Below are 53,431 nucleotides of genomic sequence, written 5' to 3'. Positions count from 1 at the left end.
ACAAATATAAAACAACGTACTGTAGCAAAATAACACATGGGTTATCTCCCAAGAAGTTCTTTCTTTTTAGCCATTAAGATGGGCTCGAGCAGTTTTAATGATGCACTCGCAAGAAATAGTATTTGAAGCAAAAGAGAGCATCAAGAGGCAAATTCGAAACAAATTTAAGTCTAACATGCTTCCTATGCAAGGGAATCTTGTAAATAAACAAGTTCATGAAGAGCAAAGTAACAAGCATAGGAAGATAAAACAAGTGTAGCTTGAAAATTTCAGCACATAGAGAGGTGTTTTAGTAACATGAAAATTCCTACAACCATATTTTCCTCTCTCATAATAACTTTCAGTAGCAACATGAGCAAACTCAACAATATAACTATCACATAAAGCATTCTTATCATGAGTCTCATGCATAAAATTATTACTCTCCACATAAGCATAATCAATTTTATTAGTTGTAGTGGGAGCAAATTCAACAAAGTAGCTATCATTATTATTCTCATAAAGTGTAGGAGGCATAGTATAATCACAACAAAATTTACTCTCCATAGTAGGTGGCACAAAAAGACCACTATCATTATCATCATCGAAATAGGAGGCAAAGTATCATCAAAGAAAATTTTCTCCTCAATGCTTGGGGGACTAAAAATATCATGCAAACCAGCTTCCCCAAGCTTAGAACTTTCTATATCATTATCAACAATGGTGTTCAAAGCGTTCATACTAATATTACTACCGGCATGCAAATAAGATTTCATAGGTTTTTTAATTTTCGCATCAAACAATCCATGTTTTAAATCAGGAAATAGAATAAGAAGCTCACTCTTGTACATTATGCCAAACTAGTGTAAACAAGAAACAAAAAGATGCAATTGCAGGATCTAAAGGAAATAGCTTTGAGCACACACACAACGGCGCCGAGAAAAATACTTTACCCGAGACCGTAGTATGAGTGCCTTTTTACCTTTCCTCCCCGGCAACGGCGCCGGAAAAGTGCTTGATGTCTACGTTCCCCTCCTTTCCTGTAGACGGTGTTGGGCCTCCAAGAGCGAGAGGTTTGTAGAACAGCGAGCAAGTTTCCCTTAAGTGGATACCCAAGGTTTATCGAACTCGGGGAGGAAGAGCTCAAAGATATCCCTCTCATGCAACCACTGCAACCACAAAGCAAGAAGTCTCTTGTGTCCCCAACACACCAAATAGGTGCACTAGTTCGGCGAAGAGATAGTGAAATACAGGTGGTATAAATAAGTATGAGCAGTAGCAACGGTGCCAGAAAAGTGCTTGGCGTGTAGTTGATGGTGGTGGTATTGCAGCAGTAGTAACGCAGTAAAACAGTAAACAAGCATTAGTAACTCAGCAGTATTTAGGAACAAGGCCTAGGGATTACACTTTCACTAGTGGACACTCTCAACATTGATCACATAACAGAATAGATAAATGCATACTCTACACTTTTGTTGGATGATGAACACATTGCGTAGGATTACACGAACCCTCAATGCCGGAGTTAACAAGCTCCACAATAATGCTCATGTTTAAGTAACCTTTAGTGTAAGATAGATCAACGCTACTAAACCAAGTACTAGCATAGCATGCACACTTGTCACCTTCATGCATATGTAGGAGGAATAGATCACATCAATATTATCATAGCAATAGTTAACTCCATAATCTACAAGAGATCATGATCATAGCACAAACCAAGTACTAACACGGTGCACGCACTGTCACCTTTGCACACATGCAGGAGGAATAGAACTACTTTAATAACACATCACTAGAGTAGCACATAGATAGTAGTGATACAAACACATTGCAATCATAAAGAGATATAAATAAGCACCTCACTATGCCATTCAACAGTGAATAAGTATTCTGTGAAATCTAGCCTAAGAGACCCACACGGTGCACACACTTGTCACCTTTACACACGTGGGACGAGGAGTCTCCGGAGATCACATAAGTAAAACTCACTTGACTAGCATAATGACATCTAGATTACAAGCATCATCATATGAATCTCAATCATGTAAGGAAGCTCATGAGATTATTGTATTGAAACACATAGGAGAGAGATGAACCACATAGCTACCGGTACAGCCCCGAGCCTCGATGGAGAACTACTCCCTCCTCATGGGAGCAGCAGCGGTGATGAAGATGGCGGTGGAGATGGCAGCGGTGTCGATGGAGAAGCCTTCCGGGGGCACTTCCCCGCTCCGGCAGGGTGCCGGAACAGAGATCATGTCCCCCAGATCTTGGCTTCGCGATGGCGGCGGCTCTGGAAGGTTTTCGTGGGTTTCGTCAATCGTGATAGGGTTTTCTGATCCAGGGGCTTTTTATAGGCGAAGAGGCGGCGCAGGAAGGTCGAAGGGGGGCCACACCCTAGGGGGCGCGCCCCCCTTGGCCGCGCCGGGTATGGTCTGGTGGCCCTGCCCCTCTTCTCTGGCGGTTCTCGTGTGTTCGGATGCTTCCGGGTAAAATAGGAACCCGGGCGTTGATTTCGTCCGATTCGAGAATATTTCGTTACTAGGATTTCTGAAACCAAAAACAGCGAGAAAACGAGAACCGACACTTCGGCATCTTGTTAATAGGTTAGTTCCAGAAAATGCACGAATATGACATAAAGTGTGCATATAACATGTAGATAACATCAATAATGTGGCATGGAACACAAGAAATTATCGATACGTTGGAGACGTATCAATGCTCTGGTCTAATTTCTGTTCATGTGCTTATTATTGCAGAAACATAGAGTTGAAGAAAACTCTATATTGTCTGATGACAAAGGTGAAATGGCATGCCAGTCTTTTAAACCTCCGACGCCACCTTGTTTACTGTCTATGGAGGCCGATGCGGCTGGACACAGTGCTGATGAGCCTATACTGGCATCATCGTGCCACATGAAGAAGGTTGTGGATTGGGTTTACCCCCTGCTGTAGAAACTGGTGGTGCGGCTGGAGCTGCTAGTGTAGAGCCTCTAGTGAACGGTGTCGTGCCACGGGAATTCTCTGAGCTGGAGCAAAACGGTTTACCTATTGTCAAGACCGATTTAAGCGAGTGCTGATGCTTTGGAGTTGCTACGATGATCCTGCACCCGAAGGAGGTTTTGTATTGGTAGAACCCGTCATGACTATGCCCACGGTACTGACTGGTGGTGGACCCGGAGCTGGTAGGGTAGAGCCTCTAGCGAAAGGTGTCGTGCCACGAGAATCCTCTGAAGTGGATATTGGTGGTTTACCCTCTGTAGAGACTGGTGGTCTACACGGAGCTGGTATTGTAGAGATTTCAGCAAACGGTGCTTGTCCCACCCGACTCCTATAAGCTGGAGCATGTACCGGCCTTTTGTAAGTAGTGGTGATGATTCCGCTGAATCTGATCAAGAAGGATCTGCATCTCTAGGACAAGATGTCGGCTGTCATTCACCTGAACCTGAGCTGAAGTCAGCAACGGTAGCTTATATAGCACGGACTGTCCTTCAAGCTCTAAAGATCCGGTTGGGTGGTTCACGGGACCAGCTACTCCAAGCCATTGTCACTACAAAAGACCAGCCGGCATGCTTCGTCATCTCCTGCATCTTGTTTGACAAGGCTGAAGCACTGCAAGCTGGCGCATTGTTCAATCCCATCAGCATGGAGAGAGGAGCTATGTTTATGTCAAGATGATTCATGCTGATTTGGTAAGGTTCCATGATAAGATGTATGGGTGGGGTGAGGCAAGAGCCACATTTTGCGGCATTCACACAGTCTTCGCTCTTGAGCCAGACCCCATGGATGCTTACCCAGTGGTGCAGCTGTCCTGACTTGATATATGTTTTATGATCAGTATCTTGCTTGTCGTGGAAGCTGTGATGTGGAGCTACCTTTCTTATGGTTTCTAGGCTTTTGGTTTCAACATGTATTATGGAGCTTACCTTAGGACTTTCGCATGCGTTTGGGCTGTTGACCTGTAATGTTTGTGGTTGGTTATCTAATCTACTTGGCACAATCATATTGCAAAGGCAAATGTTCCTTTTCTCTTTAATTGTTATTATGACTTATGTGTTATAACCAGGCAAGAATATGCAATCTTGGTTCTCTGACCGATATATATGTACACACAACTTTTGTTCACATAATAACACTTACACGGGAAAAGAGTAGCTTTCTCTGTTGGACAAACACCAAACCACAAAAGGGTAACAACACAATATCCAAACTAGGTACGGCACATGTTGAGCATACATGACTTTTGGCGTAAAATCACGTTAACCAACACTAGCATCATCTTGTTCTTTGCAAGGTGCTATGCTTATCAGTCTAATCCCAATACACCACCTACTTCAGGTGGCACGATGATGTCAAGTGTAGGCTCACCGGTACCAACTCTCTTGCATCGGTCTCCATTGAATGTACGCCACTTCGTTGCGGCGAGACACCATTAGCAATGCAAGCTGAAGGTGTTCTTATCCTCATATCAGGATCACATAATACAGGTGTCAAGCTTCATGCACTAGCCAACACAATAAAAAGTCCGAACTAGGATAGCTAGGAAAAAAACATGAAGATCTTTTTTTCGAATCCCACGCTGAACATCTTTTTTTTTAACTAATTAGGTAAGCTCCTGCTGACGAACATATTACAGCAACTCCAGCAGTGGCTCTATATTTTGGCGCTGTGGGCTGAATGGCTGATGCTGCGCATGGAGCCGGCAATAGCTTCACCGGAAGCTGCAAACTGTGGCGGCCAAATGCAGGGCTGAAACAGCGTATTTTCAGAGGCGCTATAAATGCAGCGCCAAAAACAGAATATAATGAAAAATAGAGTGCGGTAAAACAGAAGATCAAACAAAGACTAGAAATAGACATAAAATAGGATAAAATTAGCTTGATAGATACTCCGTAGTTCATATTTTTACAAAGTAGTGCGATAAAACTAAACTAAAACTCGACATCTGACGAGTCCGGTGTCGTGCCCGACACCGGATCCGACGAGAAGAGGTCAATCCAACGGGGGTCGTCCTCGCCAATGGTGGTCGGCCCGGCGAGCTGCGCTTCGATGAAGGCCCGCTTCGTCGCCTTCTCCGCCCTCCGTCGTGCGCGGTCCTCCTTCTTCGCTGCCCGCCTCGTCGCCTTCTCCGCCCTCCGTCTGCGGAAGTGCTCGTTCTCGGCGGCAACGTCCTCGGGGAAGCGGGCCGCCCACTCGCGCGCCGCGCGCTCGTCCCGCTCGGCGATGCGCAAACGGCGCTCCGTCTCGCGGCGGCGGTGCTGTTCCTCCTGTCTAACGATGTACGGCGGCGGCGCGAGATCCTCGGCCTGCTGGCGCGTCCACACGTCATGGAAATTCATCGACGATCGCGGGCGCCCGAGCCGCCACGCCACGGCGTCGTACGCGCGCGCGGCCTCGTGCGCGGTCTCGTAGGTGCCGAGGCCGATGCGCTCGCCGCCGTCACGTATCTCCGCGTAATACGTACCTTTGGGGCGCGCGCGGACGCCGCGGTACCCCGTGCCCGAGACGCGGCGGTACCGCGAGCTCGACGCGAGACGAGGCATGGCGGCGGCGGCGGAAGCGGAGCCGCGGCGGCGATATTAGGCGCAGATGGGCAAATTTCAGCAACCCGTGTCCATCTTTTTTTGGCAGGATTACGCCATGTACCACCTTCCAATTAGAAAATAGGACTGTTCAGCCTTCCCCTGTTGGGCCCAATATTTCACTTTGGGTTGCCAACGGCCATCTACATGGTAATTGCTATCGGCCTACTTGCTCCGGCTGTCGAAGCCCAATAACTACAAATGGGCCTTTACGCTCATGCAATTTCGGCCCTTTTCTAATGAAACACGAGATCCTATGAATGGCAAAAGAAAAAAACGCGGAGATTCTACATAAAAGTTGTTTTTATTTATTTTGAATTATTGGGTTCCTATTTTTGAAACTGCTCATGCCCAATATGAAAATCCTTGTTCGCTCCATACCCACATGGATAACGGTATTTTTAATAATTCATAAAGTGGATTTGAAATTTAAAACATATCCTAATAATTCCATGATTTAATCTATCAACTTGCAAGATCTTGGAGAGAAAAAGCTTGTATTAGTCTGCAGAATCCTCACCGTTTCAAAGGCGGCAGTGGATCAAAAGAAAAAGGAAGTAGCCAGAAATTAGGGGTCAAAAATAACTCCAAGAAATGAAACTTTTATTGTTCGTAGAGGATGACATGCGGGACCCATGAGCCAGCAGCTTACTCAACGTTTCAAAGGCGGCATGAGATCGGAAGAAAAAGGCAAGTGACCAAATATCAGGAGCCAAAAATAATCCAAGAAATGAAACTTATTGTACATAGAGGATGACATGCGGGTCCCACTTTGCGGCAGCGGTTTCAAGCGTTTCAAATGCGGTTTGAGATCAAAAGAAAAAGAAAGTAGCCAGAAATTAGGGGGTAAAAAACTCCAAAAAAAGAAAGTTGATTGTACATAGAGGATGACATGCGGGTCCCATGAGTCAGCAGCTTACTCAACGTTTCCAAGGCGGCGGGGATCAAAAGAAAAAGGAAATAGCCAAAAATCAGAGGTGAAAAAAAAACCAAGAAAAGAAATTTTATAGTACATAGAGGATGACATGCGGGTCCCATGAGCCAGCAGGTTCCTCAACGTTTTCAAAGGCCGGTGGGGATCAAAAGAAAAAGGCAAATAGCCAGAAATTAGGGGTAAACAATAAATCCAACAAAGGAAAGGTTTATTGTTCATAGATGCTGACATGTGGGACCCATGAGCCGGCGGCGTCAAGGCAAGTGACCAAAAATCAGGGGTAAAAAAATCCAAGAAAATAAACTTTATTGTACATAGAGGATGACATGTGGGTCCCATGAGCCGGCACCTTACTCAACGTTTCGAGAGGTGGCTTGAGATCGAAAGAAAAAGGAAAGTGACCGAATATCGGGAGCTAAAAATAATCCAAGAAAGGAAACTTTTATTGTACATAGAGGTTGACATATGGGTCCCACTAATACAAGCTCTTTCGCTCGAAGATCTTGCAAGGTTATTGTACATAGAGGATGACATGCGGGCCCCATGTGCCAGCAGCTTACTCAATGTTTCCAAGGCGGCGGTGGATCAAAAGAAAAAGGAAATAGCCAAAATCAGAGGGTGAAAAATAAATCCAACAAAGGAGAGGTTTATTGTCCATGGAGGCTGACATCTGGGACCCACGAGCCGGCAGCGTCCTCTACGTTTAGAAGGCGACTGGGGATCGAAAGAAAAAAGGCAAATAGCCAGAAATTAGGGGTACAAAATAACTCCAAGAAAGGAAGTGTTTCTTGTTCATAGAGGTTGACATGTGGGACCCATGAGCCAGCAAAGTCTTCAACGTTTCAAAGGCGGCAGGGGATCAAAAGAAAAAGGAAGTAGCCAGAAATTAGGGGTAAAAAATAACTCCAAGAAAGGAAACTTTTATTGTTCATAGAGGATGACATGCGGGACCCATGCTCCAGCGGCTTCCTCAACGTTTCAAAGGCGGCATGAGATCGAAAGAAAAAGGCAAGTGACAAAATATCAGGAGACAAAGATAATCCAAGAAAAGAAAACTTTATTGTACATAGAGGATGACATGCGGGTCCCATTTAGCAGCAGCGGTCTCAACGTTTCAAATGCGGCTTGAGATCAAAAGAAAAAGAAAGTAGCCAGAAATTAGGGGGTAAAAAAAACTCCAAGAAAGGAAAGTTTTATCGATGAGCCAGCAGAGTCCTCAACGTTTCAAAGGCGGCAGGGGATCAAAAGAAAAAGGAAATAGCCGAAAATCAGAGGGTGAAAAAAAAACCAAGAAAATGAACTTTTATAGTACATAGAGGATGACATGTGGGTCCCATGAGCCGGCAGGTTTTTCAACGTTTCAAACGTGGCATGAGATCGAAAGAAAAAGGCAAGTGACCAAATATCGAGGATGCCAAAAATAATTCAAGAAAAGAAAGCTTGATTGTACATAGAGGATGACATGCGGGTCCCATTTAGCGGCGGCGGTATCACCGTTTGAGAGGCGGCGGGGATCGAAAGAAAAAGGCAAGTGACCAAATTTGAGGTGCCAAAAAAAACTCCAAGAAAAGAAAGTTTTATAGTACATAGAGGATGACATGTGGGTCCCATTTAGCAGCAACGGTATCACCGTTTGAGAGGCGGCAGGGGATCGAAAGAAAAAGGCAAGTGACCAAATATGAGGTGCCAAAAATAATTCAAGAAAAGAAAGTTTTATAGTGCATAGAGGATGACATGCGGGTCCCAGTTAGCGGCAGCGGTATCACCGTTTGAGAGGCGGCAGGGGATCGAAAGAAAAAGGCAAGTGACCAAATTTGAGGTGCCAAAAAAACTCCAAGAAAAGAAAGTTGATTGCACATAGAGGATGAAATGCGGGTCCCATTTAGCAGCAGCGGTCTCAACGTTTCCAAGGCGGCAAGGGATCAAAAGAAAAAGGAAGTAGCCGAGAAATCGGGGGTCAAAAAAATCCAAGAATAGAAAGAATTTTGGTTCATAGAGGATGACATGCGGGACCCATGATCCTGCATCGTAAACGGCTCGATCCGAGAACGTTGAACGAGATGGCGCGATCGAGAAAAAAAACAATGCCAGAGAGGCTGCCATCTGGGCCCTACATCCCTCGGCGGTGCGGATTTGCGTTGACTCGGCCGGCGAACCCGAGAATTCGCGATGCACCATGTCCCGGGCCACCATACGCGACGTTTTGGCCGCTTTCGTCGGGCTAGGTGGCCTCAAAAAACGAGAAAAAAAAAGTTTTGACATGCACCACGGAGGGACCAAAATCGTCGGCCATGGTACACCAGCAACCACGGCGCGACTTCAACTTCGTCGGCCATGGCAACTTTTCTTGTAGTGAAGGGTGTGTGTCGACCTTCATGGCGTACTGGCTGAAAATTAGACGCCCTTGTTCTATCGCCATTTGGACCTGCTGACGCCACACCCTGCAGTCGTTGGTAGCGTGGGTGAACGTGTTATGCCACTTGCAGTATGGCCTTCCGTTCAGCTCCTGCGCCGTGGGGATCTTGTGGCCTTCGGGTAACTTTAGCTGCTTCTCCTTGAGTAAGAGGTCAAAAATCTGCTCAGCTTTGGTCACGTCGAAGTCAAACCCTTTTGGAGGACCTTGTGGCTTAACCCATCTACAGGACACGGGGCTTGCCCCCCGAGTCCATTCATCCACTGCTACCTCTTGATCTCCCGCAGCACCTTCATCTTCATCTGCCTCAACCAGGACCACCGCACGCTTGAATTTATCCTGGTAAACATCCGGGTGGCGCTGTTCATATGTCGACGGCTTCGCACCATGTGCGCCGGTGAAGGGTAGTCCGCTTGGGAGGCCACGTCCTTGATCGATGATGAGAGACCCACCACCGCCAACTCGGCTCGCTTCTTTTTCAGTCACATGAACCGAATAGCATCGGTTCCTAACGGTCCTGAAGCGCTGGACGTATTCTGACACTGTTTCCCCGCGCTTCTGTCGTACTTGTGCTAGATCGGCAATGCCAGCCTCGGAAGCCTCTGAGTGATACTGTACGTGGAACTGCTCTTCCAACTGCTTCCAAGTCCGGATTGAGTCTGGTGGCAGCGATGTGTACCACCCGAAAGCCGATCCTGTGAGGGACTGTGCGAAGAACCTCACGCGCAGCTCGTCTGATGCTGAGATCGTGCCCAGCTGTGCCAAATATCGGCTCACATGCTCGATGGAGCTGGAACCATCCGATCCATTAAACTTGGTGAAATCGGGGAGCCGATACTTGGGTGGTAGCGGGATCAACTCGTACTCGTTGGGGTATGGCTTGGAATAGCCGATTGTCCTCCTTTTCGGCATCATGCCGAACTGGTCTTTCGAGATTGTACAGATCTGATCCGCGGTGATGGCTGCAGGCGTCGAACTCTGAAGATTCGCCGGGGTGGCATACTTAGCCAGCCATGCTTGCTTTTCCTGCTCTGAGCCAACTGCAGGAGCTGAGCTCTGGAGGTTTGTCGGAGTGGCATACTTAGCTAGCCACGTCTGCTTCTCAAGATCTGTTCCCGAAGTTCCTCCTGCTGTTCCGGAAGTCCCTGCTGTTGCAGCCTGGTTCGAGAGTGCCCAGTTACTGCAGTCTTGCACGTATGTGCATGTGTATCCGTGAGGGATCTCCTTAGGCGCCTCATGCAAGAACTGGTAGTCACTAGGGTCACCACCGATCTTGTAGACGACGTATGCCGATGAACTCGGCACTTCTGGTGCTGCCAATGCAAACGGCAGCGGTGGACGGGACTGGAGTGGCATCTCTCCTTGGTGAGTCCCGAGAGCTGGTCCTGACGGGGAGTACTGATGGCTCATGATTTCCTGGATCACGCGCAGAGCGACACGCTCCAAAGTGTTCACCAGGCTCTCAGAATGGCGGTGCAGCGAATGAGCCACCATGAAGTTAATCTCCTGACGCAGCGACCTGGTGCGTTCTTCTGACGGGGTGGACAGGTCCACTCCATCGAGCGCGCCTTCCGGTGAGAACCCTTTCCACCTGATGCCATGTGAGCGGGTTCTGTGAAAAGAGCCGATGAGGTCGGCTTCGAGGACTGCTTTGATCTCGTCATGTTTCTTCTTGAGCTCCTCGGTCAGATCCTCGTACTTGACTGGAGTGCCTTCCGCCATCTCAGATGTAGATGCCGATGCGGTTGATGTCGAAGATTGTCCCATCGGGCGTGCCAGAATGTGTTGCGGTCAGAAACCCACCGGCGAGCAGCGACGGGCAACACCTGTAGAGCCGGGAGGCTCCCGGGACTGCGGCTGGCCCTGGTCCCTCCGAGCGACGGCCCGCAAAGCCTCGGCACGCACGTCGGATGCTGATGCAAGGGCGTGCCACCCGACCTATACCTGGTCGGGAAGGTGTTGGATGTGCCTCGCTTAGTTTCTGCATGGCATACACGTAAACATTAAATACGAGCCTCGATCGGCTCTCAGGTTGTCCGGTGAATCGGCTCAAAGAGCCGATCCACCCATGATGCGTACGAGGTGTACGATCAGATGGTGGTCCTGCTTGATCAAGATAAAGCTAAAGCGACCTACTACGATTTAGGGTTTTCACCGCATAATCGGAACATCCTACTCGTGATTGAGCTCGGCGGCCACGCACGGTGATCGTAAACCGACCCTAGACAAGGCCTAAAAACCAACACGAAGTTGATCCTCGGAACATCCTGTCTAGGGCTAGCAAACTACACCCTACGCGCCACTTGGATCCTTCAACCCGTTTGTAAGGCCTAACTATGCAGATATTAAACTAATCCTTGAAGAACAAGGAGCAATCATAACGGATCGGATCTACTAAATAATGATCAAGCGGGGTGCCGCCCTTACACCCAAGATAGGTGTAAGGGCGGCTAGATGTCTAAGGGTCGCACGACGATATCATATGATACGATGAACAATGCTAACCCTAAAACATCTATGATAACTACGTTGCTCGCCATCAAAAAGGCTTCAGCACGAGCAACGCATGAACAGCGAATAAACGTGTACTGCCTAGATCGCAAGATGCGATCTAGGCAGCATGATGCTTACCCGGAAGAAACCCTCGAGACAAGGGAGTTGGCGATGCGCCTAGATTGGTTTGTGGTGAACGTGATTGTTGTTTATTTCATAAACCCTAGATACATATTTATAGTCCGTAGACTTTCTAACGTGGGAATAATCCCAACCGGGCACGAGCCCAAACTCCATCTAACCGACACGTTTCCTACTATGGTACAGATACACGGGCAAACTAGCCCAAACTTTGTATACAAGGCCGATTCATGTATTTCTTCCATGTATATTCTTCAATCGCGGCCCACCTCTGATCCGGTCAAATTCTGGTGATAACACCCCCTTCCGTAGTGGTACTAAGGGCTTTGTCAATTTTAGGCCTATAATAGTTTTTTGGCTTAGGCACTTTAGAGACATACATAAACTTTTGCTCCTTACCCACATAAGCTTTCTCCTTAAACTTAAGAGAAGAAAAAGTTGAACCCAAGGTTCCCATAGCTTCTTCAAGTTCGCTAATCCTATGGGTTCGATTATCATGAGTAGCACAAGTTTCTAAGATGGCAATTCTCTCATTAATTACACCTAGAGATTTATCAAGTTTATCAGTTCTATTAAGTAATATTCCCAATTTAGTCTCAATACTTGGAAGATCTTTCTCTATGGCCTCCAACTTTTTCATGACATCTTCAAGAGAGATTTCAATTTTAGCTTCATTAACAGGTGGTATTCCAACTAGACTCTCAATAATGCAACTAGCTTCTAAAGCAGGAGTGCCTAGGAAATTACCCCCCGCAAGAGTATCAAGAACATACCTATTCCAACTAGAGATACCAACATAAAAGTTCCTAAGTAGTATAATAGTGGAGTGTTTCTTAATGCACCTATGATGAGCATCGCTAATTCTATACCAAGCATCTTTAAAACTTTCTCCCCCTTGTTGCTTAAAGGAACGAACTTCAACTTCCGGATTACTCATTTTTAGTGGTAGTAAATAAAGTAAACTAAGTAAGGTAAATGCAGGTAACTAATTTTTTTGTGTTTTTGAGATAGAGAACAAGACAGTAAATAAAGTAAAACTAGCAACTAATTTTTTTCTGTTTTGTTTAAGTGAGCAAACAAAGTAGTAAATAAAGTAAAACAAAGCAAGACAAAAACAAAGTAAAGAGATTGGAAGTGGAGACTCCCCTTGCAGCGTGTCTTGATCTCCCCGGCAACGGCGCCAGAAAAAGAGCTTGATGGGTGCAGTCGACACGTCCGTTGGGAACCCCAAGAGGAAGGTGTGATGCGTACAGTAGCAAGTTTTCCCTCAGAAAGAAACCAAGGTTTATCGAACCAGTAGGAGCCAAGAAGCACGTTGAAGGTTGATGGCGGCGGAGTGTAGTGCGGCGCAACACCAGAGATTCCGGCGCCAACGTGGAACCTGCACAACACAATCACAGTACTTTGCCCCAACGTAACGGTGAGGTTGTCAATCTCACCGGCTTGCTGTAAACAAAGGATTGAACGTATTGTGTGGAAGATGATGATTGTTTGCGAAGAACAGTAAAGAACAATTGCAGTAGATTGTATTTCGAGATGTAAAGAATAGGACCGGGGTCCACAGATCACTAGTGGTGTCTCTCCCATAAGATAAACAGATGTTGGGTGAACAAATTACAATTGGGCAATTGACAAATAAAGAAGGCATAACAATGCACATACATATATCATGATGAGTACTACGAGATTCAATCAGGGCATTACGACAAAGTACATAGACCGCTATCCAGCATGCATCTATGCCTAAAAAGTCCACTTTTAGGTTATCATCCGAACCCCTTCCAGTATTAAGTTGCAAACAACAGACAATTGCATTAAGTATGGTGCGTAATGTAATCAACACAAATATCCTTAGACAAAGCATCGATGTTTTATCCCTAGTGGCAACAAGCACATCCACAACCTTAGAACTTTCTCGTCCTCTGTCCCAGATTTAATGGAGGCATGAACCCACTATCGAGCATAAATACTCCCTCTTGGAGTCACAACTATCAACTTGGCTAGAGCCTCTACTAGCAACGGAGAGCATGCAAGAACATAAATAACATATATGATAGATTGATAATCAACTTGACATAGTATTCAATATTCATCGGATCCCAACAAACACAACATGTAGGATTACAAATAGATGATCTTGATCATGATAGGCAGCTCACAAGATCTAACATGATAGCACAATGAGGAGAAGACAACCATCTAGCTACTACTATGGACCCATAGTCCAGGGGTGGACTACTCACACATCGATCCGGAGGCGATCATGGCGGTGAAGAGACCTCCGGGAGATGATTCCCCTCTCCGGTAGGGTGCCGGAGGCGATCTCCTGAATCCCCCGAGATGGGATTGGCGGCGGCGGCGTCTCTGTAAGGTTTTCCGTATCGTGGCTCTCGGTACTGGGGGTTTCGCGACGAAGGCTTTAAGTAGGCGGAAGGGCAGGTCAGGGGGCGCCATGAGGGCCCCACACGCCAGGGCCGCGCGGCCAGCACCTGGGCCGCGCCGCCCTGTTGTGTGGGCGCCTTGTCGCCCCACTTCGTATCCTCTTCGGTCTTCTGGAAGCTTCGTGGAAAAATAGGACCCTAGGCGTTGATTTCGTCCAATTCCGAGAATATTTCCTTACTAGGATTTCTGAAACCAAAAACAGCAGAAAACAACAACTGGCTCTTTGACATCTCGTCAATAGGTTAGTGCCGGAAAATGCATAAATAGGACATATAATATGTATAAAACATGTGAGTATCATCATAAAAGTAGCATGGAACATAAGAAATTATAGATACGTTTGGGACGTATCATCCGCCGACGAACTCCCTTGGGCGACTGATGACTGGAGATTGTTGGATCGGATGGGATCCAGTCATACGCACAAATGTTTTTTACGATTATTTGGTTTGAGGAGGGAGCAGCGGAAAGCTCTGTTTTCCGTTGCCATCATGAGACATGTCTTTTTCGTTACATGATGAAATTAAAAACGCGGAATGTCATGGAAGCCAAGATCTATGGACTAGTAATGACGGTTTGAGTTTTTGAGGCGATGAGGAATTTGCTTGGTGATTCAGATTTTGTAGCAGCGAAATGCAAGTGGGGGCGACCACATATGAGAAGTTCACGATCTTACCTTTCAGGGTGAAAATTGAATGTCTGAACTTAATTGGTTGTGCCCGACAATAACCTTGTTGAAGACATTGTTTTGAGAGCGGGAACTTTCTTCAGGGTAAAACCTATGATCTATGATCGGATGATGACAATACTTTTGCATTGTTTACTTCTTGGAGGCGTCGCTTTTGGAGAATCTGGACTCTGAGGTGTTGGTGGTGTTTGTGATGCTGCTACTAGGACTGAAACACTGTAGTGGAACTTTTCTTTGTTATACTCTTGTTCTTTTTTAATTGTGTGCATCCGTACTCCTATTAGAGTAGTTTTCCTATTTTGTTGTTTGAGATACTAGGTGTAATTGATATCTTCACGATATTAATATATTTTTTTATCAGAAAAAAAGGTCGAAGGTTAAATTCCTTTGTTCTCAAGTCTCCAGATGAAGTAATCCATCTCCTTGGAAAGCTTTGTTGCTCTTACAATCTCAAGCCAGTCATTAGATAAAGCCATGGGCTTGTCATTGAAGATCCGTCCAAAGGTTAAATTTAATTGTTCACCATCCTAAGAATCAGAAATTCTCATATTAACAACGTACTCTACATATATCTCCAATAATTCGACAACTAGGGAGAAGGTACCAAACCATGTATCCTTCCAAACCTTTATTTTTTGACCTTTGCTAACTACCTACGTATAGTTAAATTGATATCTTTGACAAATTCCATCGCACCTTTACAAATCTGGAGGTGTAAAGAGAATGTATCATTTTTTGTTGAGACTCTATCTTATCCATGAGATGTAATAAGTGTAATACTGATGATGATTTTTTAATAAATTAATAAAAAAAACCTTATGCATCAACTGATGCGGAGGCTGGGATTCCCCAGTTCAACAAAAAGGTAAAGAGAATATCTGGTGAGAAGATTCTTTAAAAAAATATCTATGACCGTTTTATAGAGCTTGGCATCACCTTGAATATATTTTTTAATCCAGGAGGTTAGCAATCACATCTTAATTCTCTAATGTTTTTTATGCCGAAGCTTCCGAATTATTTCTTCATACAAACTAAATTCCAACTTTCTAGGGGCATGTAATTATGGAACTCATAGTGATCCCACAAGCAATTTTCCATTTGAGTTTTGTCAACTCAAGTCCCTAGCTGGGTAATTTGAAAATGTGAGAAGACATATAGGAATATTAGCCAAAAAGGTTTCAACGAGGAGTAGTCTCCCTGCAAAAGACAAAAGCTTGCTTCTCCAGACATCATTCTTTTTAGAATTTTTTCAGTGAGGAGTTTAATATCATAATATAATGGAGAGGACTCCCTGAGTACTTAGTTGGGAAGTGAAAGGACCTCGATGTCACCTAGATTGTGTGAATACGTAATTTAAACCATGAGTACTTAGTTGGGAAGTGAAAGGACTTCCTGGTTTGAACAAGTGTGGAATAATTATGGGACATATACTTTATGGCTTCCTCCAACCCTTTGTCTCTGCTTCTGTTCTTCGACGACTTCGCATATATTTTTTCTTAGATCGACAACCGAGGTTTGTATGAAGGGGTGATCATAGGGAGGATATGTAAAGTGGGATGAAAAAATGTGGTAACACCAACTCCACACCATTAGTAGTAAAGATAGGTATCTATGACTTTCCAGTTCTAGGGGAAAAACATTACATTACTTTGTTGTTTCTTGGTCAAATTATGTATGTGAAGTTGCATAATTCACTCTTCTCTCTACTCCTGTCATGCACCTATTGTCTTCATTTATTGTGGCAACTTTACTCTTCAGCTACTTAAACTCTAGTCTTTGTACATATACCCACTTTGGAGACTTATTTCTCTTGTCTCTTTATGTTGCCACATATATAGTTCTATAGCTACTTCGTTGTGAGCTTAGGACATATACACCTAAGAAAATTGTACACATGAACCCATCCAATATATATATACTATGTGAAGCAAGTTCGGTCAAGTTGTGAATATGTCAACATGATGAGAATGGTATTCTCTATGTCGTTTGATCCATTCACCTACCCATTAGTTCACCAAAATCGGCATGAGAGGTATCAGAATGCTCCAAAGTGCGAGCTGTCCCATTTCTCTAGATCTGTCACAAGTGCTGGCATGCATCCTGATGGAATGTGGCATTGCTAATCTATACATGGCATATCCGCCTTCCGGCGCACGGATGCCAACAACGATGTCGCCTCCTTCTGGTGACCCTATGCCCACCGCGGAATCTGCACCAACTCCGACGTCTTCTTCTTCAAGCGTAGTTCCCGTTGCCACTCGAGGATCGCTGGGAACCCCATGCTCATGGTTATCATGTCGACCTGGTACCCCTGGAGGCGTGCCACATTCAATGTTCGACTCCAATCCACCGCCGGGTGAGGGGCCGGACTCAACTATTCCAGTCGGCGGAGCTGCTCCCCTGGCGGCATGCCTATTCATCACACTGGCAGCATGCATTATCTACACGATTGTGGCTTTCTTTTTTTGACACCTGATTGTGGCTTTCTAAGTGGCCTTTTTCTGTGTAAATTGCGAGATAATCGCCTGTACTTTACAAAGGATTTACCTTTTTGTACTCCCTCTATCCCATAGAGCACGGCCCACAATATTTTCCACATGGACCAAGCAAGCAATGCTTGAAGGCTCCTTCGGACTAAAATACCCTCGGTTGGCTTTTATTGGAAGAAGAGGTAACAGTTCATTCGTAGGCTAACTCTCAGCAAGTGGTGCCCCCTTGTATGCACTTTCTCTCACCCAGCATGTCTTCCTTCTCTGCATTCTCTCTCTCCATTTCTCATAGGCTTTTGTTGCCCCATGAGCCCACGTCCCATAGAAATGTCCCCCACGGTAAAACTATACCCACACATAGGCTAAAACGGGAACTCTCTAAAAATTGAGAGGGCCGTGCCACTTCTTCCAGGACAAAATAATTCAAATTATACGCCACCTCCTATGAAACCGAGGGAATATTTGTTTTACCATGTTATTCTATCATTCTTCAGTGTCCCTTTTGTCAAAAAAATAAAGAATCTCCAGAGAACAGAGATCATTTCCCAAATAGTGGTATCTCTATTTCTCACTAGTAGAAAACGGGCTTTAACGGATGTGCGCCAAAGGTTTTGGCACCTTTGTGCTTTCCCCTTGCCACAAGAAAGAATCTGCCAGTAAAAGAAGCTCTCTCTGATGGACGCTGGATACGAGGCCTAAAGGGGATGAACTCTGCAGAACAACTTCAGAAATTGTGCATCTGTGGAGCCTGATACAAGATGTCTCTTTGTCTGCTGACGCTGATGCGATCTCTTGGTCTATTACTGCTGATGGCAAGTATTCAGCGACATCAGCCTATGGTGTTCAGTTCCTTGGAAGGCTGCTGCAGAATGATCTCCAGTTTGTTTGGCGGGTCCGTGCTGAAGGGAATGTGCAATTCTTTTTATGGTTGTTGCTGCAAAATCGCAACTGAACAGTGGAAAGACTCCGCGCTAGGGGCCTTCCGCATGACAGCCTTTGTGATCAGGAGTTTGAAACTACAACTCACTTGGCGTTGAACTGCTCTTATGTGAAGGAAGTGTGGGTTGCGTTCTTGGACTCAAACCCGGCTGCAGTTAGGATGTCATCCTCCTCTACGACGGTCACCAGTTGGTGGGCGAAGATCAGGCGGGGAAAATGGAGTAAGCAGCGGAAGATGGATACCACAACCTCTGTATATATCATTTGGCATGCCTGGAAGGAGCGAGGCCGAAGAGTTTTTGAAAGCAGGCTCTGTCTGCTAGTTCCATTGCCGGTTTAATCAGGAATGATATCGAGTTGTTGCTCCTTGCCAAGTGAAGGATTGTACATTAGGCGTTTGTGTTTGTATAGGTTGTTTGGTTTCAGTCGAGTGCATCTTAGGATGCGATTCTTGTAAATCTGTGGTTTTCCCTCTTCTTTAATGTAAAAGCAGAGCACCTGCTGTTCATTGTTAAAAAAAGAAGGGCTTTAGTCCCGGTTCGGTACGGCTCTAGTCCGGGTTGCTCAACCGAGGCTGCGGAATCAGGACTAAAGACATCTCTTTAGTCTCGGTTGCGTTAAAAATCGGGACTAAACGTCATCCAGTTGCAACCCTACTAGTTCCGTTTTGCAAGGTTATCTTTTAATAAGGATAACACACCACGACAAACCATGCCAAAAATAATAATGGTATCTTCATCTTTCAAATAAAGCTATTATTGAATACCTGGCTGAATGGGTTTGATTAAAATTTTATACATGGATCCTAACGGGAATACACCAACCATTCTTAATATATATCATCATAAAGCTGGTACCTTGCCTTGTGCACGCCGAGGCTGCAGGAGCAGTTCGTGCGTGTTCACCTGGCAGCGGGGTCAAGTCACAAAAACTACCCAAGTCTCTCTCTCTCTCCTTGAGAAAAAAAAGGATTATCTTGGATAGTCTCTACTGGTACATTCTTTGGGACGAATTCAAATTCCTCTTCTCGTTGCTCGCTGGAACGAGCCGACTGGGCACACGCTAGCCACGGCAAGAACTTTCCAGGGACTGAAGCTAGCTGCTGACCGAGGCATCAAGTTCCGATCGTGTGTGTCGACGGCGCCTCGACTTATCCATCTCCTCCGATAACGACGTCGCTCGCCGACCTTCCGAGAAAGCCGTGTGAGTTTCGATGGACACTCGTCGGATCATCAGCAGTTCAGCATCCACCTAGATACTGCTATTCCAATGTCAACGGTTAAGTCTGTTAACCTGTCAATAACAGGCCAAACAGGGCAAGTTCCTCCAAACACCTGACGCTTTCATTCACGTAACCGTAGCCATGTCAATAGACACCTTTGCAAAGTTAGGTCCAGGTGATCAAGGGAACTTGACACGTTGTAAAGTCGTAGCTCCCTTGAGTTGTTCATCACTCATCAGATCATCCTGAAGCCCTTGATCGACCTGTACAAATACCCCAGTTACCCTTGTCTCTTCCTCCCAAGCTCAGAGTGCACTCGCAAACTGTAGTGCTCGAGTCACACGCTACAACATTAGAACCAGTGATCTTCAGACATGGCGACATCTCATGGCCTAGCAGGGCTCCTCTGCTTCGCTCTCATGGCCGCGGCGGCCAGCGCGAGGCAGTTCCAGGTCGGCGGCAGCAAAGGGTGGAGCGTGCCGGACGCCACCGCCGAGCCGTACAACGCGTGGGCCGGGAGGATGCGGTTCATCATCGGAGACCAGCTCCGTAAGTTACAGCTCCAAGAACGATCCATGGCGTGAGTCGCGACTGGTATATTATTATGGGGAATTGACGTGTGTTTTGGCTTTGGCTTTTGCAGTGTTCGTGTACCCGAGGGAGACGGACTCGGTCCTCGTCGTCGACCAGGCCGCGTACAACGCCTGCAACACCACGGCGTACCTGACCAAGCTCGAGGGCGGCAGCACGGTCTTCACGCTCGACCGCTCCGGCCCCTTCTTCTTCATCAGCGGCAACGGCGCGAGCTGCATGGCCAACCAGAAGCTCATCGTCATCGTGCTCGCCGCAAGCCACACCCCGCCTAGTCTCTTGCCAACTCCGCCCTCCATGCCGCCGACTGCCGCCGCGCCGGTGCCGAGCCCGTCGTCTCCTCCATCCATGCCGCCGACGGCCGCCACGCCGGTGCCGAGCCCGTCGTCTCCTCCATCGATGACGCCGCCGTCTGCAGCCCCGGTCCCGAGCCCCTCGTCACCACCTTCCATGGCGCCGCCGTCTGGCGCGCCGATGCCGTCTCCCTCTGGTGCTCCGGAATCTGCACCATCTCCGACAGGCTCAGCTCCGCGCGCTGCACCGGCGGCAACTCCAGGATCATCTCCTCCTTCGCCGCCGGGTACCCCGGATACTCCTCCAGGCTCGCCAGGTACCCCTGGAGGCGCGCCGCAGCCGCCGACCGACTCCAACCCGCCGCCGGGTGACGGGTCGAGCTCGACTACGCCAGGCAGCGGTGCTGCTCAGGTCACGGCCGGCCTACTCGGCACGCTTGCAGCAGGCTTCGGCTACGCCATGCTGGCCATCTGAGTTCTGATTGTGTGAGTGTAAATTGGGGGATGCCACTTTTACTGTGCAGCTGATTTGCCTTTATGATTGTTTCGATGTTGGAATTATAATAAGATATATTCAGAGTGTGAGCTACCAGGCTAAGTACATGTTCCTATTATACGCAATCAAAGTATCAAACCATTTCAACATGTTGCATTTGCCGTGAGAATGGGCTAAGTAACAGCACTGAAAATCGTAACAGCACTGAAATGACAATGAGGTGGCAATTTATCAGACAAGAGAGATCACTCCATTTCAAGGTTTCCATATTCTTTAACGCTAGTATCTACACGTACAAGCTCAATATGGACATGCTCCTATGCGAGAACTCGTTGAACATAGAAGACATCTAAAGCCTCCTTCCACCCTTCCGGCGAGTGCTGACAGTGGGAATTGGAGTCACGTCCTCTGCAGCGCACGAACAAAATTTTAAGGTCATGTAAATGCAGAGCGTACAATGAAATCAATAACATATTCTGACATGAAAATTAGAGCAGGAGCTGTTCATGGGTCTACATAATTGGTTTAAGAACAAACTGTGTGGGGGGAGTTTAGGACATCAGGTAGGTAATTCGATAAAAAAAAACATGCATTCAGTAAGATCTTTAAGACCAACAATATACATGTATACCCACCTCCACCTTCAACAGTTTCTGAATCATATTCTTCTCAAAGGACATCCTTAAATTATTGCTCAGCACACATTGCATCTCCGCGGAGAGAAAATAATGGTTGTTATTGATGTTCAGTGATGTTCAAATATGATCTTGAAAGTGTGCTAAAAAATTACACTGCTTCCACGAATCCTAAGAGTATTGGGAAACAAAGACCAACATAGCATTAATTCAACATAGCTCCCTTGAGTTGTTCAGCTCACCCCTGATGTCCTGGATACGCCTCTACAAATACACACCATCGCTTGTCTCTTCCTGCCAAGCTCACAACCATCACAAAGTGCACTTGCAAACTCTAGTGCTCGATCGAGTCACACGCTAATTATTTGAACAAGTGATCTCCAGAGTCCAGACATCGCGACATCTCATGGTCTAGCAGGGCTCCTCTGCTTCGCTCTCATGGCCGCGGCGGCCAGCGCGAGGCAGTTCCAGGTCGGCGGCGACAAAGGGTGGAGCGTGCCGGACGCCTCCGCCGAGCCGTACAACGCGTGGGCTGGGAGGATGCGGTTCATCATCGGAGACCAGCTCCGTAAGTTAACAGCTCCAAGAACGACCCATGGCGTGAGAAGTGACTGATATATTACGGGGAATTTACGCTTGTCTTTGGTTTTCTTGCAGTGTTCGTGTACCCGAAGGAGACGGACTCGGTCCTCGTCGTCGACCAGGCCGCGTACAACGCCTGCAACACCACGGCGTACCTGACCAAGCTCGAGGGCGGCAGCACCGTCTTCACGCTCGACCGCTCCGGCCCCTTCTTCTTCATCAGCGGCAACGGCGCGAGCTGCATGGCCAACCAGAAGCTCATCGTCGTCGTGCTCGCCGCAAGCCACACCCCGCCTAGTCTCTTGCCTACTCCGCCCTCCATGCCGCCGACGGCCGCCGCGCCGGAGCCGAGCCCGTCGTCTCCTCCATCCATGCCGCCGACGGCCGCCGCGCCGGTGCCGAGCCCGTCGTCTCCTCCATCGATGACGCCGCCATCCGCGGCCCCGGTGCCGAGCCCCACGTCACCTCCTTCCATGGCGCCACCGTCCGGCGCACCCATGCCGTCTCCCTCTGGCGCTCCCGAATCTGCACCATCTCCGACAAGCTCAGCTCCTGGCGCTGCTCCGGCGGCAACTCCAGGATCATCTCCTCCTGCGCCGCCGGGTACCCCGGATACTCCTCCAGGCTCGCCAGGTACCCCTGGAGGCGCGCCGCAGCCGCCGTCCGACTCCAACCCGCCGCCGGGTGACGGGTCGAGCTCGACTACGCCAGGCAGCGGTGCTGCTCATGTCACGGCCGGCCTACTCGGCACGCTTGCAGCAGGCTTCGGCTACGCCATGCTGGCCATCTGAGTTCTGATTGTGCGAGTGTAAATTGGGGGATGCCACTTTTACTGTGCAGATGATTTGCCTTTCTGATTGTTTCGATGTTGGAATTATAATAAGATATATTCAGAGTGTGAGCTACCAGGCTAAGTACATGTTCGTACTATACGCAATCAAAGTATCAAACCATTTCAACATGTTGCATTTGCCGTGAGAATAGACCAAGTAACAGCACTGAAAATCGTAACAGCACTGAAATGACAATGAGGTGGCAATTTATCAGACACGAGAGATCACTCCATTTCAAGGTTTCCATATTCTTTAACGCTAGTATCTACACGTACAAGCTCAATATGGACATGCTCCTAGGCGATAACTCGTTGAACATAGAGCTGGAAACATCACACGAAAGAAGATACTCCATCAGGCAACAGTGAAACATAGCGGTACTGAAATGGCAATGAACTAGCAACTGATACATCACGAGATCACTGCATTTCATGGTTTCTATAGACCAAAGCTAGTTTGTCGCATAAATATGACTAGTTTCTGAACCAAAAACTGGATCCAAGCAACACTATAGGTTCAACTAACATCAAACGATCATCGACAGAGCCAAATTAAAGCTCCTGATAAGCATAGAAATAGCAGGACCACAAAGGAGTAAGATCTTGATTGCTACCATGGGAGGTGAAAGATAGCCTGAAGAAGACATCTACAGCCTCCTTCCACCCTTCCGGCGAGTGCTGACAGTGGGAATTGGAGTCACGTCCTCTGTAGCACAAGAACAAAATTTAAAGGTCATGGAAATGCAGAGCGTACAATGAAATCAATAACATATTCTGACATGAAAATTAGAGCAGGAGCTGTTCATGGGTCTACATAATGTATATCAATGCACATGCTTGGAAATTGGATATATATCTAAAAACAGAAAAATGCAAATTCAGCTACAAACACATTCAGCTGACAGAATTTGATCTTCTACATACTACATGTTGATTTACATGGTTTTCGACTCTGCAAACACCTACTCGCAATGGCTGAGCATGTAGAGTTAAACAAACAAAAGGAGAACAGATATTTAATCGATTAGAATGCACAAGCGTACTAGCAACATGTACTCAGTTTATAGATTTCCCCCAAAAAGGGAAGTACTTATGCTGGCAGACGTATGTACTCTCAACTATTGGTACAAACAAAAGTATTAAATTTGGAAGGGTTATATCATGAATACACAGTAAGTTTGACAGAGTATAGTAACTAGTTTTGCAGTACATGTGACTAGCTTCGAAGTGTGAAGAGTTTAAAAGCACAGGTGTCTAACATATCTATTGCCAGTGAATTTATGGTTTTTCTTTCAGATGTGAGGGCTCCCATACTTCTACAGTCTCCAGCATCACAGGTTATAAGAAAGCTTGAGTGTCATAATATACAAATGTATCAGGTATCAGTTCAGGTATACGATTTAACCATATAAATCCACAAGAAAAAGATAATTGCTACCTCAGCTAGATAAGAAACCAGCATGCAATTGAGACGGTTCAGGGCATCACGAAATAATTAAATGCAGAGGAAACCTCAGGCATCACGAAAAATCTTCTTACCTGGCTGTAGACAAAGCTTTCGTTTCAACTTCAAGATTGTACTGAAGTTGCACAACAGCCTCGTTTTCATTCTCTATTTCCTTCTGAAGTTTCAGAATCATATTCTTCTCAAAGGACATCCTTAAATTATTGCTCAGCACACATTGCATCTCCGCGGAGAGAAAGTAATGTGTTCTGAACATTCTCAGTGATGCTCAGTGATGTTCAAATATGATCTTGAAAGCGTGCTAAAAAATTACACTGCTTCTGCCTATCCTAAGAGTATTGGGGAAAAAAAGACCAACATAGCATTAATTCAACAATGATGGTTTACTGATTTTTGCTTGCTTAATGAACATTATCAGTGATGCTCAGTGATGTTCAAATATGATCTTGAAAGCGTGCTAAAAAAAGTACACTGCTTCTGCCTATCCTAAGAGTATTGGGAAAAAAAACCAACATAGCATTAATTCAAAAATGATGATTTACTGATTTTTGCTTGCTTAAACATGAAAAACTGTGGTAAATATGTTGTTTTTCCGGAACATTTTTTCTGCTCACCTTGTATGAATGGGAAATCACCAAGCGTACCCACATCGTGTGCACAAGTCGCCAGCTCGAGCAGCAGCTCCACTCAACTTCAAAGAGAATAAGAGCTGCGGTAGGTTGTATGTGTAACAACTTATGTCATGCAAATGGATAGGAATTTTACGTAGAGAAGGTTCCAAAGATTTCCTCATTTTCAGCAAGGGATGATGCAACATATCCAAGGGTGGTTAACTTATCTACAGAGCAAGAAAAGAAAGCTTTTATTTTTCAAGATTACTAGCTTAGTTTTTTTTTTCCGAGAAAACGCAAAAGACTTTTGCGTTTCATTTCATTGAAAAGATGGAGTTTATTTTTAAGAAGTGTAATTGCAGTTTGAACTTTAAAAAGATTAAAAGCATAGATGCCAATATCATACTGTTTTGTTTCTAATGTGAGGACTCCAATGATTCTACGAGGTTCTAAGAAGAAGGTTCCGTGTCATAGCAAATACAGGTATCAGGTATGAGGTTCTTACCTAAGCTAATTAAGAAAAGGAAGATTCTTATACCTCAGCTAAAGGAAGATTCTTACCTCAGCTAAATAAGAAACTAACATGCAATTTGAGACGGGTTCAGGGCATTACCAAATAAATTTTAATCTATGGGAAACCTCAGACATGACTAAAATTCTTCTTACCAGGCTGTACAAAAGGCTTTTCCTTTCGATCAAGCTCGTACTGAAGTTGCACAGCAGCAGGCCAGCAGCTTTGTTTTGGTTCTCGGTTATATTCTTCTCAAAGGAGATTCCTTACCTTCTTTACTCAGCACACATTGCATCTACGCCTCTACTTCATACGTCAACTCTGAAAGAAGCGCTATTTCAGATTGAACAGCAGCTCTACCCTTAGTGAGAGCATTATTGTCTTCCTCTCTTTTCTGCTCTCAACCTGTCCAATGATAACCTAGCCTAATTTGTTACCCCTCTAACCCTTGTGCTCCCTTTCAGAGAGCTTGCATCGGTTTCTTTCCCAGCCTGAGCAACCGATGCACCGTGTGCATTCAGCTATTTTCAATGCGAGCAAGTTCCACCATAACCACTTGGGCTGAAGCCCCAGATGGAAGTGCTACTGCAGCGTCACAGGTTCATCTGGCTGGAAAAGTCTTCTAAACCTTTTAAGAAGAGAGTTTCAGTGATCCAGGAGCTGAAAAATAAAAATGGGGGTCAGAGAGTTATTGAGTTTAATTTTCTTACTCCTACTTTAAGAGTAATTGAATTTGAACCCCCCAAACCCCCCTTTAAACCAATTTTCCTGAGAGGCATAGCTTCCCCCTATTACTCCCCCCCTCAGGCTGCCCGGCAGGCCAGGCCAGGAGCCCCCCCTCACTGCCCGGCGGGGCATACCCTCCCCCATACCCCGCCGCCCACTGTCCGGCGGGGCATAGCTCTCCCCCCTGTACCCTCGCCCCGGAGCATAGCTCCCCCTGTTCCTGCGCCGCGCCAACCCTAGACCCCTCCTCCTACCTATACTGCACCCTAGACTCTCTACTCTACTCTACTTGCTTGCCAACCCTGCCGAGGACTGCGTTTATAAACGCGTGCGAATCCATCTAAACTCTCGAGGTGGGACTAAAGGAACCCAGGGACAGCCGGTCTCACTCACCTGAGCCTCCGCCCTCCGGCGCGCCGCCTCCCGCTTCTGCCCTTGGGCGCCGCCCGCGATGCAAGTTAGGACGGGTTCTTCTGTCGCCGCCGGTGCTCGGCTCCTCTCTCTTCCGCCCGTCTCCTGCCCGGATGATGGCGGCCTCGAGCTAACCCTCCGCTCCGCGGTGGCGCAGTAATCCGACGAGGTGACGGGGATGGAGGTCGAGGGAGTCGATTGGACGAGCGGAGATATCCGGAGGAGGAGTCGGATGCCGGCGCCGGCGAGAGATTGGGATCGGAGTCCGGGGAGACAGTGTATGTGTGTGTTTATGCACGGGGTCGGACGGCTCGCTGCTTAGTTTTTGCGAAGCTCGCTGCTTTGGTTATTGGGCGCCAGCCTCGATGCTGGGCCACAAGTCCGAAGCCCACTCCCCTTTCTTGATTCTCTTTATCTGCAGTTACTTAGGGTGTGTTTGGTAGGTCGGGTGAGCCCAGATTTTCCCTACCCAACCGGATTTTGGGTGTTTGTTAGGTCGGGTGAGGGTTATGGGCTATGCCCACCTCATGCAAATAAGGGCTCTGAGCCAGGCCGAGCTGGGAAGGAGAAATCGAGCTTCACACTCGGGCTCGGCCGAACTCATCCCGCACAAGACTGTAGCAGGCCCCTGGCCCACGCCCCCCACCCCCCAGACCCTCACCCGCTCTCCTCATTTTCCCCCTATCCTCCTCTCTCTCCCCTACCCGCGCGCCGCGCCCGAGCTCCGCCTCGGCCCGAGCCATGGCCGCCTGGACGCGCCATGGTGAGGACGCGCCTCATGCGAGCTCGACCAGCCACGGAGTCCTCCGCCGCGCTGGAGATTCCCTTCGGCCCGACGCTGGACAGCAAGCACACCATACGAGCGGCGGCGGGAGGAGCTCGGCCTCACCGGCAAAACGAGCGGGACGCGGAGCCCTCGACCGGCCTCTCCGCTCCTCACTGCACATCACCATGAGGAGGAGCTCGGCCTGCGCGCGGAGCAGGAGGGGCTCGGCCGGTCGGCTGCTCGGCGGCGGCTCCTCTCGCCGGCAGCGGCGGCGAAGCCCGAGCCCAACGCTCCTAAGGACCCGATTGCTTTTCAGTTTTGAGTTTAGGGACCCGATTGCTTTTCTATTTTGTACTCAGGGACCTGATGGCGTTTTATTTTTTAGTGGCATGGCTCAAGTCATACAGGACAACCAAACACAATCTCAACTCGGCTCGGCTGAACTCATACAACCTACCAAACATAACACAATAATGCATACTTGTATGTAGTGGACATAGCTGAACTCAACTTGTATGAGGTCAGATAGCTCACCCAGGCTACCAAACACACCCTTATTAATCCAGTTGAGCCCGATCAATTATACATGGCGTCTTTGGTGGCCTGCATGCTCCTTGGCTCGCATCGGATCAGCAATTTTCGGTCCGTTTAAATATCTGGGTCAAGTCGCGTTCTTGCATCGCATGGTTCTCAAAGCACCCCTGGGACAGGTCCTGGAGAACCGTCCGGAATGGCAGTTTCTCCAGGATCAGGCTCGTTGCGACCAGAAGGCTGCACGCGTGGGGAAAAGGAGGTGAAAACGCCGCGTCCCTTCGGGGACAAGCGCATAATTAGCCTCACCGCTCCCCTCTTCTTCCTCTCAGTCGCGACCGCACTCTCACCTCCCCAAAACTGTCACATCACCCGACAGTTCCCCTCCCGCCGACCAATCCGCCGGACCACCGCAGGGAGGAGCACCGGTATCGAAGGAGGAGACGTCAGCGAGCAGCACCGTGACATCGGCCGGAACCTGCTCCACAGTCTTCATCGGCATCTCGAGTTCGCCCGCGACCTCGAGCTCGTCCTCGGCCGGAACAATGGCGGTAACGACCTCTCCTTCTCACCTTCGTACTCGTTCTGCCAGAACATGTCATTCTCGGGCATTTGCGACGATATGCACATTAGATCTGCTAGGGTTTCCATTAGGATTTGCTTAGATATGTTACTCCAATCTCCAATCGCGGTAGATCCTTTATAGACCGGGCTTTGGATTGATGAAACTGGCAGATTTTACTGTGCATGCATAGAGGGGAAGGGGTTTTTTGTGTTCGGGTTTAGCATGTTGTGATTGTTGTGCGAAAGATTAAGCTGAGTCGCGCTAGTTTGTACAGACGCAAGAGGAGTGGGAGGACTTGAAGAATGAGGCTGCTATGCTGAAGAATCTGCAGAGAACACAAGCACAAGTGATGAGGGCTAAGAAACAGGAATGGGAGGCAGAAAAAGGCTTTGGAGGCTGAGAAGATAAAGCTAGAGTATGACATATACGATCTGCTTCAAGTAAACTTTGCAATCAATGACAAGCTCAAGAGGATCAGGGCTACTTGTGACGAGTGATGAATGTTATGTAGATGTACTGTACGAGAATTTGTAATGTGGCATAAGTAGAATTTGTAATGTACCCTAAGTACCACTCGTAATGTACTCAATTTGAACTGCTACTTGTGTTGTTTATTGATTGAACTAGGCCAATGATTATAATCTGGGATCATAGTATGAGCAAATGATTGATCAGATTCTATGGCATGACTTAACATGACCATGCCATTGGTTCTGGTCAAACATCTCCTCCATATGTCCTCATTGTATGAGGCCTATGATACCCTCCTTTGCATGTTTCTGCTTCTTCAGTTCTGCATTGGCCAATAATTCAACTATGTCACAACGGCAGGGAGGGTGCTGCCCTCAAAGTTAGTCATGTGTGCCATATTACTGGCACACTAGACTTAGTTTGCTGCTAGTCCCTTTGCCTGCCGTGTGATCCTACATATGAGGTCTACTTTTCGTATGTTTGGTGCATTGGCCAAATGATTCAACAAAGACACAATGGAAGGCTATTTGGTGGCCTCAAACTTAGTCATGTGTGCCACAGTCGTTGCACACTACACTTAGTTTGTGGCCACTCCCTATGTCTGTCGTGTGAGAAAATGTATGAGGCCTTACTAATGTTATCAATTAGTTTGTGGCCACACCTCTAATGGCTTGTGTTCTTCTTGCAGACTGAGAAGATCATGCTTGGGTCACCTGCTGAGGTTCCCGGCGAGGGACCGATGAAGAAGCGTCTTGGAAGGCCGGCTAAGGTCAGCCACTTCCACAAGGAGGCAGGGCCGGGCCACTTCCTCCGCGTCATCTTCAAGCCCACCTTCGGTCGGCTAATGATCCCTAAAGCTTTCGTCAAGTGGTTCGGAGAAATTCCTTCCAACATCATCGTCACCACCAACACCAGATGCAACTGGAGGATGACTACAAGGAGAGAAGGCAATGAAGCTTTCCTTCGGCCAGGGATGGACGGCCTTGATACGTCTCCAACGTATCGATAATTTCTTGTGTTCCATGCCACATTATTGATGTTATCTACATGTTTTATGCACACTTTATGTCATATTCGTGCATTTTCTGGAACTAACCTATTAACAAGATGCCGAAGTGCCAGCTCTCGTTTTCTCGCTGTTTTTGGTTTCGGAAATCCTAGTAACGAAATATTCTCGGAATCGGACGAAATCAACGCCAAAGTTCCTATTTTCATCGGAAGCATCCAGAACACCCGGAAGGACCGGAGGGGGCCACAGGGCCACCAAACCCTAGGCCGGCGCGGCCGAGAGGGGGCCGCGCCGCCCTATGGTGTGGCCCCCCGTCAGCCCTCCCGCGCCGCCTCTTCGCCTATATAAAGCCCCCGGATCGAAAACCCGATACGAATTGACGAAACCCACGTAAACCCGCCGAGCCGCCGCCATCGCGAAGCCAAGATCCGGGGACAGGATCTCTGTTCCGGCACCCTGCCGGAGCGGGGAAGTGCCCCCGGAAGGCTTCTCCATCGACACCGCTGCCATCTCCACCGCCATCTTCATCACCGCTGCTGCTCCCATGAGGAGGGAGTAGTTCTCCATCGAGGCTCGGGGCTGTACCGGTAGCTATGTGGTTCATCTCTCTCCTATGTAGTTCAATACAATAATCTCATGAGCTGCCTTACATGATTGAGATTCATATGATGATGCTTGTAATCTAGATGTCATTATGCTAGTCAAGTGGGTTTTACTTATGTGATCTCCGGAGACTCCTCGTCCCACGTGTGTAAAGGTGACAAGTGTGTGCACCGTGTGGGTCTCTTAGGCTAGATTTCACGAATACTTACTCATTGAATGGCATAGTGAGGTGCTTATTTATATCTCTTTAAGATTGCAGCATGTTGTATCACAATTTATCCATGTGCTACTCTAGTGATTTGTTATTAAAGTAGTTTATTCCTCCTCGCATGTGTGCAAAGGTGACAAGTGCGTGCACCGTGTTAGTACTTGGTTTATGCTATGATCATGATCTCTTGTAGATTATGGAGTTAACTATTGCTATGATAATATTGATGTGATCTATTCCTCCTACATATGCATGAAGGTGACAAGTGTGCATGCTATGCTAGTACTTGGTTTAGTAGCGTTGATCTATCTTACACTAAAGGTTACTTAAACATGAGCATTATTGTGGAGCTTGTTAACTCCGGCATTGAGGGTTCGTGTAATCCTACGCAATGTGTTCATCATCCAACAAAAGTGTAGAGTATGCATTTATCTATTCTGTTATGTGATCAATGTTGAGAGTGTCCACTAGTGAAAGTGTAATCCCTAGGCCTTGTTCCTAAATACCGCTGAGTTACTACTGCTTGTTTATCGTACTACTCGTGTTACTACTCGCTGCAATACCACCACCATCAACTACACGCCAAGCACTTTTCTCGGCACCGTTGCTACCGATCATACTTATTCATACCACCTGTATTTCACTATCTCTTCGCCGAACTAGTGCACCTATTAGGTGTGTTGGGGACACAAGAGACTTCTTGCTTTGTGGTTGCGGGGTTGCATGAGAGGGATATCTTTGACCTCTTCCTCCCCGAGTTCGATAAACCTTGGGTATCCACTTAAGGGAAACTTGCTGCTGTTCTACAAACCTCTCGCTCTTGGAGGCCCAACACCGTCTACAGGAAAGGAGGGGGAACGTAGACATCAAGCACTTTTCCGGCGCCGTTGCCGGGGAGGAAAGGTAAAAAGGCTCTCATACTACGGTCTCGGGTAAAGTATTTTTCTCGGCGCCGTCGTGTGTGTGCTCGAAGCTATTTCCTTTAGATCCCGCAATTGCATCTTGTTGTTTCTTGTTTACACTAGTTTGGCATAATGTACAAGAGTGAGCTTCTTATTCTATTTCCTGATTTAAAACATGGATTGTTTGATGCGAAAATTAAAAAACCTATGAAATCTTCTTTGCATGCTGGTAGTAATATTAGTATGAACGCTTCGAACACCATTGTTGATAATAATATAGAAAGTTCTAAGCTTGGGGAAGCTGGTTTTCATGATCTTTTTAGTCCCCCAAGCATTGAGGAGAAAATTTTCTTTGATGATACTTTGCCTCCTATTTCGATGATTATAATGATAGTGGTCCTTTGATGCCACTTACTGCTGAGAGTAAATTTTGTTGTGATTATACTATGCCTCCTACACTTGATGAGAATAATAATGATAGCTACTTTGTTGAATTTGCTCCCACTACAACTAATAAAACTGATTATGCTTATGTTGGGAGTAGTAATAATTTTGTGCATGAGACTCATGATAAGAATGCTCTATGTGATAGTTATATTGTTGAGTTTGCTCATGTTGCTACTGAAAGTTATTATGAGAGAGGAAAATATGGTTGTAGAAATTTTCATGTTACTAAAATGCCTCTCTATGTGCTGAAATTTTTCAAGCTATACTTGTTTTATCTTCCTATGCTTGTTACTTTGCTCTTCATGAACTTGTTTATTTACAAGATTCCTATGCATAGGAAGCATGTTAGACTTAAATGTGTTTTGAATTTGCCTCTTGATGCTCTCTTTTGCTTCAAATACTATTTCTTGCGAGTGCATCATTAAAACTGCTGAGCCCATCTTAATGGCTAAAAAGAAAGAACTTCTTGGGAGATAACCCATGTGTTATTTTGCTACAGTACTTTGTTTTATATTTGTGTCTTGGAAGTTGTTTACTACTGTAGCAACCTCTCCTTATCTTAGTTTTGTGTTTTGTTGTGCCAAGTAAAGTCTTTGATAGAAAAGTAAGTACTAGATTTGGATTACTGCGCAGTTCCAGATTTCTTTGCTGTCACGAATCTGAGCCCACTGCCCTGCAGGAAGCTCAGAAAATTATGCCAATTTACGTGCATGATCCTCAGATATGTACGCAACTTTCATTCAATTTGAGCATTTTCATTTGAGCAAGTCTGGTGGCCTAATAAAATCCATCTTTACGGACTGTTCTGTTTTGACAGATTCTGCCTTTTACTTCGCATTGCCTCTTTTGCTATGTTGGATGAATTTCTTTGATCCATTAATGTCCAGTAGCTTTATGCAATGTCCAGAAGTGTTAAGAATGATTGTGTCACCTCTGAACATGTTAATTTTTATTGTCCACTAACCCTCTAATGAGTTGTTTCGAGTTTGGTGTGGAGGAAGTTTTCAAGGGTCAAGAGAGGAGGATGATATACTATGATCAAGGAGAGTGAAAGCTCTAAGCTTGGGGATGCACCCGGTGGTTCACCCCTGCATATATCAAGAAGACTCAAGCGTCTAAGCTTGGGGATGCCCAAGGCATCCCCTTCTTCATCGACAACATTATCAGGTTCCTTCTCTTGAAACTATATTTTTATTCCATCACATCTTATGTGCTTTTTCTTGGAGCGTCTGTTTGTTTGCTTTTGTTTTTGTTTGTGTTTGAATAAATTGGATTACATCATGCTTGTGTGGGAGAGAGACACGCTCCGCTGGTTCGTATGAACACATGTGTTCTTAGCTCATAATATTCATGGCGAAGTTTCCTCTTCGTTAAATTGTTATATGGTTGGAATTGGAAAATGATACATGTAGTAATTTACTATAATGTCTTGGGTAATGTGATACTTGGCAATTGTTGTGCTCATGTTTAAGCTCTTGCATCATATACTTTGCACCTATTAGTGAAGAATACATAGAGCATGCTAAAATTTGGTTTGCATAATTGGTCTCTCTAAGGTCTAGATAATTTCTAGTTTTGAGTTTGAACAACAAGGAAGACGGTATAGAGTATTATAATGCTTTCAATATGTCTTTTATGTGAGTTTTGCTGTACTAGTTCATCCTTGTGTTTGCCTCAAACAACCTTGCTAGCCTAAACCTTGTATCGAGAGGGAATACTTCTCATGCATCCAAAATACTTGAGCCAACCACTATGCCATTTGTGTCCACCATACCTACCTACTACATGGTATTTTCCGCCATTCCAAAGTAAATTGCTTGAGTGCTACCTTTAAAATTCCATCATTCACCTTTGCAATATATAGCTCATGGGACAAATAGCTTAAAAACTATTGTGGTATTGAATATGTAATTATGCACTTTATCTCTTATTAAGTTGCTTGTTGTGCGATAACCATGTTTACTGGGGAACGCCATCAACTCATTGTTGAATTTCATGTGAGTTGCTATGCATGTTCGTCTTGTCCGAAGTAAGGGCGATCTACACCGAGTTGAATGGTTTGAGCATGCATATTGTGAGAGAAGAACATTGGGCCGCTAACTAAAGCCATGATTCATGGTGGAAGTTTCAGTTTTGGACAAATATCCTCAAGTCTCTAATGAGAAAAGAATTAATTGTTGTCAAATGCTTAAAGCATTAAAAGAGGAGTCCATTATCTCGTTGTCTATGTTGTCCCGGTATGGATGTCTAAGTTGAGAATAATCAAAAGCGAGAAATCCAAATGCGAGCTTTCTCCTTAGACCTTTGTACAGAGCGGCATAGAGGTACCCCTTTGTGAAACTTGGTTAAAGCATATGTATTGCGGTGATAATCCAGGTAGTCCAAGCTAATTAGGACAAGGTGCGAGCACTATTAGTACACTATGCATGAGGCTTGCAACTTATAAGATATAATTTACATGATGCATATGCTTTATTACTACCGTTGACAAAATTGTTTCATGTTTTCAAAATCAAAGCTCTAGCACAAATATAGCAATCGATGCTTTTCCTCTATGAGGACCATTCTTTTACTTTTATGTTGAGTCAGCTTCACCTATTTCTCTCCACCTCAAGAAGCAAACACTTGTGTGAACTGTGCATTGATTCCTACATATTCGCTTATTGCACTTATTATATTACTCTATGTTGACAATATCCATGAGATATACATGTTACAAGTTGAAAGCAACCGCTGAAACTTCATCTTCCATTGTGTTGCTTCAATGTCTTTACTTTGAATTATTGCTTTATGAGTTAACTCTTATGCAAGACTATTGATGCTTGTCTTGAAGTGCTATTCATGAAAAGTCTTTGCTATATGATTCACTTGTTTACTCATGTCATACACATTGTTTTGATCGCTGCATTCACTACATATGCTTTACAAATAGTATGATCAAGTTTATGATGGCATGTCACTCCGTAAATTATCTTTGTTATCGTTTTACCCGCTCGGGACGAGCGTAACTAAGCTTGGGGATGCCGATACGTCTCCAACGTATCGATAATTTCTTGTGTTCCATGCCACATTATTGATGTTATCTACATGTTTTATGCACACTTTATGTCATATTCGTGCATTTTCCGGAACTAACCTATTAACAAGATGCCGAAGTGCCGCTCTCGTTTTCTCGCTGTTTTTGGTTTCGAAATCCTAGTAACGAAATATTCTCGGAATCGGACGAAATCAACGCCAAAGTTCCTATTTTCATCGGAAGCATCCGTAACACCCGGAAGGACCGGAGGGGGCCACAGGGCCACCAAACCCTAGGCCGGCGCGGCCGAGAGGGGGCCGCGCCGCCCTATGGTGTGGCCCCCCGTCGCGCCCTCCCGCGCCGCCTCTTCGCCTATATAAAGCCCCCGGATCAGAAAACCCGATACGAATTGACGAAACCCACGTAAACCCGCCGGAGCCGCCGCCATCGCGAAGCCAAGATCCGGGGGACAGGATCTCTGTTCCGGCACCCCGCCGGAGCGGGGAAGTGCCCCCGAAGGCTTCTCCATCGACACCGCTGCCATCTCCACCGCCATCTTCATCACCGCCGCTGCTCCCATGAGGAGGGAGTAGTTCTCCATCGAGGCTCGGGGCTGTACCGGTAGCTATGTGGTTCATCTCTCTCCTATGTAGTTCAATACAATAATCTCATGAGCTGCCTTACATGATTGAGATTCATATGATGATGCTTGTAATCTAGATGTCATTATGCTAGTCAAGTGGGTTTTACTTATGTGATCTCCGGAGACTCCTCGTCCCACGTGTGTAAAGGTGACAAGTGTGTGCACCGTGTGGGTCTCTTAGGCTAGATTTCACGGAATACTTACTCATTGAATGGCATAGTGAGGTGCTTATTTATATCTCTTTAAGATTGCAGCATGTTGTATCACAATTTATCCATGTGCTACTCTAGTGATTTGTTATTAAAGTAGTTTATTCCTCCCGCATGTGTGCAAAGGTGACAAGTGCGTGCACCGTGTTAGTACTTGGTTTATGCTATGATCATGATCTCTTGTAGATTATGGAGTTAACTATTGCTATGATAATATTGATGTGATCTATTCCTCCTACATATGCATGAAGGTGACAAGTGTGCATGCTATGCTAGTACTTGGTTTAGTAGCGTTGATCTATCTTACACTAAAGGTTACTTAAACATGAGCATTATTGTGGAGCTTGTTAACTCCGGCATTGAGGGTTCGTGTAATCCTACGCAATGTGTTCATCATCCAACAAAAGTGTAGAGTATGCATTTATCTATTCTCGTTATGTGATCAATGTTGAGAGTGTCCACTAGTGAAAGTGTAATCCCTAGGCCTTGTTCCTAAATACCGCTGAGTTACTACCGCTTGTTTATCGTACTACTCGTGTTACTACTCGCTCGCAATACCACCACCATCAACTACACGCCAAGCACTTTTCCGGCACCGTTGCTACCGATCATACTTATTCATACCACCCGTATTTCACTATCTCTTCGCCGAACTAGTGCACCTATTAGGTGTGTTGGGGACACAAGAGACTTCTTGCTTTGTGGTTGCGGGGTTGCATGAGAGGGATATCTTTGACCTCTTCCTCCCTGAGTTCGATAAACCTTGGGTATCCACTTAAGGGAAACTTGCTGCTGTTCTACAAACCTCTGCTCTTGGAGGCCCAACACTGTCTACAGGAAAGGAGGGGGAACGTAGACATCAGGCCTTCGCCGTCGCCCATCAGCTCAAGGTAGGCTAGTTTCTCACCTTCAGGAAGGTGTCCTCCTTCGAGTACAGTGTGGTCATCTTCGATCACACCTACACTGAGGTGGTGAGTAGGTGCCCGTACCATGGCGATGACACCTGGTGTGTCTTCTCCGAGCATCATGTCTGAAGCTAACCTGGTACCACGCATGTCGTGTCTAGTTCCTGTTCGTGTCTATTGTGTTGAACTATGATCCTGTCTGTCGTGTCCAGAAGACCAGAACTATGATCCTGTCTGTCGTGTCCAGAACTATGATCGTGTCTGCAAAATGTTGTGTCATGAACTTGTGTCGTCTATGATTCTGCTAAGTTCTATGTCGTCAATGATTGTGTTATTACTTGTGATGTTGATTGCTGGTAACCTCACCACTGAATGGAAGAGGTAAGCAGAACCGGATTATGGGTTGCAACCAAACAGTACTGGCGCCATTCTGGGCTGCTACAAGGCCTGAAAACCGACCTACCAAACGGTCAGAGCCCAAATCTCCACGGGGCTGAAAAACGTATGTGCAGACCACCAAACAAAGTCGCTTTATGGCCCATGGCCCGTCTTGAACGCGCAGGGAGCTCCTTCCCACTGCGCCAGTGGTGCAGGAATTAGCTGCAGGCAACCAAACACGCCCATAGTACTTTTTCAGAAACAACCATCAGACATTCTTTTGACCGCTCGATCTCTTGTACTAATAGTCCCTTTCCTGAAATCGTGTACATATTTCATAAAATCTGATTTGATGAAAACACAGTTTAACGACTGAAAACCCGAGAAAAAGGGTTCCTTCAAGGGAGGGCGCATGTCGTCTCGTCCCACGCCATCACATGGCAGCACCTGGTTCATTTCGCGTTCCCCCCCCCCCCCTCTCCTCCTTGCTCGCCACATGTCATCCATGGAGGGCAATACTGGGCTTTTTCTCTTTTGTCTTAATAGATTCAGGAAAAAATAAATATCTTTCATACCGAGAGTTCAGATCACGATTCTTCTTCACGGTTGTCTGAAATCATGGCGAAATCTTTAAAACTACATTCCATGTTGATTTTGATATGATTGCCTTTCGTGCCTAGGTGTCAGTATTCTAATAGTGCATTTTCTTATTGGACTACGTTGTACTGTCTGCCTTCAGTGGTAATGCACGATGTGGTGTTCTAGCAGTGCACCGTTCATGCACTGCTTTTCTGTAATGTGTTGCACTACCTGCGGTCACAGTGCGCGCTGCTTTCTATTCTTCATACACTACACAATGTTTTTCTCTTTTTTGCTTTGCATTGACTTTTCATTTTATAGCCAAAAGTTGGTGATGCACCAGCGCGTCTAAAATAGTGACAGTGTGATGCTTCTGCTCGAGCACGTGATGTTATTGTCAATTTCTTAATACAACTCCCCATGGGGGTAACTCGCACTATATGGATATAGAATTTGCAGATAGATGGTTTGTTATGGGACTACTAGTTCGTCTCACATATTCATGAGGATACATATAAGCATGTGTCTTGAAACAAAGTAGTTTGGGGAAGGAGAGAAGCAAAGGGGACACAAGGACAAACGGTTACCATCTGGTGAATCGACGGTTAAACACATTGGCTAGTCTCTATGGACAGGACTTGGATGCGCCTACCTTGCATTACTGTTTTTGGTGCCGCTTTGCTTTCGTGCCAGGGACTGTTGACGATGTTCTAGGCTGTGCAGCTCAATATGAACATGGATACGTTCACAGGCAAGAACATGCGGTAGAAACACCAAACGATGAACAATTATTGAAACAAAACAGTACGTAGTGAACCACAAAACACAGCATCAGGCAACAGAGGAAGATGGCAGCACTGGGATGCCAATGAACTAGCAATTGATACCACACTCCATTTGAAGGTTCCCATAGACTGAAAAGCTAGTTATCACATAAATGTAACAGGTTTCTGAACCAAAAATTGGATCCAAGCAACACCATAGATTCAACTAACATCAAATGATCCTCGACAGGGCAAAATTAAAGCTCCTTCTGATAAGCATAGAGACAGTAGGACCACACAGAGGAGTAAGTTCTTGATTGCCACCATGGGAGATGAAAGATAGCATGAAGAAGACATCTACAGCCTCCTTCCCCTCCTTCCACCCTTCCGGCGGGTGCTGTCAGTGGGAACTGGAGTAACATCCTCTGCAAAACAAGGAACAAATTTAACCTTTAGGCATATGCAGTGTGCGATCAATAACAACCAAAATTCACTCTGATGACTATTAGCACAAGTTATACATACCAATGCGGCCAATCTTCATCCCAGAACGAGCAAGAGCCCTGAGAGCAGACTGAGCTCCAGGTCCAGGTGTCTTGGTTTTGTTGCCTCCAGTGGCACGGAGCTTAATGTGCAGTGCGGTGATGCCAAGCTCCTGAAAGAATAAGACGCTACCATCAGACAATACAGCTTGAGAGAGCTACACAGGACTACATCAAATTGCAATTTGCTTTGACAATTTGGTATAATAAATAGGGGGTATAATAAATATACTACAGAAGATATCATAATCAAGTACCAACACTGCATCATAGCTTGACATACATCAGTCTAATTAATATTCCAGAGATAAGGTAAAAGGAACAGTTGAGAGCTAAGTCCTGATATTGCAGGATGCATACCTTGCAGCGTACAGCAACATCCTGAGATGCAAGCATAGCAGCATAAGGTGAAGATTCATCACGATCAGCCTTGACCTTCATCCCACCTGGATGGTTTCAGAGGAATTACAGTGAATACCAAAGATGCATACCAAAAACTGATAGTGCTAACGCAAGTAATGGCATAGACAAAGAAACATACCAGTGATGCGCACCAGGGTTTCCCTCCCAGACAAGTCAGTCACATGCTGCATATTGAGATCAACAGTGAATACTCATAACCCAATGAGGAATATTGCATAGTTGTGAGGAGGGAAGAATCTTACAATGAAGGTGTCATTGAAGGATGCAAAGATGTGGGCAACACCAAAGACATGCTCTCCTTCACGGACAGCCGGGCCAAGGGTGACGTTCTCCTCCTTGGGCTCCCTGGTCTTCCTCTTCGACTGCACCAACAACACATAATTCAAATTAGACAACTCAGTAAGTCATATAAGAACTGCAGCACTAACAGAACATTTCTGGTTCTTAGGAAGCACATTTTAGTGAACCTAAACTGTTACAGAAGTAGGTAATGCAGCTATAAGACGCCTATCTTATGTCTGTAGTTGCTGATAGCCATAGCAAACAGTAGGATGCATATCTTATGTCTCTAGTTGCTGATAGCCCTAGGTTTCATAAGTTCTAGTGCAAGCTGGTCAACTGGAAACAATGTCACAGCTTACTGTGCAAACCATCTTATGATCATGACCATCAACTAATAAGGCTAGAGATTAATCATTAATGCATTTGGAAAATGGACATCCACCAGAAGATGACAATCCATCAAAACCAATTGGTTGTTCTTGCAAGTTAACTTAATTAACACAAACTACTGGATTGGGTAGTCATATAAGTGTCTCCAATCCGAACATCTCAAGCACCTTCAATTCCTCCGGACATACTACAAATCTACTAGCATCCACACGGTAAAAATGCAAGAGAAATAGGTAATCTGAAGGGCAGTTTCATCGGATTAAGGGGCGTCACATTGCAACTCCCTGCTCACAAAACAAGTAACGGCAATCCCAACCCTATGAGAGCTCGAAGCACCTCGGCCCTCGCAAATTATCCTACATAGCCGCAACCTATCAAAACCCGCCGCCGCGGATTTGAATCTACCGAATCTGCGAACTCCGGAACCCAGAAAACAATCTCTACTGCCAATCGCAGATGCCTAACCCAGGGGAACGATACTCACCATGGTTGCGAGAAGCGGCGGTGGATCGGAGACGACGACGAGGAGAGTGCGCCTGGTTCGAGATCACGAGTTCGCCGCCGCCGTCGAAAGCTCAGGGACGGAGACCCGGAAGGGGTACGCGCTTATATACGAGGGCGCCTCCAGCTAGGGTTTAACCCCGAGCAGCCGCTCGCTGAAATGCCGGTTTTGCCCTTGCGCCCGTGTCACTGCAGGTGGGTCCCGGTGTTTAGTCGTGGTCCGGGCCGGTAATTTGGTAGGTCAATAATGTAATGGGCCGGATGAAATGGTTCGTGAAGGCCCATGGTGCTACGAAGGTGTAAATGGGCTGGATGTTTCGCCACCGTCGAGCTTTCTTGGTGGACTCCGGCCGGTGAGGGAAGCAGCAGCCGCCGTCGTCGTCGTGTCGATCTTGGGATCTCTCGTCTCCGGGGAGGAGGTGTGGTTGCTAGGTGAGTCTGCCTCCGCTGATCTATTCGTCGATGGTTCGAGGATTCATGGCTGGACGGGATTTGAGCCGCCATTTTGAATTGGACAGGGAGAAGCGGCGGTGGTAGTAGGAGGAGGAGGAGGATGAGCGAGGAGAGGCCGGTGCCGAGGCGGGAGAGCCCGTGGGGCTTGCCGGAGGGAGACAAGCGGCAGCCCAAGGCGCACCGCTGCAACGACCGCGTCGAGGATGTCGTCCAGGTACCCCTCACTGGGCACTTGCCCTCTTCCTCTGATTTGTAGCAACTGCTAGGAAATCTCAGGTGTAACTTCCAAATGTCATGTACGGTTACATGATATTCGGAAAATCGCTGGTGCAACAGCTAAATTGCTCCCTAAACACCAGTTGCAATTAGGCACTTGATGGGTTTTAGGCTAGTTTTAGTTCATGTGTTGTACTAAGCTCTATGGCTTGTTTGGTTGTCTGCTAGTACCAATTTGATGTTTACGGCGATCGGTGCATCGGTCTGGCATCAAATTGTGTCAGTGGTTAATTTGTTGTCATAAACCGAAACTCTTTCTATGTGTTTCAGCAATGGTAAGCCTTAGGGTCACTGTGTGTCCTGCTATACATATCGTACAACGATACAATAACTTGTAGCCAGGATGATTCCTATCCTACATGTGCTGCGGTTACTGCTTCCAAGCTATTGATGGTTCGATCCGCAAAACACTATTACAAATGACCAATGGACTAATCTGAAACTGGTAGTTACTGATCTGTCCAGTTTGGGAGTACCATGAAATAAAATGCTTCCGGTTCTAAACAAGTCGAGCGTTATAAAAAAACAAAGTATAAGATAAATTAGCCATTGGTTGGACTATGTTCTGATTTAGCTAAGGCTAAGCCGGTTGCAGTTCAAAATCTCACCCCTATCTAGAATTTCATGTAATTATTATTGGCCACTGCCCGCAACCAGTTGTGTGTTTTCCAACAAATGTCCGACATCGGCCTGTGTTTCATCGTTCGAACGGACATGGTTATGCTGAACATGGTTTTGTTTTGTTTAATTACTTTTTTGCAGGCTGCCTTTGAAGGGAATCCGTTCAAGACAGTCCCGGGTCCATTCAAGGTCTTTTGGCAATGCATGCGCTCAAAACCTGGGTATCCGCTGCTTCTCATGATTTTATTTTTAATGCTTTTGGTGGTATCATGCATCATCACTGATGATAATTCAAAATATGTTTTTGGGTTGTCCTCATCAATTTAATTTATGGAATGAGCAGTATCTTAAAATCTGATTGATGGAAATAGCAACTAGTTAGTACTTTTCATTTGTGAATATGCTCATGTTAATCTTGAATTTTTATTGTTTGCTGCTTGCTCTTTTAGCAACTGAAATCCCTGTTCATTACTCCCTTTGTTCCATATTAGTTGTCGCTGATTTAGTACAAAAGCATGCTCATTAAACAGTAAGGATAATATCTGCAACATAAAAGGTAAATTTACTGGCTTAGAAATTGTTTATCTGCACAAAGTATAGTAGTAGTCCTTTCGCAACATGGATTTGCCTAAGCTAAACGTGTACTCAATGAAATAGTTTATGTTGTTATTTCATGTTCTTGTTTATGTAAAAGTGGAAATGTGAGTTGGTATGGCGAGGTTCATCTGCATTTCACCTTCTTTTTCTCATCTTGCTAAAAATTAACAAAAATACTAAGCAAAACACAATGAACTCCCCAACAAACTAACCTAATATGGAGCTGGAATATGGTCTGGGTGGAACTCACATAAACGCAGTGGCGTAGTTGAATTGTTGAGAGTTTTGTGTTGAGTCAGTAACAATGGCTTAACATGATTTTTTTCTTTATCCTTAGCAAAGCTATACCAGTAAGCTATATATTCTCCATGTTATTGCAAATCCCTGAAATTTTTGCATTGCCTTCCTGCCTTCCATTATGTTTGGAGTCTTTTTAAGAACGTAATTGGTTGGTTGGTTTGGTGACATGAATGGTGCAAGCTATTTAGACAATATTTCAGTCCGACTTGTTCCTATGGGCCAAAGCCAAGGGCGCTGGTGTCACTCTGCTGGAACCATCCAGTTCAAACAGACCAGGACTTGAAGCAGGCATGCAATCATTTCTTCACCAAATTGAACAAAAGAATGTACTTCTTGCTGACATGTTAGTCCAAAAGGCTTAAGTGCTTCAAGAAGCTGTTGTACTTAGAATGCAACTGTGTGCTATAAAATTTTGATGTTGAATTTACTCTTGCGGAGCTAGCTATTATCAACTATTGTTTCCTCTGCACATGCATTTCAACCTTGCAATGAGTGTTGAGACCAAGAATGTTGTCTTATTACTATTGCATCATAAAGTTGCTCATGTATAAACTGTGACTTGCAGGGAGGAACCAACTGAACCTTTTACTTACCTGCAACTGGATCCTCCAAAAAGGGTGGAAGCCAAGCTAGAGTAAACAGCACCTTGATCCTTCTCAAGCATGTGAGGTTTGGTTTCATAGCGAAATGTGCCAACGCCTTTGATAGATCACTTAGTCTCAGAGTTCATGTTGAACACGGTGTCTTATGTTTGGATATATTTATTTATTCATCAATAATAATACCACAAACGTGATGCAGAAAAAACGCCCTGCTAGGCGATTTGTGTTTGTTTGAATTGTGTTCGAAATGGGCTTTGTACTTTCATCTTGGTTGTATGAAGCACAGTCACGCATGGTGTTGTATATGATTTCATGGATTTTTGTACTAGTATACTTTCGAATTATGTGTTCTTCAAGCAAAGGCTTTCCATGTAGTTCTGCACATCTTCTTGTCCTGATGTGTCCCAGTCCTACCAAAAGATTATACCAGTCTCATCAACTACGGTTGTCAATCTAGCTCGATAGGCTGAGAAATTGAAGAATATGTGTTAGAACTACAAAGTGGCTAGCGATTAGAGGGAAGGAGTTGCATAAGTGAGAAGGGCAAGTAAAGGGTAGGCAAATAAAGGAGGGTAGTTGGGTTAAAACTACAAATGTAGCTTGGGCTACATGTAGGCCACTATTTTGAAAAAATTGAAAATGATATCTTAGAGTTCTAAAAAATCCGAAAAAAAATCAAGATGTTGATACTGATGTATTCTAACAACATGCAAAATACTAACTCCAAACACCAAGTATTGGTGGTCACACAAAAATGACAAAATCTGATAAGTTTTGGGTTTTCGAAGTTTGCACTGTTCACCACTTCAGATTTCCATATTTGTTATTTTTGCACTGGCTAGAATGTAACGTATTTTTAGCTGAAATTTTGCACGATTATAGAATACATCATTACCTAGATCTAAAAAAATCTGCCGGATTTTTTTTAAAAAAAACTTTAAAATACTTTTTTCAAATTTTTCAGAAAACAAGCTACATGCATGTATCTCGGTCTACAAAACGCCACACTCGGTAGTTGGGTAAATTTATATTTCAGGCATAGAAGACCCTAAAGCGATCAAATATTTGATGTGGGTAAACCTGATGTGTTGTGAAGCAATAGTGACATAATGGTACACGATCAAAAGCTCCACTTAAGTAAAGTCTAACAATTTATCAGATCGTTGTGTGCTTGTTTATAAAAAAATATACAGAAGTAATCTCATCCCATAGAAGGTGTCGATGACATGAGACTAAAGTGCGCATGAACATACATGACTACCTAACTGGCTGCTGCACTTGGGTCTTAGCGGGTGCGAAGCGTTTGGGTGATTTAATGTCGGGAGAGTAATTCATGTTTTCTTTAAACTTGTATCGGCTCTGTAAGCTTGTCAAACTTGTTAAACTTCTCCTTAATTAATAGATTGGGGCAAAGCTTTTTCACCCGTTTCGAAAAAAAGAACTGGCCGCTGCACTCACAGGCTAGCTAATCTCTTGGTAGCAACAGTCAGGCATTGACAGAAACTCTCCACAGTGCTCCCTGATTAATATTCTTTTGGGTTGTCCATAACAATTTAATAAATTGACTAAGCAGTATCGAAAAATATGAGTGAGAAACATATTAACTAGTGATTTCTGTAAATGATCAATTGCTCATGTTAAACAGTCTGATTAATGACTTAATGCTCATTCTCTGTTGCTTGCTCTTACAGGACCTGAAGTCTTTTAGGCTAGTTGCTACAAAAGCATGTTCATAAAAAAGTAACCTCTGCAGCATAAAAAGGTTTACAGGCTAAGAAATTTCTCGTAAATCGCTTGTCTGCATGTAGCAGTTCCCTTGGCAGCATATTATATGAACTGTTTTACATGGGCAGTTTTATATATTTTTTATTTTTATTGCAGAAGTCTTTTTTTCAACAGGGGAAAATCTAATCTGAGATTATTTGCGAAGTCTTCTTTCGTCTTCAATAGATAGATGGAGCTGGTCCAGTGGAGTTCATCTATGACTCTCATCTTTTTCTATTTTGATAGAAAAATCTCTAATTAAATTGAAAAATTAACTTATTAAAACACAATGGACTCCTTTACAAGCTAATCTAACTAGTTTCTAGAAAATGTCTTAGAAATATGGAGCATGACATGGAGCTGCAATGCAATCTTGGCAAAACATGGATAAACGTGGCTGTGTAGTGCAAGTATGTAATGTGTTGCAACTTGCAACGGCTTAACATGGAAGTCTTTTTTATCCATTGGAAAGCTACAGCCAGTAAGCAACGTATTCTCCATTTAATTGTAAATCTTGAAATTAATGAGGTCCCAGCCTGCCTTCCTCTGCTCGTTGTGCCATAACGTATGTTTCACATCTATTAGAGAGATAGTTTGGTTGGTGGGTTGGGTAGTATGGATGTGAGCTTCTTGGACATTATCTACTCTTTTTTGAACAATTAAGTGCAGCGAATGTAGATCACTATAATCATGTCAGCTAGTTTTGGGTCTTGGGACTTAAGAACATTACTGAATGACTTCTGAAGCAGAGTTACTTCTGGTTTTGCATATGTGTTAATTCATGGAATAGTGAATTAAACATTCTTGAACTGCTCTGTGGTCATAACTTTTTCCAATTTCCTCTTATTTTCCTTTCTATCTGTCTGCCCATTTCGCAAGAGTAGTGCACACAATTTCTGTCTTGTTTTACATGAGTAAAGCCTAGGAACTAACTGGACTGAATATAGTGTCTACATCTTGACAAAATGTCTGATTAACTGCAGAGAATGCATATGAAATTGTGATGATTGAGCTCCTTTTGTGAAATCGATATATTCCAGAACATGCTGATTAGGGTAGCTTCCGAAGTCTCTTTTTCTTTGTCTCAAATATCCGGTAGCTTACAAAGTTGAAAGAAGACAGCTATTCATCAAAGCGGTGGTGTCATACAGCTAGAAACATTTGCGGGAAGAATCACCGCAAATGATATAGGGCGTTAGTCTTATGAGAGGCTTCTTTTCATCAAAATGTCCAGTATAATTCAGTCGAAACGGTGATTCATATAGATTATGGCGGGTATCATTAGCAGCGAGGAATATCACTGAGCTACACTGAGACCAGGTGTGCAATTTATGTGTGTAAGACCTCTACTGACAAGAACCCGCATACACTTCTGTTCTCCAAGCTAAGGCTGCACTTTTCTTTTCTCAGATCTGCTTGTCCTGATGCCTACCAGGCATTACTAATGGATATGCTTATGAGCCATCGAAAGATAAGGCTAGTCACATCATCTTGGTTGTCAATCAAGCTAGGCTCAGTAACTGAAGTATTCGTGTAAGGGCTACCAAGTGGTAAGAGATCGGAGCGAAGGAAAGAAAGGGAGTACTTGCATAAATAAGAAGAGCTAGTAGAGGGTAGACAAATAATAAAGAGGGATAGTTAATTCATTCTTTAAGCATGAGATCCTAAAAGCAATTAAAAATTATGTGGGCAAAATTATATTAGCCCTTGCTCACCTCCCATGACTACGCTGAATGATTTCCAAAGCAGGGTTACTTGCTGTTTTATCGTCACAGAGTTTATGGACGCGTCCCTGCTTGCTTGGCTAAGGTACCTGCAGCAGTTGGAGACCTACTCAGCCCGTCAGTCCGTCACCATTCACTCCGATTGTACCCTCACGCAGTCACGCTCATTGGCCCGAAACCGGGTAGCAAACCATCAAATGCGAGTTGAACCTGCAAGAATTTTCTCAGGTGTTAGCACGGACATGGAGTGGTAAACAGCAAAGGCTCCGACATGCAAGACCGGAGGTATATCAAGGTTCTCCCTACCTAAAGCGCATCAACAAGGATGGCCGTCGTGGCCACGACTTGGGTCTTTGAATACGCTTGAGTGTGCTCTTCTCCGGCGGCGCTCCAACGTTTAGAGCGTGCAATCTAGGTACCTCTGACCTCTGAATCGATGGTCACAAGTGCTCTTCTGTTCTCCAAGAAAAATACCCTACATGATCCTTCCACATCTGCTTGTCCCGGTGCCTTCCAATCCTAATAAATACCCCTAGAGGTCTTGGTTCATCTGTCACACCATCTTGGTTCTTTCCAATAGAGCTACGCTCGATGAGCTGATCAACTGAAGTATCTGTCTTCGAACTATTACGTGGTTAGATATTGCGGGAAGGAGAGGCATGAGCATTTCCACAAATAAGAGGGGGAAGTAAGTAGTGGGTAGACATATAAATAAGGAAAATTAATGCATATGACAAGCATAATAAGACCCTAAAGCGAGTAAACAATTTGTGGGAATTGTTCTGGGCCTTCGAGGTTCGAACCATTGCTCATCTCCCACCCGATGGTCTCCAAAGCTGAGCTGCTTGTGAGTACGGGTCCTATTTTGTTTCCTTGTTATTTTTTTATGTTTGATTACAAAAATAATTAACTAAACGCTCTCAACGTAAATCCCAGGGCGGCGCTAGGGGAGAAACACTAGCCTCCTCCAAACCTCCGTCCCCACGGCGTATCCCCCGCCACCGCTGCCACCGGCGTTCTTCCGCGGTGGCGGCGGCCCGACGCCAAAGATGCCAAAGACGCCTAGGCTGGAGGCTTACTACTGATCTTGGTGGTAACTAGGGAGGTGTGTTGTGCGAGCACGTTATCCATGCGGGGGTGGAAACCCTCCCCACGGTTGGCATCATCCTCGACGTGGTCCATAGGTGGTCAACGGCACGCAGAGGGCCGGGTTCGTGAGGGACCATTGGAGTCTCTTCGGTGTTTTTGCGAGTGTGTGCGCCTCAGCAGTGCAACATTGCATGGATCCAGATGGCTAGAGTTGGGAAGGCTGCTGGTGAAACAAAAGCTTCGACTCTGGTCATGGTAGGTGATGCGCTGTCTACACGTCATTACCTTGTTGAGGCATCGTCATCGCATGCATCCCCTGCTCGCTCAGGATAGGTACTCCGGGGGAAACCCTAGATCTGGAGCTCTCAGATGGGATGATGGCTGCGTGCAACACCTTTCTCACTCTTTTGGGAATCTGTTTGGAGCAGGTGCTGGCTCAACGGGTTCCAAGGTAAATCGGCGTGATTTCTTCCACGTAGATAATAGTGAGTCTCGCCGGTGTGGTGTGCGGTGACCCATTATAAAATTGCATGTTTTAGTACACTAGGTATTTACATAATACCAATGAAACACCGTTTCACCAGTATTAGACCCCTCAAAGTGGTACAACAGAAACATTGCGGGTCCGAGCTATGACTTTAGAATTACAACTCCGACTCTTTACAAAATATGTTTACACCCTCCTAGATACAATGAGGTAAGACTGAAAATACAAATCCATAACAAACAACTTGTAAACTAAACTATTAAGTAGAGCTACCTATAATGGTAATTTGCTTGCTAATGATGCTATAGAAGCACCCTAACTATATGGGATGTATGAATAGGGAATTTTTCCCTTTTGTTACTCGTCTATGTTTTCACTACGATTGGCATAGAAGTTGACTTCTTTGACTCTCCTGAATAATTTATGCCTCTTTTAATCATCTCCTCCATCTTCGAGTTTCATGGGAGATTCTCCTTCGGCGGCCTTACAATCTAGAAGGACTATAAGTGTAGTATGAATACAACATACTCAACAAGTTTAATAGGAGATGTTTTTTATGAACGATCTATATCATTGGACCAAGGGCTGTTCGACAATCAATTTTTTGTAAACATTTTTTAAAAATGTTGCTTTTATTGTGAAAATGATGTCCATGAGCCTTCATATGTTGACTAGAACTTCTAGAGCTCCTTCCGTATCGCGTCTGCAGTTCTTTTCTAGATCAGGGAGTGACAAGCCAGAATTACTACACTATGCAGACATGCTTTACTTTTTCAACAAGTGATCCTTAACATTATTGCACATGCGAGTCATGAGTTCATCCACACTTCCTTCGTAAGGGGCCCAGTATAAAGAGAAAAGCTAATCACTGCCCTTCTCCATGACCCTGCGTACCAACCCTTATGTAAAGCCGGTTCAGACCAGATCGCCTACCACATAGGGTGCATGACACTCAACCAGATATGACAATCCATCAGACACTAAGATCATGGACCACTCATTCCATGAGATGGGGAGTTGCAGTGTCTCCCAAGTCATTGGTTCCCCGTGGGATACATATCTAGGCCTTGTCATCCGTTGTTATACGAAACGAAGAAGATCTAGCTGGCTTCCCCAAAGCCATAGTCGACCTTAAGGTTAAGGTGTAATATATAACAGGATTTGTTTTAATCCTAGGTGAACAGGTACACTGGAACCTACATCATCAACAATAATACATTGGTTCCGATTCCCACCACTCAATGCAAGTCAATTCATAATATAGAAACTACTTTTCTTTTATGTAGATTATAATAAAAATGAATCATTTCGCAAGTAATTTGATGAAAGACACTCCAATGAAATGTACCATCATTCAATTTACCATTTTGACTGCAAGATTATGCAACTAATAGCTTTTAGACGTGATATATCTCCAAAGTTCGAAAATAGTAGCACCATTTCACGAAAAAAATCTAAAAATAGCAGCATCGTCCAGTAAGGATAATGTTTACAGAATTGGGAATATATGCTATTATGCATAATATCTGATATGCAGTCGTTCTAACCCAGGTGATTTGGTATTGCTGCGTTGTGGTGATTTAGTTGTGATGTCTTGCACTTTTAATTTGTTTCACACTATATATTTAATAGGATTTTGGGTTAACATGGAAACATGTTATAAGTTGAAGAGTAAAGCATAATAACATAATAAAAAAAAGAGGTTTATAGCTTGGCAACCATGTTAGCATATAAAGAGCACTTATATTGGTAGATGAGCATTGGTGTAGACTTGACGCATCGCCTCCGCAAGAGTATCCAATGCTGGTAGGTCCTTAGACCTTAAGAGGGCCACCAGAGCTGCATAAAGCCATAAACATCACAATTTTAAAGACAAAATCAGTAGGTTGGCGCGGAAATTTAGCCCTCAATGGTAAACTTATTACGTATTGTTAAAATAGCCCACGTCTGGGCTAAGAAAAGGAACCAAATAAGCGGCCTCTGCTTTGCATTCAACGCTTGAATGATCTCGAAAACAATCCCAAAGAGGCTGGGTTTCATTGAACCTGCAACACCTCCCTAAGGACACTCCACAGAAACTTCGCCAAGACACATGTAAGAAACATATAATTCACATTTTTCAAACTACCACAGAGATCATGTGCTGCCACTGGCTAAACATCCACTTATTTAACGTATACCTTTCATGGTGCATGATACATAGAGATCATGTGCTGCCACTGACTACTGGGCACCACTAGCACATGACACACATCAAAGTTTTGCGACTGTTATGTACACGGCGAGTCTCCTTCGCATGTGATTTTTTTAGAGTACGCATGACTAGCTAATTAATAACAGACAAGAAGTGGATTAGAGAAAATGATGATAAATTTTCAAAAACCCAGATATATCAGGGTTTATCTCCCATTCCCTCTCCCACAAGAAAGGGAGGAGCCGATGAGCCCATTTCCACAACAGACAAGCCCGCGGGTTCTCCTCTCTGTCGGCTGCTCTAGCAGCGGAGGTGGGGGGGGGGGGACATTAGTCTCTGACTTGTCCATAGGAAAGGGGTAGGCCTACATGGCGGTGGTGCTCTGATGGTTTTTCGTGGGCGAGTTGGTCGACGTCGACTCCAGCCATCTTGACAAGCTCCTTTGGCGTAATCGAGCAATAGTAGATTCCTACCGCTCTACTTGGGTGGTAAGGTTAAGGTTCCCTCGTCCAGCATGGACAGGTATGGACAACTTGTTGAAATGGAGAATAGTGCAAGTCATGAGCATGCGAGGTTTGGTATGTTAGAGGATATAATTGAAGTTTGGGTAGGATCGGCTCCTAAGGCATTGCTGAGTCGTATCCTTCGGAATTGTAATGATGCTATTCCTTGATTAATACAATACGTTTACCTCGCAAAAAAAAACATGGATTGGGCGACCGTATGCTTGGCGCAAGGTGCATGGGAAACTGTTTAAGTGCGATGATGCACAACTTGTCCACGCTGATAGAGGTCTCCGATGTTCTCCCTAGCTAAAGCGCAGCAACAACAAAGCTAGATGGGCCCCGTGGCCAGAACTAAAATCTTTGAAATTGCGCCAACTCGATGATGCGCATCTTTTCCAGGGTTTGAGGGAAGCCCATGCTTCTCTCTGGGAGCGCTCCAATGTTGTTTGGACCGTGCGGTTCTGATACGTCAGACCTCTGCAAATATCCTGCCACGTGCCCTTTTGTTCTCCAAGCAAAGCAAGCTATTGCAACTTCACACATCTTCTTTTGCTGGTGCCTCCAAATCCGAATAAATAGATGTGGCAGCAACTAGCAAAAGATACCACCAGTCTCACCATACTTGGTTATCAATCAAGCTACGCTCGATGAGCTGAGCAACTGAAGTATCTAAGTTTGAATTACCACGTGTTCGGATATTGCGGGAAGGGGGACTTGCATAAATAAGAAGGGGAAGTCAGGGCATCTCCAAGGTAACGATCCAAATCGGACACGGTTGGGTCATTCGGTTAGGGTCGTTTGGGTTGCCACGCGGACAGACGGACAGCGTCCCGGATCCACGTCTCTGTTTGGGTCGCACGCTGACTCCAACACGCAGGCTCAATGCAAAACAAAAATACCACAGAAACAAAAACAAATAAATTTAAACTAAAGTTCGTTAAACTTAGCCCTATTTTGAGCAAATTTTACACAGAAGAAAGCCCTATGGGCTTTAACTAAAAAACAGTGGAAACCCTAGGCTAGGGTTTGGAACGCAGTGGCCGCTGGCGCGCCACCTACTCCCAGTAGTACTCGTCGTCGTCGCTGTCGATGAGGACGACGTCCCCCGACGGCGACGCGTTGTTCCGGCTGGATACGCCGGAGGGCACCGAGGACTCCGGCCAGGGCGATCTCTGCTCCTTCTACCGCTGCTCCGTCGCAGAGGCCTCAAGCTCCGCCTCGTGTTTGAGGTGGAGTAGGCGCTCCTCCTCCTCCCGGAGCGCGGCCTGGCGCGTGGCCTCCTCCTACCAACGCGCCATGGCGAGGAACGCCCACACGTCGGCATCCTCCTTGGCCTTCCTGGCCTCCTCCTCCAACGCGGAGGCGCGCAACACCTCGGCGAGGTGTGGCCATTTAGCCAGCCCCTCGAGGTCATTGACGTCGCGGGACGCCGTGGGCGCGGCCCACATCTCGGGGTCGTCGTCCTCCTCGGGCTGGGCCTGTGGCGGTGGCGCTCACACTGCCCGCGGCAGCGTTGTCGCGGCCTCGTCGATGTAGAGGCAGCCGGGGCGGCGGCCTGCCCTCCTCGCCGGCGTGCACGGCTACGCGCGAGGCCTCGCCGTCACAGAGGTGAAGCAGGTGCGCCGTCACGGAGCGTGCTCCACCTCGAACCACAAGTCGCAGTAGGGACTCTTGTCACTGTAGGTGAGGTCCTCCCGGAGGTCCGCCGGCAGCAGCGCGCACCGCCGCTGGATCTCCGCCAGGAGGGCGCGGCCGATGGCCGGGATCGGCGGCACCGGAACCCGATCTTGGCTCAGGTGCCAGCGGGGTGGGAGGTGAACGTCGCCCCATGACATTGGGGCGCCAGCCTCCCAGAAGATCCGCGCCACCATGCCGGTGACGTAGATCCGCTCGCGCATCGGCGTCAGCGGCCCCAAGTCGAAAGGCGCCGCCGCGGCTCGCCGGCTGGTGCCGGCCTTGTGGTTGTTCGCGCTAGGCTCGAACTCGCGCTTCGGGGCCATGGCGGCGAGATCGAGCGTGCGTGCGGAGTGGAGTGGGAGTGGGGACTGGATAGGGACAGTACCCCTCCCAATCCACATTCAACAGGACTCCCGTCCACCAACAGGTGGGCTTGGGAGGCGAGCAGGCGGACGCGGGAGTACGCCCGCGTGGTATCCGCGGCCATGCAAACCCGGCCTAGATTTGGGCCAGGTTTGGGTCGTCCCGGA

At 45.8% G+C, this 53,431-nt stretch overlaps 4 protein-coding genes across 5 annotated transcripts; 3 read left to right on the top strand and 1 right to left on the bottom strand.

Moving 5' to 3' along the window:
• Window positions 1-19,691: 19,691 nt before the first annotated feature.
• On the top strand, window positions 19,692-20,816 carry LOC124682167 (early nodulin-like protein 1). Its single transcript, XM_047216907.1, has 2 exons — window positions 19,692-19,873; window positions 19,968-20,816. Exons 1-2 carry the CDS (start codon window positions 19,699-19,701, stop codon window positions 20,681-20,683), a joined length of 891 nt encoding a protein of 296 aa, XP_047072863.1. The 5' UTR covers window positions 19,692-19,698; the 3' UTR covers window positions 20,684-20,816.
• Window positions 20,817-21,210: 394 nt separating this feature from the next.
• Window positions 21,211-22,845, top strand: LOC124682165 (early nodulin-like protein 2). The gene is made up of 3 exons (XM_047216906.1): window positions 21,211-21,267; window positions 21,724-21,907; window positions 21,997-22,845. The coding sequence occupies exons 1-3, from the start codon at window positions 21,211-21,213 to the stop codon at window positions 22,710-22,712; spliced, it is 957 nt and encodes a 318-aa protein (XP_047072862.1). The 3' UTR covers window positions 22,713-22,845.
• A 381-nt stretch (window positions 22,846-23,226) lies between these two features.
• LOC124682168 (40S ribosomal protein S14-3) lies at window positions 23,227-40,700 on the bottom strand. Of its 2 annotated transcripts, none has more exons than XM_047216909.1 (6): window positions 40,595-40,700; window positions 39,681-39,800; window positions 39,557-39,602; window positions 39,376-39,461; window positions 38,999-39,128; window positions 23,227-23,459 (listed from the first exon to the last, which is right to left on the bottom strand). In XM_047216909.1, exons 1-6 carry the CDS (start codon window positions 40,595-40,597, stop codon window positions 23,401-23,403), a joined length of 444 nt encoding a protein of 147 aa, XP_047072865.1. In that variant the 5' UTR covers window positions 40,598-40,700; the 3' UTR covers window positions 23,227-23,400. The 2 variants fall into 2 exon arrangements, with proteins under 2 accessions (XP_047072865.1, XP_047072864.1); XM_047216908.1 differs by lacking the exon at window positions 23,227-23,459 and adding an exon at window positions 38,597-38,898.
• Window positions 40,701-41,129: 429 nt separating this feature from the next.
• LOC124682169 lies at window positions 41,130-43,777 on the top strand. The gene is made up of 3 exons (XM_047216910.1): window positions 41,130-41,278; window positions 42,103-42,182; window positions 43,424-43,777. The coding sequence occupies exons 1-3, from the start codon at window positions 41,165-41,167 to the stop codon at window positions 43,494-43,496; spliced, it is 267 nt and encodes an 88-aa protein (XP_047072866.1). The 5' UTR covers window positions 41,130-41,164; the 3' UTR covers window positions 43,497-43,777.
• The last annotated feature ends 9,654 nt before the right edge of the window (window positions 43,778-53,431 follow it).

This window comes from Lolium rigidum, unplaced genomic scaffold (genome assembly GCF_022539505.1).
Source record: "Lolium rigidum isolate FL_2022 unplaced genomic scaffold, APGP_CSIRO_Lrig_0.1 contig_69734_1, whole genome shotgun sequence".
NCBI classification, from domain to species: Eukaryota; Viridiplantae; Streptophyta; class Magnoliopsida; order Poales; family Poaceae; genus Lolium; species Lolium rigidum.
The sequence above is the reverse complement of the archived record's forward strand: the minus strand, read 5'-3'. Positions and strand labels throughout refer to the sequence as shown.

Bases quoted from the DNA above. Each gene is read 5' to 3' on its own strand.
- LOC124682167 (XM_047216907.1), top strand. From the start codon at position 19,699: ATGGCGACATCTCATGGCCTAGCAGGGCTCCTCTGCTTCGCTCTCATG. The intron at 19,874-19,967 runs GTAAGTTACAGC...TGGCTTTTGCAG, and splicing joins CATCATCGGAGACCAGCTCC to TGTTCGTGTACCCGAGGGAG.
- LOC124682165 (XM_047216906.1), top strand. From the start codon at position 21,211: ATGGGTCTACATAATTGGTTTAAGAACAAACTGTGTGGGGGGAGTTTA. The intron at 21,268-21,723 runs GTAGGTAATTCG...AGTGATCTCCAG, and splicing joins GGGGGAGTTTAGGACATCAG to AGTCCAGACATCGCGACATC. The intron at 21,908-21,996 runs GTAAGTTAACAG...GTTTTCTTGCAG, and splicing joins CATCATCGGAGACCAGCTCC to TGTTCGTGTACCCGAAGGAG.
- LOC124682168 (XM_047216908.1), bottom strand. The intron at 39,603-39,680 runs GTAAGATTCTTC...CTCAATATGCAG, and splicing joins CCTTCAATGACACCTTCATT to CATGTGACTGACTTGTCTGG. The intron at 38,899-38,998 runs GTATGTATAACT...CTTGTTTTGCAG, and splicing joins GATGAAGATTGGCCGCATTG to AGGATGTTACTCCAGTTCCC.
- LOC124682169 (XM_047216910.1), top strand. From the start codon at position 41,165: ATGAGCGAGGAGAGGCCGGTGCCGAGGCGGGAGAGCCCGTGGGGCTTG. The intron at 41,279-42,102 runs GTACCCCTCACT...ACTTTTTTGCAG, and splicing joins GCGTCGAGGATGTCGTCCAG to GCTGCCTTTGAAGGGAATCC. The intron at 42,183-43,423 runs GTATCCGCTGCT...TGTGACTTGCAG, and splicing joins TGCATGCGCTCAAAACCTGG to GGAGGAACCAACTGAACCTT.